This window comes from Geotrypetes seraphini, chromosome 12 (assembly GCF_902459505.1).
Source record: "Geotrypetes seraphini chromosome 12, aGeoSer1.1, whole genome shotgun sequence".
Taxonomy (NCBI): Eukaryota; Metazoa; Chordata; class Amphibia; order Gymnophiona; family Dermophiidae; genus Geotrypetes; species Geotrypetes seraphini.
The window spans coordinates 104,462,934-104,535,022 of NC_047095.1; the positions used below are offsets into that span (position 1 = coordinate 104,462,934).

Below are 72,089 nucleotides of genomic sequence, written 5' to 3' on the forward strand. Positions count from 1 at the left end.
TCTCTCTTTTTCCCCTCCATTTCATTGTTCAGCATCAAGGGGGAAGGAAGAAGTAAAACAGAAAAGAGAAGAAGCAAAATGTTGGACCATGGGGATAGAGGAGGAGAGATGGACCCATGGAGGACAGGAAGGAAAAGAGCTGGGTTAAGAAGATGCTAGGGATGGAAAGAAAGGGACAGGGAGATATAGCCTGACCAGTGGAGAGAAGGAGGAGGATTCTGAAAGTGGAGAGCAATGTGGATAAGGTCAAAAGGTAGATGACAAAATGAGTGAGAGAGCAGAGAGTAAAGTGGTAGAATTGTGGCAATGGGGAGTAGATATAAATAATGGGAAAGGAGTGAGATGGGAAATGGGAGAGCTAGGGACTGAGGGAAGATGGAGAATTGAAAGGTAGCTGAACATTTAAAAATAAGAAGATTGAGAAAGAAGGCAAGATTTGAGTGGACAGAGGCAAAAAAGAAAGCTGAAAGGGAAAAATCAATATGTTGGAGACAGGCATAAGGAGGAGATGGAACAAGAGAGAAGAGGAGAAAAATGAACAGCAGACACTAGAAAGAGAATTAGTTGAAGATAGACAAAAAGCAGAAAGAGAAACTTGGAACAAGATGATAGAAAAGCAAAATATCCAGACAACAAGGTAGAAAAAAATGTTTTATTTTGAATTTATTAACTGGAATATGTTAATTTTGGGATATGTGGATCACAATTATTTTTGTATTCAGTGGTGTAGTCATATACAGCTGATTTGGGGGAGGGACTGGAGCCAAAAATTAGTGAATGGGCACCAAAGTTTCTCCCCGCCTAAGTGAAATTTATAAATACTTGAGCTAGTAGGGATTCCCAATCACTGCCAACTGAAGTCATCTTCCTCCAGTCTGGCAGCCCAAAACCTCCAAGCTTTCCAGCCAATGACAATATCCTCAAGCTGCTACTGCTTTCATGCATACATGAAAGCCAGAGGGTAGGGAGGAGGGAAGGCAGCAGCTCTGCAGTATTGCTGCCAGCTGAGAACTTGGGGAGTTGGAGGGGAAAGAGGTGGCCATCAGTTGGTGAAGATTGGGGATTCCTACTAGCTACAGCAGGGGAGATGCTCATTTTGACGTAGCCTAAGCTCAAGGTGGGAGGCCCAAAAAAGCAGTAATATTTACCCTGACAGAACGATCCTCTATGTGTGCTATTGACAGCTGAATCAGCATTGCCTCTCTGATGAGGCTCACCTCTGAAGAGGCTCACCATAGCTGTAAATGAAGTGGGGATGCGGAAGCTTGTGGCTACTCCCACTGTCAGCTGTGCACTTCGAAGATCACTCAGTCAAGGAAAGTATTTCTGATTTTTTGGGTTCCTCTCCACAGTGTCCCTTTAATGAAGGTTTATTATTATATACATACATCTTATATATTATTGATTGCAAATTTTTCTGCTCGTCAGCTAGTGTTAGTACTTGTGTGGCCCCTGAAATTTGGTGTTTTTTTTTCATACAATGCGGCCCAGGGAAGCCAAAACGTTGGACACCCCTGAAGTATATCTTATAAAACATAAGAACAACCATACTGGGTCAGACCAGTGCTCTCCTGTTTCCAAAAGTGGCCAATCGAGGTTGCAAGTATGTTAGGTTATGTTAGGGTATATAAATCAGGTTCTCTGTTCCCCCTCTACCTATTCAGTTCAAGGTCAGATTATATATATATAACAACAAGTGGACAATACTAATTCAATAAATACAAAACATTAGACATGAAAAGTTGTAAGAGTATCATAACTACTGCCATAAGTATATTCATTATAGTATTTAAGCAAAGGATCCCTTATTCTGTGAAATCTCCTCAAATTGCCACACTTAACTGCAAACATTTTTTTTCATATTTAGCATATAAACACACCAAATTCCATCAATTGTTGCATTCCAATTTAGAAGAGTCTTTCCAGTGGAAAATGATAGATATAATAGTTATTATAACTAGATTCTTAGGTAAATGTTTTTTATAAATATCCAACACAATTGCATCAGTAGTGCCAAAAATAATTAATTTATAAGACAAAAGGAATTGGTATGGAAAGTATTTTAGAAATGGATGACCAAACTTTATTCCAGTAATCAGCCACTTAAAGACACATTAAACAAACATGTATTCCAGAGTAGGCAGTGTCCAAAGTCCATTCTCAAGAAATGCTTTCAAAATATATTTTTTTTGAGAATCATGTACTTCTACATCCAGCCATTTCATTGTCCAAACCGCTAACTCATTTATCTTTATACCCCATTTTCATCCCAAAAAATCATCCAAGTCTAAAATGCCTAGAAAAAGGCCTTTTAGATGTAGGAGGGGTCAGCAAGGTGACATTTACAGATTATCCAAAATGCTTCAATTAATCTTATAATGAAATCTAAGAAATTTGATCACGTGACATCTCTCCTTAAGAAAGTGCATTGGATCCCAGTCGCTCACCGTATAAACTAAGTCTGCTTACTTTCAAATCTTTGCTATACAAAACTCCTACTTTTATTCATAAATTACTAATTTTCTACACCTCAACTAGATTATTGAGGTCAAACGATCAATATCTACTAATAATTCCCTCACTTAAAATTATTAATACATGGCAGAAATTCATTTTTTCTGTCACAGCCCCTCAAACATGGAATTCCCTCCCTATTTATTTAAGGGAAGAATGCAATTTGGACAGATTTAAGAGCAAATTAAAAAGCTTTCTTTTTAAGGATGCATTTGATAATTAGAAAACCTGACTCGGAACCTCATTCCAATTCCACCTCATAACTTCCCTGAAGTACTTTGCTCTCTCACTTCCTATTGTTTTTTTCCAATAAGTGTCTTCTTAATATCAACAACTTGTATTTCTCTTTCCATTCTTTCCTTTGTTTTAATATGTTTGTAAGGTTAGTCTTTAAAAAGTTTTGCAAGATCTAGTTTTTATCGTTTGTTTTGTTGTCCCCTAAAATTTGTAATTTTATTGATGTGTACATTACTTAGCATTTTGAATAAACGATCAATCAAATTTATAATAAACTTGAAACTTGAACACAGTAGCGGGGCACCTTACAGGGCACTGCTGTGAACTTCACAAAAAAGGTGCAACATAAACATGTCACCACAATTCCTTTATAGATCATGATGAAACCCCTAATACCTACTATACTCAACTGTCTAACATCCCAATAGCCCTTATGGCTGCAGGTGGCATCTATATGACAGTATAGTAGGGTTTGGGGGGTTTTGGTAGATGCACATGTTCCACCATGAATGCATAATCCACTTAGAGTGGATTATGGGCCTGGGTCCTCCTCTCTATAGTTCAGTAGCCCATCCCAGACTACTTAAGCCACCCCTGTGCAGCTCTACTAGGTTTTCCTATGCAATGTGCTGATGTTCTAGAAGCAGGTATGTACTTTATTCCAACTTATATATAAGTGGTTGGGTCAGTGATCACTGGGGGAGTGTGGAGGGGTCTGTACTGTGTCCCTGCAGTGGTTATCTGGTCACTTTGGATAGTTTCTGGGCACTTATACTTGTTTTTAGATCACCTAACTTACAATGTATTAATTCCATCTAGGCAGTCTCGTTAATCTTTTGATTATCGCTACAGGATGACTAAGTCTAGGCCGGCCCACATTCCACGTACCTCCTGCCCTAACCACTCCTTCAAAAACACCCTTTTTCACTCTTGGCATACAGTGGCAGTGAAAAGGCCTATGCAACTTTTAGATATGTCTAAAACCTGTTACGATTAGCAGCACTTGGATGGCCTACTTTTGATCAAGAAATTGTGTTAACTGGACAGGATCCCAAATAATATAATCTTTACTTTGAAAGGTTACCAAGCATTTGCAGGGAATCTTTAAAAAAAGGTGGCTCCAATCTCTACAACTCAAGGCTTTAAGGCTAAATAACCCTTCCTTCTGAATAGGGTTGATCTTGCCAAATCAGGAAACATTTACACTTTAGCTCCACAAAACAAGGCATTTTTAAAAATAAAGTTTCATGATCAGTGCTTTATCACTCTCACTCAAAAAAGTCACAAGTAAGGTAGCCTTAGACCTAATATCTTTAGGGTTTTCAAGAAAATCAGTCAGGCCTATATCAATAGATTCCAACTGATCCATTCCTTGCTGCCTTAATACTTTTTGTTTTACTGGTATATAATAAAGAGTAGAGATAGGCACTGTATCAAAATTCTGCATACCCCAAAATTCCCCGAGATACTTTTAAAAAAGGATCTCTGGGGAAATGAAAATAGTTTTCAGAAATTTATCATTTTTAGGTTTCTCGACCTTGCAGCATTCTCCATAGATTCAAGTTTTAAATGAACAGTATGGGAATCTTTAATCGCAGACATGGAGAACAACTGTAGGTTAGAAATCTTTTTTTTTCCATAGTTCTCATAAATGAGTCTAAGATTTTAATATTGGAATCAACAGTTTCCAGTTTTTCTACAACTTCTTTAGAAAATTCTTATGATACAACAGTTTTCAATAATTTCTCCATCCTTACATTAAGTAGCCACACATTAAGTAGCTGATTGTCCAGCCTTCTTAGATGTGAACCGCCTAGAAGCCATTTGACTATGGGGGTAAGAAGAATAAAGTTATTATTATAAATATCCTTCAAGGAAACCTCTTCTGGAATTTCATCTGAGCCTACTAGCCCCTCTATAGAGGTTGTAAAAATCTGAGGCATTTTCAAAAATGATATATCTGTTTTGGCTGGAGGATCAGTGGCTTCAATTGAAGCACCAGGACCAGCTCTGGATCCTGTAACCTCAGAGAATGTTGGAGGGAAAAGAGGAGTTTGCTAGGGAGAACTAAGAGAAACCTCTGAGACCTGGTCTCATCTCTCTGCTTGAAAGGAGTCTGATACTGAAGTAATTACATGATGGTCCATTGGACCTATCATAATGGGTGTAGAAACTTTACTTTTCCTCTTCATTTTCCTCATATGCGCAGTCACAAACAGGTAGTGCACGGTTACCAATTTTCTTGAAATTTGTCCAAAATAGCAAAGGGTGGAAAAAAAGACACAAAGATAGTAATTACAAAGTCCACCAGATTCCTCTCTCCACCTTCTCCATGTAGCTCCAAAAAAGTTTGCAGAGTCACCAGCTCTTCATCATTTTCAGCCTGTAGGAGAGGACCCCAGATGATACCACACCTGTCCTCAGCAGTGCCTGCATGATTTGCAGCACTGAAAGCAGGACTGAAAATACAGCAGGAAATCAATAAGCAGAGAAGAATCTGCAGGCAGTTCTTTCCTCCTTTAGCAGATGCCCAGGAGTCAGCACACCTCTCAAAATTACCACCATTTCTTCCTCATTTTCAACCTGTTGGAGAGGACCCTGGATGATGTCACACCTGTCCTCAGCAGTGCCTGCCCAATTTGCAGCACTGAAAGCAGGACTGAAAATGCTGCAGGAAATTAATAGCCTGACAAAAATGGCAAATGCTTATAGGAAATCTTTAATCCAGCCTAAAAATCTCCAATCTTGCATCAAATATGATAGGGTCTGGATATACATACAATCTTAGTATATCTCTGATAAGTTCAAAGACGCCTCAGCCCCACCACTCCTCCGCTGTAATAGTTTGCACTGCGGGAAGCATATTGTGATGCTTCATCATTGGCTGTCTATTATTGTTATAATTTTTAGCTGTTTTATAAAACTTTTTAACTGTTTGATATAAATAGTATTAATAAATATCTTCAATATTTGAATTTTAAAGTGTAGATAATACTTATCTCAGCCAAACCTGGGAGTCAGACTCCAACTATATAGTTGGAGTCGGATGACGGCGGCAACCTCGGGAGACCCTTGATAAAGCACTTCTTTTGTGCGAAACATATCGGGTCTGACTCCAAGGTTTGGCTGAGATAAGTATTATCTACACTTTAAAATTCAAATATTGAAGATATTTATTAATACTATTTATATCGAACAGTTAAAAAGTTTTATAAAACAGCTAAAAATTATAACAATAATAGACAGCCAATGATGAAGCACCACAATATGCTTCCCGCAGTGCAAACTATTACAGCGGAGGAGTGGTGTGGCTGAGGCATCTTTGAACTTATCAGAAATATACTAAGATTGTATGTATATCCAGGCAGGAAATTAATAAGCATAGATGAGTCTACAAGCAGTTATTTCCTCCCTAAGCAGATACTCAGGGGTCAGCACACCTCTCCACTCTATTTTGTTTTGTATTTTCATACATGGGGCTACTTTTCCTTTGTGTTGTGGGATATACTGATTTGCATTAGGAAGGGGACATGGCTTTCCAACCATGGGATAACATTTTAAGTTTTTCAGAACAGCACCTTCAGAACCTATATAAGGAACCTCTCATTTTGAATGAGGACAATCATGATTTGGATATTTTTACAAAGGAAGACCAATGGTCTGAAATTATACATTTATGAAAAGACCAAACCTGCTTTGAACAGCATTTCATTGGCCTTATAAACTACTGTAGAGCCAAGATGATATCAAGAGGCTTAAGAATCAAGAAGATTCCAACCATGTTCAATGATGACCAAACATTTTTAGACAAGTGGCGTGCCATACTTAATAAGTACTTTCTAGATTTCATGATCCTATTGGCAGAGACTTCAAAAGAAAAAGTAAAAATTATGTAATCAATGATTGAAAAATTATTAGTGTTGAAAGAGGAAGATCAGAATTATGATTAAATCCTAATAGACATTAATCGATGTTTGGACAAATTCAGACCAGAAATTAGGATTACAAAACACAAAAATTCAAGAGTTGAGGATGACTATAAAAAAGAGTATATTTATCCATACTCAAAAGCCAAACCTCAAAGGACAAGATCCTCTATGGCACAGATAAGAGGACTTCTAGAGGAGAGATCCAGACATGCTGCAGAATACAGCAGGAAGAGGATCAGAAGTAATTTCAGGGATACCTATACCTTACCCATGAATAGCTCCACATTCACCAACATTGTAAGTCCAACACAGAATCAGGATTATGTAATAAGATCTCAATCCACCCAAACATCAGTGTCTTTTTTTTTGAGAAACTGTGGGACAGAAGCATGGGTTATGACAAGAGACAACCCAAGCCCATCAACAATCAAAGGGGCAGAGGAAAAGGAAGGGGAGGAGAAGCGAGACATCCTTCTTATCAGAATCCATACATGAACAACAGACCTAGCAGAGGACAGAGCTTTCATTTACAAGAGTGTTGGAAATAATGCAGAGTGCAAGCATTGAAGACGATGACCAAATTCCTATCTTCAATTTATCTGATATCAGCTTGTCTAAGGAAGAGTTAAATGTGCTTCAAAAGGGATTAAATTTTATCCCAACAAGCACATATAATGCTTTCCAAACTATTGTTGATCTGTTCAAGTTTAAAAGGAAATTATGTAACATGGAGATTGCCACAAGAAATGTTTTGAGTAGCACAGACACTTCCATCATGAAGAAAACCTCTAAATGTATACCCTGTGCCAAGAAGATCCATATAGAGAGTTTTTCCACTCTTGTATTGAGAGAGATGTATTAGCATTAGAGAATAAAAAGAAACAATTTTATTTTAATCTCAGCAAAAGTGAATATAGAGTTGTTCAATCACTTTCAAATAACCAAGTAATTATAATTAAAACAGCAGACAAGGGCAGGGGAATCATCATCCAAAATAGAGAAGACTAAGGGGTCCTTTTATCAAGGCATGGTAGGCGATTAACACATGGAATACTGCGCATTCAACTGCCTGCCACGCTAGTCACTAATGCCTCCATTGACGAGGCATTAGTTTTTTGGCTTGCCGCAGGGATGCGTGTGATGAAATGTCCGACACGCTAACCCCTGTAGTGCACCTTGATAAAAGAAGCCATAAGTGAAAGAGATCAAAGTAAGATCCTAACTTTCAAAAACCCTAGAATACCCATCATTTGGTCTTTGCCAAAAAATTCATAAATTCTCATCTGCACCTCTAGGGAGACCGATCATATATGGGAATGGGTCCTGGAACCATTATCCACCTTTGTCAACTATTTCTTTGACCTTATATACCTCAAATGAAATCCTACATTAAGGATTCTACAGATATGATCAACATGCTGAAACAGCTGAATGAGGACCTTTCTGATATCACCCTTGTTACTTTTGACATACAGTAGACTCATTGCACACTAATATACCACAGAAAGAAGCCTTGAAAATAGTGGAAGACACTTTGCAGAGTAGAAATACAGTTCAAAGGATACCAAATTTTCTTATAGTAACTCTTGCAACATTTGCATTGAGACTGAATTATTTCATATTCCAATAAACTTTCTACCAACAAATCAAGGGGATGGCAGTGGGTGCTATAATGGCACCTGATATAGCAAACTTGTATATGGCAAACTTTGAGGACAAATATCTAACACAGTACCCATATATGAATAATATTAAATTCTACATTTTGCCCCTTGATGTGTTAGCCATAAATGTTTTCTTTCTGCTTTAATGATTGTAGTTAATCCCCCTTTCCTTTTGTAACTGTAATGAATTTTACATATATGTATTATTTTGTAATAAACTGCCATATGGTTTATCCACTATTTTTAATTTGTAATACGCTTTGAAATATTTGACATTGTATGCATATCAAATTTTAATAAACTTGAAACTCATTAACAACATTGTTTTACTGTGGGAAGGTGAAATTATAGAATTAGAACATTTCTTTGCATGGCTATAACCTCATCATAATCCGTTTTTTGGGTCTGCTTATTACAAAACATTTTGATACTTTTACCACAAGAGTGTAGAAAACCCCCACAGACAGGAACTCTTTTCTGGAATATAGCAGCTACCATCAGTGCACTCTGAAGGCCAATCTACTATACAGTCAGTTCCTATGCACCAAACGTATATGCACTAATGAAAATGATTTCAAGGAGCAAACAGGTAATCTGGATAGTTAATTCAAACACTGTGGGTATTCAGACAAGTGCATCAAAGATGATTTCTTGAAGACTGATGCCTTTAAGAGAGATTCATTACTTCAAGATAAAGCACAGAGATGTCCACCCAAACTGGTCTGTACTCTAAGGTACTCACACATGGCCCGTGATATACAGAAAACATATTCTAGAGAAACATTCTTGCTTCAAGAACAAATGTCCAGTGACTTCTTTCTCAAGGGACAAATATTTAAAAGAGAAATTGGTACTATCACTCCTACCACCTATGAGAACAGATAGCATTTCAATGCCCGTGGGTCATCGCATCTGTGGGAAGTGTAGTGTGTGTCAGCATGCTATAATTATAGACCAGTTTACTCATTCTAAGATGGGATGAGACTTCAACTTAAGGCACAATTCAGACTGCAAATCCTCCTATGTAATATATTTGATACAGTGTTCATTCCAGAAAATCTATATTCAAGAAAATAAACAAAAAACACGCTAGTGTAATTGCTTTAACTTCTTAAACGTCCTCTTGAAGACGTTTAAGAAGTTACAGCAATTACACTAGCGTGTTTTTTGTTTATTTTCTTGAATTTTTTTCACGCTGTCTGATTTTTGAAGTTATTTCCTCCTGTGTAGTTTTGAGAAAATCTATATTGGCAAAACCAAGCATATGATACGAACAAGAATAATTGAACACCACGGCTGTATTAACTGAGGTGTGACATCTGCAACTTTGGTATGACATTGGATTACAATGGGCCACAACATAGATGATTTAAAATTCTTTATTTAAAAAAGGAAACTGAGAGGGGACATGATCGAAACATTCAAGATATTGAAGGGAATTGACTTAATAGAGAAAGAGAGATTGTTCACCCTCTCTAAAGTTAAAAGGGATAAACTCCGTACAAACGTATGGAAGTTCTTCTTTACCCAGAGAGTAGTAGAAATCTTGAAAGCCCTTCCAAAGGCTGTTATAGGGGAAAGCACCCTTCAGGTATTCAAGAAAAGGTTAGATAAGTTCCTGCTGGACCAGAACATACATAGGTAAGCCTAGACTAAAGGGCCACCGTGTGAGTGGACTGCTGGGCACGATGGACCACTAGTCTGACCCAGCAGTGGCAAATCTTATGTTCTTATGTTCTAAGAGGAACAGAAAATGATCTTTGATTGTCAAAGTCTCACTCCGTATGGACTAAATTCAGCGTTAGACCTTAAAGTATTTCTTTAAAACCTCCCCCTTTTTTCTCAATTTATTGTTTACTGCATAGGTATTCTTTTTTCTAAAGAATTTATGCAGACAGATAGGTCTCCCACTCTCCTTCTTCCCTTCCTGCCTTTTTCCCTTTCCTCTCCCTTTTTCTTCCTCTCCTCTTGGTCATGTACATTCTGTGACATAAAAAATTCCATAGATAAAATTTAATATGGCAATTCACTTTTATTCACACATTGTTTCTATATATGACATAAAATTAAAAAATAAAGAAAAGAAATAGATGGTAGAAACCCAAAACAAACTGAAAGTTCAACAATAAAGGTTAGAATGTTGTGTCTAACCCTAAAATGTCATGATATAAAGAGAGGAAAAAGAATCTCAGAAACCAACTCGGAACTTAATAGTTCAAGGAAAATATCTGAGACTTTAAAGGTTCCATATTTGATCATGGATTATTTAAAAAACGTCTTATGTGAAGAATACTAGTTTTGTTGATAAACATTTATAAACAATGCCCTGCCAGCTCAACATCTGTTTTTCTAGTTCAGCAGCCAGAACTTTGATTTATAAAATGACAATTGTACAGAATATTTTTTTATTTTTATACTTTAAGAAAATAAGTTCAGTATAACACTATTTGAGGCTTGTGTGGATGGGATCAGATGCTTTGTGGAATGGGTCGGTGATTGGACAGTGATGGGGACTGAGCTTGTGGGGGGATTGGACGGGGATGGGGACAAGGTTACGGGGATGGGACAGTGATGGGATAAATCTTTTCCCATGTCATTCTCTATCTGACAGCACAGGGTGCTCCAACAAATATTCCTTTGAGTGTTATAAATTTTAGACAATTTCAGTGGCATCCATAAAGCTTTGTGCATAAGGAAAAAGAGAGGTTGCATTATGCTTGCTGAGTGTAAAGAGGATGGAATTAACATCCAAATCATTTCCCAGTGAGCTTTACTGAACTTGAATTCCCAAGTACTTTGCAGACCAAGAGGATGCTTACAAGTGACCAATTTTTAACACTGATACTATTCAGAGGCTGCTCCTCTACAACTATTTAAAGAAGAGCAGAAGGAAATATAGTCTGGTGTCTCTCCTGCTACAAGGGGGGGGCACATGGCTGGTATTTCAGGGTAGTGGGAGAGTGACCGGCACCCCTGGAGCAGTCATTTATTTATGTTGCCAAAAACTAATGTTACTTTTAGAAAATGGCTCAGCATTTTTTAAGAATCCAGCAGAGGGTTCACTTCAATGTTGAAGAGCACATTTACATGTCATTGTCAGAGACTGCTAGAAAGCTCGCTATTGACAGAGATAATCCATTTTGATAATCCACCACAAAAAGCAGACCATCTAAACCATCAGTAAACATTTTATTGATGGTGTTAAAGTTTTGAGAATATGGGCTTCAGTGCTGTAACACTTCTTCTGCACCCCAAACTCCTTAATTTTGACCCTGTCAATGTGTGCCTACTTTTTTCCCTCATATCTCTTTAACTCTTTGCCAGCACAAGCAGCACCTCCAACCCCTTTCCTACACTGGTCTTGGCTCTCTCTCTGATGTCACTTCCTGTGTATCAGCATTACCACAGACCACCTTACATCAAATCAGCTAGGGCTGCTTCAGTTGCACTACATTTTCAGTGGCATCAACAGTCAAGTAGTGCTGAAAATCCAGGAGTAGCCAGCTTATCAGGAATTAGCTAGGCAAGAATCTCTATTGAGGTGTAATTTCTTATCTATAATCCCTTCCTAAATGGTCTTCATTTTGTAAAGTATGTGCTCTAAATATGACTGAACCTGCTATTTTGAGTGGGTGGTTGAAAAGGGGAAATGTCCTGCCTTCTTATGAAAATGTCATGTATATTCTCTGCTTATCTCATCTTTTCAAAGCACCCATCTGGGAAAACCTTCTCACTGTCTTCCTAAAGGTTAAAGAAGAAATGTATTTTACATTGGGCAGAGGACATTTTCAAACAGGACTATCAAGGCATGTTCATCTGTTTTAAAATTGATAAACTATAAAAAATTAAACTAAAAATAAAATAATGATGAAATATTAGCAGTGTATGAAAGCTCATTGCTTGGCTAGTAAGAATTCACTTGCTATAGTTTGTCATGAGTTTATGTGTTCAATGGAGAATAAAAATATTCATAGATTCTGCATGAGGACACCCAAATCTCTAATGTAATTATAAACACAGTAAAATCATATAAAATGGAACCAGAAAAATGCAAACTCCTAATAAGACAATGTCCACCAAAGATCCTTCATACAGGTTTAAGTTACATCTGCAGTTCAAACTCAACAGCTTGTCACAGAGCAACTCACAAACACTTCAGAAATGGGAAGTAATACACAATGCTACTTACGCTACACGTTCATAAGATATTATGTTGCTAAAGGATTTAGCTAACAAAACACTGTACAGTTGAACAATTCCTCCAATTATAATGTCCCCATCCATGTAGTAGCCATCTTCTGAAAAGTCCATATCCAACTTTGGACAATAGCTCTCAATTGGCTTCCAGAGATCAGTGTAAAATATGAATAAAATCAAAAGGGGATGAGCTCCCATATTTCAAGGTGAGAAAAAACTCTTCCTGCTCTGTCACTTTGGAAAATTTCTAGTGAAAGATTCTGCATGTCATGTGAACCCACCTTTTTGAATCTATGTATTATGTATTATGTAAGCTTGAAGTTTCAAACTGACACCGAGAAAACCCTTTGATGGACACAGATCACATAACAGTTGGACCAGAGAAGCCTCCTCCTAATGTTGATGTAAACTCTGATCCGAGCGAGTATCCTGCAGCTGTGTGGGCACCGTGTGATCTTTATAGGACTCTGCTGTTGAAAGGTTAAACCTCAAGGGATATCAACCACTCACCTGTGCATTTAGTATTAAATATAGATTGTTTTTATAAACTTGTTTTTCTGAATATGACCTTGCAAGAAAAATGTTAATTTGAAACGAGTGATTTGATAGGAGTATAATAACAGAATCATGCTTAATGATGCTCTTCTCAGTGCCTATGTTTTTTTTATAGAATCAGTGTCTTAGTGCTATTACTTTTTTCATAAATACTTTATTCACATTTTAAAGAAAAACACAAATTGTCACTCTGATTTATAAACAGTTGTCCAGAATATTGTCCATTTTTATACATTAATAAACAGATTTAAATATAAATTCATATTTATATTCATATTTGAGATTTAAATATGAAATCATAGCACCTTGGCAGGAGGGGTTGGGCTCCCTCCTGCTGATATTATCAGGGTTCAGTGGGGTGGATTGCAATTGCAGCAAGAAATATTAGGTAGCTCTCCTGCCACGATCATTTTGGTGGGGGTTGGGCAGGTTGCTGGGGCTGCTGAGCTGATCACAGCAGCCACAATCAGCTCCCAAGTCATCCTTCCAGAAGGCAAGCCCTCACTCCCCTCAAATATGGGCAAGAGGGACTCATGGTAGGCAATAAGATTAAGAAGAGGATAAGCACTATAAAAACGCTAGAGCCAGCTTGGTCCCTTTTTAAGAATGCAGTCACCGAGGCACAAAATCTATATATACAGCATATCAATAAGGGATCAAAGAGGAAAAAGAACAAAGAACTGGCTTGGCTCACTGTAGAGGTGAAGGAAGCGATATGAGACAAGAAAACTTTGTTTAAGGAACAGAAAAGGTAAAAAATGGATGAAAACTGGAACAAGCACAAACAACATAGGAAGGAGGCAGTGGGGACACTAAGGACATAGGAAGGGGCACTAAAGACATAGGAAGGAGGCAGGGGGCACTAAGGACATAGGAATGGGCATGAAGGACTTAGGAAGGAGGCACTGGGGGCAGTAAGGACATAGGAAGGAAGGAGGGAGGGAATAGAAAGGGACAAATGTTGGGCCTGAGTGCAGAAAGAAAGAAATACAGCAGCCAAGGAGAGAGACAGACAGAAAGAAAGAAAAACAGACAGCGGAAAAGGAGAGAGAGAGAGGAAGAAATACAGACATCTATTCTAGCACCCGTTAATGTAACAGGCTTAAAGACTAGTGTGTGTATATGTGTATATATACATATATACACTTATATACACACACACACACATATATATATAGATATATATACACTTAAAGACTAGTGTGTGTATATATATACACTAGTCTATTCCCTGGCCCCCCCTTCTTTCTGTCTCTCTCCCTGATTGTCTGTCTGTCTTTCTTTCTTTCTGTCTCTTCTCCCTTCCTTTTACCTCTCCCATCCTGTAATACCCTTTCCATGCTCTTCCTGTCCAGCAGTAGCCCCTCGCTTTTCCTTTTAGCCCCCCCCTGTCAATTCATTCAGGAGTACTGGTCCCAGAGATCATCTTTGCTGCTTCGGCCAAGGCCACTGTCCCAGTGCAGCAGTAACCACACCCTCTGCCTGGGTTTCTGCAGTGCCTGTACCTGGGTGCCCACACCACCCTCCACTTTCTGTCCCAAATGCTCACACCCTCTCCCTGTCCTCCTGATCCAGGGTGCTCGAGTACCCCCTGCACCAGACAGGGGCAGGTGATGAAGAAGAGGGGGGCCGGGACACCAGTGTGAAGAGGAGGAGGGGAGATAATAAGCCGAGCGCGTGACTCCATGTGATGAGCTTTTGCTTCCTGCTCGGCCCTGTGGGCAGCGCTTGTTAGTTGTCATTCAGCCCCACTTCCTCCCTCCCCTCTCTGGCACAGAGATCAACAGCGGCCCGCTAAACGTCAGCCACGCAGGTTGGATCCTGGAAATTGTCTTGAGGGAGGGCGATGGAGAAACTGCTGCAGGCTGAGTTCTTCTGTATTGCACATGTGGGGGCATGGCACCACGTATCACGGACCCACCAAGTTTGAAGTGCACATGCGCGCTAAAGGTATTATAGTGGATATATATATCATACAGTCATTATTACTAAAATACCTACATTTAAATACATCAACCATGTTAACAAATAAGAATAATATGCATGAATGCCCATTCTCTTCCCCTGACCCACCACCTTCAATTAGTACTTGTTGACAGACAAATTACAGCAAAAAGCTTTAATGCACTTTCTGATCAATTATTTTCCCCATATTAAATGCAGTTTGGTAAAAGGGCCCCTACATTTTTCTTATGTCCTTCTTGTTGTTGCTTTCAGGCCTCAACAGAATAATATAGCATTTAGGGACAAAAATACAACCCAACAGTCCAGTGCTGGAGGCTAAAATAGCAAAAATCTCCACTGCCACCATGTACTTGCCCTTGGTGCTCAGGTATGTTGGGATAAAAGAGATCCAGACACTGCAGAAGACCAGCATGCTGAAGGTGATATTCTTGGCCTCATTGAAACTGTCAGGTAGATTTCTTGCTAGGAAAGCTATGATGAAGCTGATACCAGCCAGAAATCCCAGATAACCCAGAACACAGTAAAATGCAATTATTGACCCTTCATTACATTCAATTAGTATTTTTCCAATTTCTGATTTCATATTGAGGTATGGGAATGGGGGAGCAGTGAACAACCAGGCAAGACACAGAACTATTTGAATAAAGGAACAGGAAAGGACAATAGAGTTAGAGACCTTGGAACCCATCCATTTCCGGAGCTTGCTTCCAGGTTTGGTGGCTTGGAAGGCTGTGACCACAGTGATGGTTTTTGCCAATATGGAAGAGAGAGCAATGGAGAAAGTAATTCCAAAGGTGGTTTGTCGGAGGATGCAAGATGTTTCCTTTGGCTGACCAATGAATAACAATGAGCAGAGGAAGCAGAGCATGAGGGAGATGAGGAGAATGTAGCTGAGGTCCCGGTTGTTGGCTCTTACTATGGGAGTGTCTCTGTAATAAATAAAGATTCCCAAGATGACAGCAGTGATTAGAAAGTAGAACATGCTGATGGAAGTTAAAGTAATCCCTAGAGGCTCTTCAATAGACAAGAAAGTTATCACTTTTGGGATGCAGGCATCTCTTTTCTGATTTGACCATTGATCATCTGGACATGTTGTACAGGTGTCCATATCTGAGAAAGAAGATTATCATCTCATTATCTCACCTGTATTTCATGAGGTCTATTTACTAAAGTGCACTTAAATATCATGTGTCCTAAAATCTTCACAACTCAGCCAAGACAGAGCAGTCTATTTCATACTAACTGCATGGCGGGTGAAGGACTGTGAACTGCATATTAAGTTGGCACCTGGTAGCTTAACTCTAATGTCTGCAAATAACACAGCTGCATGTAAGAGCAGGTAGCATATGCATTCATGCTACCCAAAAGCAGATATCACAGACCATTGCACAAAAAAATTCAACCATTCCCCAATCTGAATCTTGAATACCTCCCATTCTTTACCGTTGCCTCACTCATGATCACCCAACTTTTAATGTTGGTGTCTCTGGGGGTTAGGCAGATGCATTAGCAATCCTCAGACATTTTTGTTGCTTCTGGTACTTCACACCTGAGAACTTCTCATCCCAGGAAAGTTTCTGTTTGGAAGTCATGTACCTAACTTTCCTGTTCCCTTATGTTAGAGCTCTGCTACAAGGCACAGGTTAAGGAACCCAGTTTCTCTCCTGAGCATCCTGAATGACTGGGAGGTTTCTAAGCTCTAGTTCTGTGATGTTCTGGCTCATTAGGTTTTCCAACTGAGTAGAATGTATCCAGGTAATGCTTCTGCATTGCTCAGTTTCCCCTAGCAACTGAATGGTGTAACTGAGGCACGTCAGCTCTGCTAGTGCCCCACCCCTATATTTAACAAGGCTTGAGGTTTAAAGCAGACTTTCTCAACATGCTTAAGAAAGGAAGATTAGGGTGACAAAGCAGATTATGGCATTTCTACTGCCCTGTTTCCTGAACTACTAGTGGGACTTTAGCCTTCTGCCCAAGCTTCCCAATTCTATTTCTTGCCCTAGGAAGGGAAACAGGTTGAATCAATGTTGGGCTGGCTGTAGGGGTTCTAGCCAGTGACAGGGGCTTCCTTTTGAGCTCCAGTGTAAACCTAGAGAAATCAGTAAACAAGTGAGGGACTGTCCCAGTCTATACACAAATGTAGACACATACCAAAGCCCATATTTGGGGGATAGAAAGGGACATATATAGGAAATAGCAATTAAACTCATATACAAAGCCAAAAAAATGACCATGTAACTTCTATTCTCTGAGATGCTCATTGACTCATTCCTCATCAAATTATCTATAAAATCTTACCACCTTTAAAACCAGATTTGAGCAGCTTTAATTGATAAAATCCTTATGCCATACATACCATCGAGAATACTCAGATCTAACTCCCAAAATTTGCTAATAATCCCCTCATTCCACCAGATTGTTTATGATACTACTCATAACCTGATTTTTTTCAGTCATGGCTCCATCACTTTGGAATACAATAGTCCAAGACATCTGGCAAGAGTCTTTCCTGACAAGATTCAAATCTCAAATAAAAACATTCCTATTCAAGGATGCATGCAATATGTGAGACAGAATTCTTCATAAGAGGAAGACCAACAATTTTCCTACTGGCTATTTTCCCCTTCCCATTTTTATTTATTTTATTTTTACTAAATGTAATGTTGTATTCCCCTTCACTCTCCCTAATGGATCATGATAGTTATGTAATGTTTACAACCCCTTTAAAAAATTTTTACAAAAAATGGTTTTAATTATTTTTTTCTTTTTTTATATAGTTTCTCATATTATAAACCATTTAGATATCTTTCATTGATGGTATATCAAGAAACTAATAAACTTGAAACTTATGGAAAGTGTATTCAAGCAACCTGGTACCAATTTATCTTTTCCTAGGTTTGGGCACAGTAAGATAAAGTCAGTCCTGCTAGGAACCATAAAACAAGGAAGCCAAGGTGCAGGTAGGAATGCTAAACAGATCATACCATCTTGCAAGTAGGGAACCAATTTAGACAAGCCCACATCTCTCAGGAGGAGTCAAGTGATTAAAGAACAGCCTAGACTTGTTGCTAATTTCCACAAGCCAGCAATGGAAGGCAAAGAGGTGGAACAGAGAGAAGCAGCACTGAGAAGATACAAGAAATGAAGCCACATTTGGAGAGAAGAAACACAGCCCCCCCAAAGAAACCAGATCATACAGCTACAACATTGCCCTTCTTCTAGGAAACTGCATTGGGAATAGCGTGGGAGTGGACTGCTTGGCATGATGGACCACTCGTCTGACCCAGCAGTGGCAATTTTTATGTTCTTAAACTGCTAGCACAATTTAATAGAAGAGGGGATTGTGTATTTAAATTCCCTGAAAATGGAATGCAGGAAGGGGTTCTCAGGAAAGACAAGGCTATAGTCTAGAGATTAAATGAATGTTTTGCATTTTTATTTAATGAGGAAGATAAGGAGTAGAAATGGTAGTCAATGCTGATAAAACAGAGACAATGAAACAGATCTCTGAAACACTGGAAGATATAATGAGTCAGTTTGACAAACTGAACATTAGCAAATCACCTGGACTGTATGGTTAATAACCTAGAGTACTGAGAGAATAGAAAAATGAACATACAGAGCTATTGTAATTTGTCTTTAAAATACAGCTTTGTACTGGAAGACTGGAGGATGGCCAATGTGACGCCAATTTTTAAAAAGGGTTCCAGAGATGATCTGAAAAATTATATACTGATTAGTCTGATATTGGTGCCAAGCAAATTAGTACAAATTATTATAAGGAACAAAATGACAGAATTTGTACATACTTCAGATAGGAAGGGTTTATATTCTCTTACTCCTCCTAACTCTCTTCACAGTAAATAATACAACTTTTATAGATCCTTAGAAGTACCACCTAGCATTCATACAAATTCATTGTGTCAGGCTTTATGTACTACTTTCTCACCAGTCCTTCCATACTTTACTATTAAATTTGAAACTCAAATGGACTACAATGATATGAATCATTTCAGCCATGTGGGTCTCAGGTTACAATCACTCGGGTCTTTAATATCCTGAGGTAAGCTTTTATGGAGGGCATAGCATAGCATTTTGTAACTAAGTTTGTCCAGTTAATTTTCCCTTCCCTGTTCTAAATGTTGGTGCCGCCCCTATGATGACATCAGCAGTCCAGGCTTGGTGAGTGTATTTAACTGAGACAGGAGCAAGCCACAGCCATTTTGAATTAAGTATTCAGTGGTCAGTTACAGTGGCATTAAGCTTTAGAAAGGTAACATAAGAACATAAGAATTGCCACTGTTGGTTCAGACCAGTGGTCCATCGTGCCAAGCAGTCTGCTCATGCGGCATCTCTTTGGTTAAAGACCAGTGCCCTAACAGACTAGCCCTACCTGTGTACGTTGTGGTTCAGCAGGAACTTGACTAACTTTGTCTTGAATCCCTGGAGGGTGTTTTCCCCTAAAACAGACTCCAGAAGAGCATTCCAGTTTTCTACCACTCTCTGAGTGAAGAGGAACTTCCTTACATTCACATGGAATCTATCCCCTTTCAATTTTAGAGAGTGCCCTCTAGTTCTCCCTACCATGGAGAGAGTGAACAACCTGTCCTTATCTACTAAGTCTATTCCTTCCAATACCTTGAATGTTTTGATCATGTCCCCTCTCAATCTCCTCTGTTTGAAGACGAAGAGGCTCAGTTTCTCTAATCTTTTGCTGTATGGCAGCTCCTTCAACCCCTTAACCATCTTAATCGCTCTTCTCTGGCCCCTTTCAATTAGTACCGTGTCCTTCTTCATGTACAGCGACCAGTGCTAGACGCAGTACTCCAGGTGAGGGCGCACCATGGCCTGGTACAGCAGCATGATAACCTTCTCTGATCTGTTCGTGATCCCCTTCTTTATTATTCCTAGCTTTCTGTTTGCCCTTTTTGCCACCACCGCACATTACATGAACGGCTTCATCGACTTGTCGATCAGAAATCCCAAGTCCCTTTCCTGGGAGGTCTCTCCAAGTACCAGCCCAGACATCCTGTATTCATGCATGAGATTTTTGTTACCAACATGCATCATTTTACACTTATCCATGTTAAACCTCATCTGCCATGTTGATGACGATTCCTCGAGCCTGATTATGTCACGTTGCAGATCTTTGCAATCCCCCTGCATCTTCACCACTCTGAATAACTTCGTATCATCCACAAATTTAATCACCTCGCTCATCATCCAGATCATTTATAAAGAAGTTAAAGAACACAGGTCCAAGCACCGAGCCCTGTGGCACCCCACTGGTGATGCTCTTCCAGTCCAAGTATTTTCCATTTACCCCCACTCTGTTTCCTATGCTCGAGCCAGTTTTTAATCCACATGAGTATTTCACTCTCGATTCCATGGCTCACAATTTTTCAAAGTAGTCGTTCATGCAGAACCTTGTCGAACACCTTCTGAAAATCCAGATATACAATGTTGACTGGATCTTCCTTGTCTAACTGTCTGTTTACTCCCTCAAAGAAGTGCAGCAAGTTCATCAAACATGATCTGCCTTTGCTAAAACCATGCTGACTGATCCTCATCAGCCTGTGTCTGTCAAGGTGATCAATGATGCTGTCCTTTATCAGTGACTCTACCATCTTTCCCGGTACTGAGGTCAGACTCACAGGTCTGTAGTTTCCCTGATTTCCCCTCGAACCTTTCTTGAAGATCGGCATAACATTTGCCACCTTCCAGTCTTCTGGTATCTTTCCTGATTTGATTGATAGATTGACTGAAGCAGTTCTGCTATGGTCCCTTTCAGTTCCTTGATGACCCTCGGATGGATGCCATCTGGTCCCGGGGATTTATCACTTTTAAGCCTGTTAATCAGCTTGCATATCTTTTCTAGACTAACCATCAATCCTGTCAGCTTTCCGTCTTCGTTTCCAGCATATAGCCTGATGGGTTCCGATATGCTGTGTACATCTTCTTCGGTAAATACAGATGCAAAAAATGTGTTCAGTTTGTCGGCAATTGCTTATCCTCTTTTAGCGCTCCCTTTATTCCATGGTCATCCAGAGGTCCCACCGCTTCCTTCGCGGGTTGTTTCCTTGTAATATATTGAAAGAACGGCTTGAAGTTCTTTGACTCCTGAGCTATTTTTTCCTCGTAGACTTTTGGCCCCTTTTACCACCTTATGGCACTTGCATTTATGTTTGTGCTTGTTCCAGTTTTTGTCCGTTTTTGACCTTTTCCATTCCTTAAATGAAGTTTTCTTGTCTCTAATCATTTAAGTATCGATTGAGAATTCCTTTGCGTATTGTATTTTCATTCATTAAATCTTTTATGTATCAATAGCTTCCCCTAGTGGCACAATAATGAATTGCTTTCTAGTTAAGTTTTTACAACAATAATTTTTTCATCCTTAATAGGGTCTAAAAATGATATAGATTAAAAGCATATTTCTGAATTTATATTATTTATGAACTTTAGGACTAATTAATTTTAAAGTTAAAAGTTAAAATTTAACAGTTTAGATTTAAAAATGGAAATTTAAATTATTTATTAAATTGATTTGTTAAATTTATGATTAAATAATTAATGAATGAAATAATTATTTTAATGTTAAGCTAGATCTGTTAGGATGTCACTTTATATTAAATTAAATTCATGTTTCTTTCTGTAGATGTTGGTTCTTGTAACTAAGGAGGCATAGCCCCTGATGAAACTAGAAGTGAAACAAATGGGCAGCCGTGAGGTGCAAATATAAGTGCCTTTCCTTTACAGCACTATAGAGCACTTTTACAGCACTCTATGCACTTTATAATTTATATAGAACCTGTTGAAAATTTACAAAAAGATTTATTGCACATTCTATTTGCTAAGACCAATGATGAAAACACCACCCTAGTAAGAGCATGAATAGAATTACAAATAGTAACTTGTTTGTTTGAGGTCTAATAAGAAATCTACTTATTATTGTTGTGTCCTCATCATTTGTTATTTATATCTATTGGACATTTCCTTATTTAGTTGATAGCTTCTAATTCACCCATCTTATTTTTAAGGCTCCTTCCGTTCATGTACATATACTTGAGTTTGCGGCCTATTCCTTTCTTGCATTTCCTTCCCTCTTGTGTCCTTTTTGATCCGACTTGCCTGTGATCCAGTGAGTCTTTCCCTCTATCTTCTTGCACAGTATCCTCCATGTATACACCAGTTCCAGAACCATTGACTCTCTCTCTCTTGGTTGACTGACGGCTTTCCCCTTCTTCCTAGTTTAAAAACTTCTCAACTTCTCTCTTGATGTTGCTTGCAAGTAGCCTCATTCCATCTCTGCTGAGGTGAAGTCCATCCTTCCTGTATAGCTTGCTCTTCCCCAGAACGTCATCCAGTTGCACATGAAGTGAAATCATTCTTCCTCATACCAGCGCTGCATCCACACATTGATTGCTTGCAGCTGCATCTGCCTCTTCTCATCGGCCCTGGAGACTGGCAGGATCTCCGAGAATGCTATCCTCTGAATTCTGGACTTCAGCTTCCTTCCCAGCATCCAGAACTGGTCCTTCAGTACTTCCCTGTTGTAGTTCCTGTTGCTCACGTTGTTCATCCCCACATGGATCACCACCACCGTATCTTTTTCTTTCACAGTCGATGATCCTGTCGATGCAGCTCACTATGTCTTCTACCTTGGCACCCGGGAGGCAGGTCACCAGCCGATCCAATCTTCCTCCCGCTATGTGGCTGTCAACTTGTCTGATGATGGAGTCCCCCACAATGATTGCTGTCCTCTCTATCTTATCTTGATACTCCAGCCGTAGGTCTGTGTCACTGATGTATGTCCATCTCTCTTGCCACAGGTCCGTATCCTTCATTCTCGCTGCTGTGTCACCCATTTCTTCATGATGGTTGTCCATTGGGTGATCCACACTCTCTGTAAGTATCTTTTGGAAGTTCCACTGTTGCTGGTGAGTTTCAACAGCCTCCCTGTATGCCTCCTCTATGAACTTCTCCAGATCTCAGACTTCTTCCTTGATGGTGCCCTCTGTCTTGTTCTCTGCTTCCCCTGTCTTGATGTTCTCTGCATCTCTGTCTCCCTCCTCTGCTGCTTGAAGTGCCTCCAGTTCCAGTATTCTACCCTCCAGGAGTACGACTTGTCTCTTCAGGCTCTTCAGTTCTCTGCAGAGGGGAGGTAGTCATACATATGGCAGACTGTGCAGAAAACTGGGTAGCTCAACATCTTGCTTCCATCTGCTGCTTCCATTGCTGCCTGCTTACCGGTCTACTATGGTTGTCCTCTGCGCCTTCTGTGTCTTCCTTCTGCTCTCCTTTAGTGGTGTGTGGTTGTGTGGCCTCTTTACCTGCTGTGTCTGCCTGGTTGTGTGCCCTCTCCACTTGCTATGGTCTCCTTCTGCTCTCCTTTAGCGATGTGTGGTTGTGTGTCCTCTGTACCTGCTGTTTCTGCCTGGTTGTGTGCCCTCTATGCCTGCTGTGGTCTCTTTCAGCTCTGATTTAGCAGTGGCTCATCCCTTCTCAAGGCCCTTCACAAAGGCGCTGTCGCTAAGGCGAGCACCTTTAACGCTCGCCTTCAATGTGTGCTGAATGGCTGAGAGCCATTGGCCCCTCCCCTTTTAAGGCAGAGCTTCAGTGGTCAACGGCGGGACCACTGATTCCCACTCTCACCAATTCTCCTCTTGGTCTCCTGCCTATGCTTCTCTCCTGCTCTTTTTTCCCCCTTTGTCTTTTCTCTTCCTCTGCCTCTCTCAATAACTGCTTTTCTCCTGCTCTCTCCTGCTACAGATCAACTCTGCTCCATTGGCCCCTCCCTTTTTAAGGTGGAACTTTGGTGGTTGACATCAGGGGGTGGGCGGAGCTAACTTTCACCGATTTCTCTCTTGGTCTCCTGCCTCTGCTTCTCTGCCTCTGCTTCTCTCTCCTGCTCTTTTTTCCCCCTTTGGCTTCTCTCTCCCTCTCCCTCTCTTTGTGTATTTTTTATAAAAGAACCATCTGTAAAAAGTGTTCCCACGGTGTTGAGATATGGTAGTTAACTAAGTCTAAGATAGTAATATAGCTTAGATATTTGAGTATTAAAATGTTTGTTTAGATTTTATTAGGGATATGGTACCTTGATAAACCCCTTCGGGTGAAACATGTTGGCGGTATAAATCCCTGAAAGAATGACCATAAGTTTTAAGCTAAGTATTTAAACTATTTATACACTAAGGGGGAAAAAAGTATTTATAAATTTAATAGTAAAGTATGGAAGATCCGGAAGTAGTACATAAAGCCTGACACAATGAATTTGTATGAGTGCTAGGTGGTAATTCTGAGGATCTATAAACGTATTATTTAGTGTGAAGAGAGTTAGGAGGGGCAAGAGAATATACACCCTTCCAATCTGAAGTTTGGACTATACTCTCACAGAAAATTTAACTTGAACTATTGTGCTGTTTGGTCAATCAAGAACTTGTACATAAGCATTAATGGATTAGTGACAGAAAGCCAACATGGATTTACTCAAGAGAAATCTTGCCTCACCAATCTCCTATAACTATTTGAAGGGGTGATTGAACTTGTGGATAAAGGTGAGTCAGTTTATACTGTGCATTTAATTTATCAAAAGGCATGTTAATTTTTTAACCTAATTTACCTCACTTGTATAAACAGACAGACACTTTTACAGGTCACTTTTGCAATAATTCACCTCACCTCAATAATTTTATAATAATTCACCTCAGTTTTGTAAACAAGTCCCCATCAGTTGTACAGCAATGGGAGGAAATCTTTAGATTATAAGCCCTCTATGGGAGAGGGCAAGTTTCATTTCTTTTTTTTTATTATTTTATTAAAAATATATAAATTACTCTATTCAAAAGTGATATACAATACCTCAATGTCTACTTAATCTGAATGTAAGTCCTCCTTCAGCTACAAATATAAAAGGTGAGTATTTAACACATAGGGCTCCTTTTACTAAGCTGTGATAGCATTTTTGCACATGCAGAAAATTATCGCATGCTAAACCCACACTATGCAGCTAGAACTAATGCCAGCTCAATGCTGGCATTAGCGTCTAGCATGCACGGTAATTTTCTGCGCGCTAAGCGCACTCTAAAACCGCTATCGCAGCTTAGTAAAAGTAGCCCATCATCTTAAAAAATAATATTTTGGTGATGGTGTGGCTCAACATAATATTCATGATAATATTGATGCATTTTTATTATTTCAGGGTATCTCTGTGCTTAGACTAAGCTGAGGGCCTCAGTTTTTTTGGAAAAATAGAAACATGACAGTAGTTAAAGGCCTAATGGCCCATCAAATCTGCCCTTCCTACCATCCATTATATTCTGTTCTCAATAAGAGATCCCACATGCCTGCTCCATGCTATCTTGAATTCAGGTACAGTCTATATCTCCACCACTTCCACTGGGAGGTCACTTCATGTATCTACCACCCTTTCTTTAAAGAAGCATTTTCTTAAATTACTCCTGATACTATCACCACTTAGCTTCATACTTTGCCCTCTCCATTTGGAATCCTACCTTATGTGTTTTTTGTTTTCAAAGGGACAAAGGGCAGTTCCTGAATTATCACCACAACTACTTGGCCAACTGGTAGAAATAGAGGAGTCTTGTCAAGTATTTTCCACATTCTATAAAGAAAAAATAGTCCCATCCAGCTTATGTTCTTCCTTTTTTTCTATTTTTATCCTATCAGTCACTGAATTTCCTGCACCTTATGAAATTGTATGTCTTTGTCTTTGAGTTTGTACTTGACACCCCATATTTATTTAAATTTTTATTATGTGCACAGCTAAGAAATGTAATAAGCGGTATATAAAATTTTAAATAAACTTAAAACTTAATTACACATGATGGAGACCTACATCCCTCCCTAATTTCAAGAACAGGGACCATAATAGATACCCTATATTTATTTGTATCCCGTGTTTTCCATGATGTCACCCACCAGTTTGGTTGGAGATCTCTCCATCTGCACATGGAATACAGTCATAGCAGCAGACAAACTCTCCTTCCCTGGTTAATTTCCTGTAACCTGGATGGCAACTTGGATTGCATCTGAACTGTGGCGGTTTCTGAAGATTGTAAAAAACAAGTTATGTAACTTCATTTGATACTGGACAGTTATTTCTGAAATGGAATGTTCCTTTTATTTATTTATATACTAGTGTTTAAGTCCATTACATTTGTTATAGTAATGGGTGCTAGAATAGCCTCACCTATACCCTGAAGCCACCCATGCCCTGCCTGTACCATGGCTGGATCGTGCCTCCCACTGATCCCAGTCCCACCACCTTACCTTTAACCATTTCCTTAGTCCTCTGTACCCTTTAGACCCTCATCACACCATTTCCCTCTCTAACACCCTCTACCATCTCTCTCTGAGCCTGTTTCACCATTTTTGCCATATTTTCCCTTCAGGTCTCCTTTATCCTTCCCCAAGGCCATATGTCTTTCTTCTGCAGCAGCAGCAGCAGCAGCAGCATTTCCCTGCCCCCATTTCCCTGTGCAGCAGCAGCATTCCCCCCTCCATTTTTATTTGCAGCAGTATTTCCCTCCCCCACCCCACTTCCCTGTGCAGCAGCAAAAGCATTTCCCTCCCCCACATTACTTTAGAACAGCAGCCACAGCAGCATTCACTCCCTGTCCATTTCCCTCCCCCCATACCACTTCCCCGTGCAGCAATAGCAGCAGTATTTCCCTCCCCCTGCACTTCTCTGAGCAGCAGCAGCAGCGGCATTTCACTTCCCCTCCATGTCACTGTGCAGCAGCAGCAGCAGCATTTTCCCCTACCCCCTTTCCCTTCCCGCAGTCCCGACAAACCTCCCAACTCCAGAAGCAGCTGCAGTACTCTAAACATGCTGCTTTGTGGCCTTCTACTGCCCTGATTTACTCTGGCACATCCCTGATGACATCATCAAAGACGCAGCAGATCATATCAGGTCAGTAGAAGGCCGCAAAGCAGCATGTTTAGAGTGCTGCGGCCGCTGCTGTAGTTGGGAGGTTTGTCAGGACTGTGGGAAGGGAAGGGGGGAGTACGGCAAGGGACTACGGGATCCGGCCAGACCACGAGAAGGGAGGGTCAGACCATGGTGAGAGGGTCAGATGGGTTCATTGGAGTACTTTGTGGGGCTGTTGTAAGTGCGGAAGTACTGTGTGGGGCCACAATTCACTTTGGGTTCAGCTTCCAGGGCATTTTGCTCATTGGAGTACTGTGTGGGGGCGTTGTAAGCATGCATATGCACTCATGACTGCCACGGATATATGGATCACGGAACACGCAGGTAGGAGTGCGCATGTGCACTTAGCATGTTATTATAGTATATTGTCATCATGTGTAAAAGAATATTTCATGCTTAGGAAGACTGTTGTAAAAATACCCCAAAAGTGTTGAATCTTGTCAGTGCATAGACAGATTAGACCAGCCTCAGATCAGATGTGACCACTTTCATGGAGATAGATTTATAAAGACTAATTAAGTTATATAATATTATTTAGAGACTAGTCTTATAGCCCATTACATTAACACACATTATATGTGTGTGTGTCTGTCTTTATTTCTTTTTCTCTCTGTATTTCTGTCTTTTTTAGCCCGTTACATTAACGGGTGCTAGAATGTATGTGTGTGTCTGTCTTTATATTTTTCTTTCTCTGTCTCCTTAGCCGCTTTCTGTATTTCTGTCTTTCTTTGTTTTGGCTGTCCATCACCACCCCTTGCGTGCTCCCCCTGTCCATTCTCCCTTCCTTTTACCTCCCCTTATCCAGCAGCAGCCCTTCTCCCTTGTTTACCTCCCCCCTGTCCATCATCACCTCTTCCTGCTCCCCCTGTCCAGCAGTACGCCTCCCTTCCTTTCCCCCCATCCATCAGCACCTCTTCCTGCTCCCCCTGTCTAGCAGTAGGCCTCCTTTTTCCCCCCCTATCCATCAGCACCTCTTCCTGCTCCTCCTACTCCCCCTGTCCAGCAGTAGGCCTCCCTTCCTTTTCCCCCCGTCCATCAGCACCTCTTCCTGATCCCCCTGTCCAGCAGTAGGCCTCCCTTCCTTCCTTTCCTCCCCACTCCTGTCCATCAGTACCTCTTCCTGATCCCCCTGTGCAGCAGTAGGCTTTCCTTCCTTTTCCCCCCTGTCCATTAGCACCTCTTCCTGCTCCCCTTGTGCAGCAGTAGGCCTCCCTTCCTTTCCCCAACCCCCACCAAAGCAGAATCTCCCCTCTGTCTATCCCCCCAACAGTCCAGCATGTCCCATCAATCCATCCTCACCTCTGTCTGCCGTTCGCCATGCGGTCTAACCGCTGCCGACAGGCGGGGTCCAGCTCCGTTAGCAGAAGTCCCTGGTTGGTCCTCCCCCACCCCTCCCGTACACGCCAACCACCCTGCCCGGTCAAACCGCGGAGTGTCGCTCCCTTCGCCACCCATGGACTAAAGTGTTTCCCTTCCCATCCGACCATACCATTCGCTCCCCCCACCCTCCTTCCACACGGTTGCACTGTGGCCCTCTCGGAGTCAACGGAAGAGAGGTGAGCGGAGAGCAAATAAGAGGCGCTGGAGACAAACCTTGAAGATGGGGGGTCATAGGCTTTTTCGTCCCTCCACTGCGGCAGGAGCCTGAGCCAGCATAGGCGGTTGAGGGGGAAGGTTGTGGTCGGAGTTGCTAGGCTGCAGCGGATGTGTGAGTTGCGAGTGTGGGGCCTGCAGCGGCACAAGGTGGAGAGCAGGCTGTGGTGATGTAGTAGGCGTGCATGCGCACTCGTGTTTCCGCGACGGGATCAGGGAACACAATTTTTTAGTGCGCATGCGTGGCCTATCATTTTATTATATTAGATTACTATGGACAGGTTATACTAATCAATAATTGAACATTCATAGTGTATCACATTAAAAACAAAAACTGTGCAGGAAAACAGCCTATTAAAGAAGGAAGAACAGCCAACAAATTTTGATTTGATTTGATTTCTTATTCAAAATAGAAAAATTCTACAAACAGCATCATGTCCCTCTCACATCCCACTTGCTCCCTTAAAAATAATACCTTCTCCTTTCAAAGTAAAGGAGATGAGAAGTTGTTCAAGCAGCTGCCTCAGCATCCTGAGGTTTTGAGTTCAATTCCCACAGCAGCTCCTTGTAACTCTGGTAAAGTTGTTTAATACATGTCTAAAACATGTAAAAACAATTTGCAGCCACAGAGAAAAAGTAGCATATCAAGCCCCATTCCCTTTTTTTATTATTTCAAATGAGCCAGGAGTTTGTTCCAAGAAAGTAGAGAGACATGCCTATAACAGCTAATTAGTGTCAATTAACCTCAAGAATTGATAGTACCTAATTAATATATGTATACATCTGGGATCAGGACCCCAATTTAAGTGGGCTATACAGCATCTGAAGGATAAATATTTGCCCATAAAGCCAAAATATACCATTCTTTTGACCATTTTATGGCAAGTTCCATGATTCCAGTTTGGAACAACATCTCTGATCACTTAAATCTCACCTGAGTGAAAGAACTCTCCCAAACTATTGCTTTCTCATCAATGGTGAAATCCTGCCCAGGGGGAGCGTGGGGGTTATAATGCCCAACAACTTCATATTTCAATGTCATATTAGGAAGTAAGATAAAATTCATAATATTGTATCCTGTGGTGAGGTCTCCATTTTCATCCAGGTACATCTCTTCCCCCAGACCATTCTTAAAGTGGAGGTTCCTCAGATAACGATGGAGCTAAGAAGTGAGGGGTGCATTTTAAATAGTGCCAGGTTAAACAGGTAATTTCAAGCATACATAAACATTTTTTATAATTATAAGAACTAATTTTAAAGCTATTTTTTGAGGTAAAGCATTCTTTCTCTCTTCCCACTGACAGATGGGCACAACCTTAAAGTACAGACTGACTCCCTGAAGAAGCTTAGGAAAATTATTTTATAATAGCCATATTTATTACTGATTTATTCAATTTTCTATACTGTTCTCCCAGGAGAGCTAAGAATGGTTCCCTGATTCCATTCTAGAAGTGCAGTATACAGTAAAAAAAAATCCAGTAAATAATGCAACTAGCCAGTGAATGAGGTGAAGGAACGCACAAAGAAAATAAATATACATTATCTTTTCAATTCATTCTTCCATCTTCAATGACAAATATATAGGAAGTTGGGACTGTAAGAGCAAAGACCATGCCATTGCACAGAAAAATGACATGAAAGGGGTACCAAATGACAGATAAAATTTCTTGCATAAATATCATAGTCATGATTTTTGAACCTCAGAATTGGGTTATTTTATGATACAGATTGTATAAATGGGCTGAAGATGATTTTAGCTCCAGTGGTTGGAATGTAACAACAGTGCCTTGCGGATTTCAATGGTGTTTATCTCAGAAATAGCAAAAATGATGAGGATCAAACATTTTATATCACATTCATTGTTGGTTTAATCATGAATTAACATGAATTTGATTGGCAGTTTGGATAGACTTTTTTGCAGTCATCTACTGTTACTATCAGGTACATAATCAAGAACCTTAGATACCCAAAAATTCATATAATTTGGCACTTGGACATCTTACTAGTCAAAACATCCAAGTGGTCACTATACATTCAGAGTAGAAATGGGTGGGAAATATGTGGCTTAGACATAGATATCCTGCACCTATAATCAAACCTTTTCCAGTGTGTCATAGATGGAAATTAACTCCCTCTTTTACTAACATAAGAACATAAAAATAGCCTTACTAGGTCAGACCAATGGTCCATCAAGCCCAGTAGCCTGTTCTCATGGTGGCCAAGCCAGGTCACTAGAACCTGGCCAAAACCCAAGGTGTAGCAATATTCCATATAGGGCAATATAGGGCAAGCAGCTATGTTTTTTTAGCACATGCTAAATGCTAATGCATCCATATTATCCTATTATCCTACGCGTGTGTTGATGTAGCGCGTGATAAACGCATGATAAAATGCTTATCGCACCTTAATAAAAAAAGGCCTAGAGCAATTTGAGAATCATCTAAGTGCCAAAAACATACCCAAATTGATCATATGGGATTAATTAATGTCCCTCCACATTCCACCAGTGATCACTAAATGCTTCCTAACACAAAAACATGTGAAAATAAATTAGTATATACCTGTATCTAGAACAGGAAAGCCTAGTAAAGCATCACACAGAGGTCTTAAGTAACCAAGTAGGTGGACTAGTGAGCCATAGAGAAGAAGAGCCAGGACCATAAATCACTTTAACCAGTACATTTTTGGTGAAAAGTGTGAGACTACCAAAACCCTACAATACTACTGCCATATAGGTATACCTGCAGCCAAAAGGGTGGGTATAATTGATTTGAGGAGAGTTTAGGGGGCTTACCATAAATGATAAGGGGGTTATGGTGAGATGTATATGTGGCAAACAAACCAAAACTGCAGACTTGTACACGGTGCAGGCAAATTTTATTTTGACAAATAAATCTTAACTAAAAACCTTTTACCAGACGGGGGACCCAACACGGTCCGTGTTTCGGACAACCTTCATCAGGGGTCCATGGTAATAAAGGTAAAAAGAAAAATATCACAAAAAGAAGCCTGGAAAAATAGCGTTTGGTAGCACACCAGTGAATCTCCGAAATGCACTACAAGTTCGTCACTGGTGTGCTACCAAACGCTATTTTTCCAGGCTTCTTTTTGTGATATTTTTCTTTTTACCTTTATTACCATGGACCCCTGATGAAGGTTGTCCGAAACATGGACCGTGTTGGGTCCCCCGTCTGGTAAAAGGTTTTTAGTTAAGATTTATTTGTCAAAATAAAATTTGCCTGCACCGTGTACAAGTCTGCAGTTTTGGTTTGTTTGCTCTGGTCTGTTTTTTCACTGCAGACGAAGTTGGACCTCTGGTTCTTTTGTTGAGATGTATATGTGGCACCATTTATGTAAAGTTCACAGTAGTTCCTTCTATAGTAGCCCCTCCCATGTCCAAATATTGTAAATTTGGAAATTTCCAACTAGGATGCTTTGTGGTCAAAAAAATGAGGTATACATTTGGTTAACCTGGTGACTTAAATGTCCAAGTTCATGAATTAAAAAACAAATTTGGATATCCAGCAGTTCAGCTTTTAAAAAAGGCTGTTCTTGTACTTCCAACTTTGGATGTTTTTCAGGAAATGTCCAAAGTTGGACTTAAAGTGCTATTTTTTGTTAGTATGTTTATGTTACACATAAAGGACTGGATTCAATAACTGGTGCTTAAAAAATCATTACTGAGGGCTATTCTACAAATGGTTCTTAGAATCAGGATGAACTCAAGCTAGAAAAAAAACTACAGGAACTACAAATAGAATCACAGAATACTTTTGAGATTCTATTTTCTATGAATTGAATTGAGAGCCATAGCTATCAATAAGCATGGCCATTTATACCATCTGAAATACAGTACAAATGCAGACACATAAATTAAGGGCTCCTTTTACAAAGGTGCACAAGGGTGTTTAGTGAACGCAGAAAATTACCGCGTACTAAAGCAAGCTGTAGCTGAAAATCTACCGCCTGCTGAAAAGGAGGCAGTAGCGGCTAGCGTGCTCGGGAATTTAACGTGCACTATTATGCATGTTAAGGCCCTAGTGTACCTTTGTTAAAGGAGCCCTAAGTGGGGATCTCCCCTTATTCTATAACTATCTGTGTCACCTTGAGGAATGACCCTAATCTACTCGTAAATCTACCCTTTTGTTGCCCCCTTTTTGGACTCATGTAAAATTTAAGCACAAATTCCACACCTAAATTTATACATGAAGATTTTAATTAATGCCAATTAGCACCAAGATTTGCTTGTTTTTTTCTCAGGTGTGCAGGAGCTATCAGGTCATGTTGCCATCTTGTGTATATTCCAGATGAAATCCCCACCCAAACGTGGGGTTTAAATTTATTTAACTATGAATATCCTTAGAGAGCACCACACAAGTAATTTAAATGGAAACAATCTTTTCCTGGTCATTTAAATTACTTTGAATATTTGTGGTTGGCTGATCATGAGTGTTGAGTGTATGTATCAAAACCATGGAGGGAAGAGACAGTCGCGTACCTAGCATATGTGGTACCCAGAACCCATCATTTTTTGACACCCCCCATCTGTATGAAAAACGTGATTTTAGTAACAATCCACACGTCACACAAGAGTGTACCTAGGAAAAGGCAGCATCTTACATATTGCAGTGAGCAGTACGTCAATACACCCATTGTAAAACTAAACAAGCCAGACTAGTACAGATCAATCCTACACAGTCAATCCTAACAGAAAACCATGTCTTTTTGAACACACAGAACACAGAAAACACCTTCGCCTAGTATGTAATCACAAATTAACCCCTCCCCTTTTACAAAACTGTAGTGTGATTTTTAGCCATGGTGGTAACAGCTCAGATGCCAACGCTAAAAAACGCTCTACAGTTTTGTAAATGGGGAGATAGAATAAAAATACGTAGACAAAGATTAAATTGAAGCACCAAGAAGCTGGGCTCTGCATACAATGCAACACCACTGAAACAGCAATGCATCTCCCCTAAAGCAAAAATAAATAAATAAATAAATATAATTTTTTTTCTACCTTGTCTTCTCTGGTTTCTGCTTTCCTCAGCTTCTTGTCACTCTCTTCCTTTCATCCACTGTCTATCCTCTCTCTGCCCCTCTGCATATTTTCTCCTTCTATTCACCTTCCAGAAACTTTATGCCTCCCCCTTCCCCCTACACCCCCATGGTCTGGCATTTCATTCTCTCCTCTCCCTTCCCCCCACTTCTATCAGCATCTGCCCCCTTTCTCACCCTTCACCATGTTTCCATACTACCCTGACCCCCCTTTCTCACCCTTCACCATGCTTCCATACCACCCTGACCCCCTTTCTCACCCTTTACCATGCTTCCATATCACCCTGACCCCCCTTTTTCTCCTTCCACCACCCTGCTATGCTTCTTTCTCTCTCCATTGAAATCAGCAAGGTCCCGCGATGACTACTACTGCTGCCTCTGCTCCGGAAGAGGTAAGTGATGTTGGAGAGGGGTTTTATTCTTTATTCAAAGTATTTGATTAAACGCTTATCTAGCAGTACAAAGCACTGAACAAAATTTAAAAATTACAGGAAGACAGACGTGTCTACAATATAAAACATATATATTTAATTATTAGACAAACCTAGACTAAACAAACTCAAATCTTTGAAACAATAGGAAAAGGGGCGGAAATACAATTTTTATAGAAAGAATACATAAAAGGAAAATAAAATAAGAGAAGGGAAATAAAATAAAAAAAAAATGATTAAGAAATTAGTTGCATGAGAATAAAAAACATTTGGGCTGGCAGATGTAGAGAGTTTTGGCAAGGTACCATGATAACTGCGGCTGCAGGTCCACCTCCCTCCAATGTCACTTACCTCTTCCGGAGCAGAGGCAGCATTAGTCGTCATCATGGGATCTTCGCGCACTTCAGCACAGCTGCCGCATTTATGCTCTTTGGGCCTGATTCTCCAAACTGCGTCCCGATTTTAGGCAGCTGTAGGCGTTTTTTAAAAAAATGCTCCCCAGGCAAGCCGCCTATATTGAAGGCGCCTCTGGGAGCCTAGGGAGACCCGCAAGATGCCTAAGCTTGCCTAAGGGCCTTAGGCGAACCTTGGCGGCCCTACGCGTCTCCCTAGTAGAGGAAGAAATGCTTAAAATGTAGGCCAGCAAAATGCTGGTCTACATTGTAAGTAGACACGGCCGCTATACTTATTGCGGCAAGGGATCTCTCTGCCGCTATAAGTATAGCGGGCCGCGGCCGCCTGTCCGATCGCTGTCAGGAGGGTGCCCAAACCCTCCTGCCAGAAGATGCCCCCCCCGACACTACTGACCGCCCCCCCCCCGACACTACCAACCGCCCCCCCGACATTACCGATCTCCCTCCCACCCCGACACTATCGATCACTGGCAGGAGGGTGCCCAAACCCTCCTGCCAGAAGATGCCCCCCCCGACAATATCGATCGCTGGCAGGAGAGTGCCCAATCCCTACTGCCTGAAGATGCACCCTCCCCCCCGGCGCTAACAACCCCAAAACCTCCACCCCACCAAACTAACCTTTTCTTAAGTCCAGACGGGTTTTGCCCGTCCAGCCGGCAGGCCCGCCTCATCGAAATGAGGCGGGCCCGCCCCTTCCCTGCCCATCAGGCCTTAGATTAAGTGGGGATGGGCGGACCCGCTATGCCTAAGGCCTGATTGGTCCAGGCTTCTAGAGCCTGGGCCAATCAGGCCTTAGGCTTCGCGGGATGGGCCGGGAAGGGGCGGGCCCGCCTCATTTTGACGAGGCGGGCCTGCCGGCTGGACGGGCAAGACCCGTCTGGACTTAAGAAAAGGTTAGTTTGGTGTAGTGGAGGTTTGGGGGTTGTTAGCACCGGGGGGAGGGTGCGTCTTCGGGCAGGAGGGATTGGGCACCCTCCTGCCAGCGATCGATATTGTCGGGGGGGCATCTTCTGGCAGGAGGGTTTGGGCACCCTCGTGACAGCGATCGGTAGTGTTGGGGTGGGAGGGAGATCAGTAATGTCGGGGGGGCGGTTGGTAGTGTCGGGGGGGGCGGTCAGTAGTGTCGGGGGGGCATCTTCTGGCAGGAGGGTTTGGGCACCCTCCTGCCAGCGATTGGACAGGCGGCCACGGCCCGCTATACTTATAGCGGCAGAGAGATCCCTTGCCGCGATAAGTGTAGCGGGCTGTGTCTAATCTAACCCTATTCTCTAACCAGTGTCTGTAACATGGACGCCGGTTACAGAATCGGGGTTTAGTGTAGGCCGATTCTGAATAGGACACCTCTTCCAGGCGTCCTATACAGAATCAGGGTCTTTGTGCAGAAGTTTACTCCCCTCTCCACCAAAATCAATAAGGTAATTCTAAAACACTGGCATGTTGCCAGGTTAGCTGTCCCTGAATGTCCTGACAGACCTATGTTCTCTTTTAAACTCACCAGAAATATCGGTGAGTTGGTTAAATGCACGCCCAGGAGAGGTCCTCGTGGAATGGGGTCCCATATGGGTTGTGGTAAATGCCAATGGTGCAGTTTGGCGCTGACAGGTCATGCCTGGGTTCATCCTGATACAGGCATTAAATATTACACTGATATTTCTACCAATTGCGATTCTACCTGTGTGATATACTTCAGGTTCAATCATCTTTATTAACATTTTAAGATATACAACAATCAGGTAACAATGACCAATAACCAAAATCATCAGTATCAACAAGAGTACATGGTGTCAATCATTACCACACAAGAAGGTACAGTAGGAAACGTCCTACCAAAACAAGAACCAGAGAAAAAGAAAAATAGAACTGGTCAGACGTGTATAATATAACTCAATATGGTGGAATACGGTATGCCTATATGCTAAATATGAAAGAATTGCAGCTGAACGACATGGATTCCTCGCTAGATTTGAAAAGATGTGGGAGCCAATCTTCTCTTGTTTGAAATCTTTCTAATATGATATGTTCTGCTGCGGCCCCTGCAGCTCTAACAATGTCTGGGTTCTAACACTATTTGGGCTTTAGCTTTATCACTTCTGCTCTGCTTCTGCTGCTCTGTTTCTGCTGAATTGCTGTATGTTCTCTGCTCTATCCGTTATTAATGGGTGTCTCAAGTCATTGCTGGAATATTGAGTTATACTATACACGTCTGACCTGTGTGATATACTTAATTCAATGCCCTTGTGAGAAAATCTATGTAGGGCGCACTATGCGTTCTATTAAAGTTTGTTTAAATGAACACAAATCTCGGGTGCACACTGAGCGCGACACTGCCCCGCTAGTTAAACACTGGCAGTTGATGGGACACAAATGGTCTGACATTAGATGGAGGATAATAGACTCTGTGACAGCAGGGTGGGAGGGTGGCAACATAAAAAAAGCTTTAGGCCTTAACCTTAAATCCTTAGTCCCCACAGGTCTAAACGAGGAGATTGAATGGCTGTCAATTCTCTGAAGTTGTGGTTGCCGCCTGGCTGAGATTGTGCCGGTTGGCTGATGCTGTGCCACTTACTGTTGCATTGATGATGTCACGTGCTTCACTATGTACGTCGGGCCAGCTGTATTTAATAGCTTAGTGTACAACTCGTGGCCATGTCTAACACTCGTGATAGCCCCCGCATACGGTAAGCGTTTTTGCTCTTTCTGTTTTACAAATAAGATGAATTGAGGCAGTTTCTGCTGTATACATTGTTAGGTCCTGAAGGAAACAAGGCTCAGTGATCTCTAACTTTATTTTATAGCATTCCTCGACCCTGAAGAAAGGTTTCATTCTGAAACATGCATGTTGGGAGAGGAGAGGACAGGATCATTTCACTATAAGTTAAGTGAGGTTCCTTTCATTTTATATTCACAAGAAAAAGGAAAAAGAAAAAAAAGAAATATACAGATTTAATAAAATATGAATAAAGATTGGACTGATGTAGAGTTTAAGCAACTGGCTCTGTTTGCCTGATTGCTACCCGAAGGTCCATACAAAAATATTTTGAAAAAGAAAATTACCTGTAAAAGTAAAGCACTAATGATGAAGACATAGTAGGAAGTAGATGAGATACTGAACAGCTAGCCTGTGATATGTAGGTATAAAAATCTAAACAACTGTTATATGATTTAATTGATGGTACAGCAGTGACATTGGTTGTGACATATAGTGCTGGAATAAATACAGCAGCCACGCTGAGGTGCCATTTTCAGCAACACGGGAGCTTCCCAACCTGGCTGGCACCTTGGAGCGTGCACCTGGGGCGGACCTCCCCCCCGCCCCCCCCCCTTGGTACGCCACTGGGAAGAGGGTGTTTAAGAATTAAGGGTCACCCTCACTACTCCTATGATAGCTTCCCTCTCACTCTGTGCCAAAGTGTACCAATCTTTTTCACTGAATAAAGAATTCCTGTAACAAATACTAAACATAAACATAAAACTCACTTCTATACTCCAAATACCATTAAATTCCATGTGGTTCACAACAGATAATGAATACAGTTGAGTACTGCAATAAAAGATTCTATAAAAAGATGCATTTTTAAAGTCCGTCAAAACTGTTGGAAGGAGTTGGAAGATGTAAATGCATAATTCAGATCCTTACCTTCCATGGCAAAGAGTACAAAAGTTCCTTATTTTCTCTAGTCCATGTGGTGCCATTTCCTGAATCAGACATGATCATGGCATGCAGTGCATGTGCCACGGCATACACAGCATTGTACACACTGTAACTGCTCCCAAAGTATGTGCTGACACAGTGAGAAAAGATATCAGTCTTAACTGTAGAGTTGCAGTCTCTTCTGATCTTCTTTAGGCAACTGCTGTCACACAGGTCCTCCCACCAATGTTTAGCCCTGTAATCACTTGCCAGCCAGATAGGTTTCATCTCACGGACAAATTTTAAAAATTTTGGCATAACTTTTGTATGTGGTTTGAATATAAAGTACTTGTTTCTTATTTGAAAGTGTTTTTGATTTATTTTTATTATTTCTACCTCAGCAATGATGATAAAAACCTGGCCACTTTTCACATTTCTTTCAATATCCAGTATATAATGTAGTGAAAATACACCGCTTTTATTAAAGTAGTAAATGTTCACAGTAGATGATTTTTTACTTGCTCTAATAATTTTCTGTAATTCAAAATTTTTGATTCTTCTATGATGAGGAAATGTTTGATGTAATGCGATGCAGCCACCATTCCATTCAATCCCTTCTTTCAGGATCTGGATAGCTCTCATACTGCTTTCATCATCGTTTGAAAAGATACTGACCCATTTCCAGCCAAAATACTTCAGTAGCTTGCCTATCCCAACAGAGAGATGCAACTCATTAGGAACAGTCTGGTAAAAATAAGGATACTGAACAGGGTCACTCATATAAAGATTCTGTGAGCTGTAGCTGACCTGTCATAAAAATATGAAATAATGAATATATAATCATTTTTCATCACTCTAAGAGAACAGTTTATATCACATAGGTCATAGGATCCAATAACACATAGTTGGCATGAGGTGCTTGTGTCCAGACTCCTGTTAGTCTCTCCTTTAAAAAATTGTTCTCCATGAGGGTCATTTTATAAAGGGATGTATACTGTACCTGGTATTGCATGCTCCCCCTTTAGGGAAATTTAGTCATTTACATATAGACAGCCTAATGTTAGGCCAACTCTCTTCCTCCCACCCTTCCCCACTAATCCAGGGACACACCTAAGAGGGTGGTACATAAATTAATTTTAGTGTAGTATTGCTTTGTAAGTTAAGGAAGACAACTTTATATGGTATTGGCTTTACTTTGGGGCCTCTGGAAGAAAACAGACAAAGTGAGTAAATTTTTCAAGCTATAAATATTCTTCAACCCAGTCATTAAAAAGTATGGGGATCATAATCAAAACAAAAAAAAAACATCTAAAAAGTGGCCTAAATTGGTACTTAGATGATCAAAATGCCAGATCCTCCAAGTACTGATAATCAAAGCTGGTTTTAGACGTATCTGAAACCAGCTTAGACTTTTCCTCTGTCTCTAAATGCATAGAGTGAAAAGTGGCATTTTTAGAGGAGAGGAAAGAACGGGAGGTGGGCAGGAACTAGGCCAACTTAGACTTAGTCATACAGTATGTAAAACCAAAAGTTTGAACAGGTTGTCTAGTTGACACTTTTACATTTTGATTTAGACCAAGTCAAAACAGGTACAAGTGCTAAAAAATGGGCCGCTGAGCTGATCGCGGCTGCTGCAATCAGCTGTGTGGCCCCGCCAACCTGCCCATCCTCCACCGCAATGATTGTGGCAGGAGGCATGCCTCATCTCCCCTGCCATGATCCTCCCTCTCAGCATATGCGGACACCTGAGCCCCTAAGCTGGCAGCTTCAGAAGTCCCGAAACCAGGAAGTTACAGTGATATTTATACAATTTTGTGGCTATACAACATAATGCTAGAAAAAACTTCTCATGTGTTACTTTTCTTAACAATCATTGGTCCTAAGCTCACACTAGCAGGTCACATATCTAAGCCCTGCAGTCTTTCTGTTACATGTCCAGGAGGGCGGAATACAATATTGTGTATGCTGAGATAACCATAAGAGGTTAAAATGCCCAAGCTACACCACCCAGTGTAGGCAGGCTAGAACATGAGATATATCAGGCCTGCAATTAAACATAATTCAGCATTTTATTAAAGAGAAAATTTAGTTCAACACTCGGGAAAACCAGTCCCAGACTCCACTACTTTCAGCGTTTAGGGCCTAGGCCAAAAGGGGACTTAGATGTTTTTTTTAATTATGCCCTTCCATGTATATTTGTTTTAGAGTTAATGTACTTGAAGTAAAGGGAAATAGGGACATTTCAAGGGGAAACAGTAGGCAGGAAGAAGGGTTGAGATTTCTTCCTACTGGTTGCACCACTTGGTTTCAAGGCGCCTTTCTCTTGAAAACAGAGTGCATGGGTAGATGATGTTAAATATGATCAAGTGCAAAGTGATATATGTGGGAAAGAGTAACCTGAACTATAGCTATGTGAGGATATATTGAAACCCGCAGCTTAGTGTATGGTGGTAGCTAAGAAAGCAAATAGGATTTTAGGAATGGAAAAGAAAGATGCACAACCATCAGCCAGGTCACAGAGGAAGCACTTGAAAACCAACTGAAAGTCCTATGGCCTACAACCTGCCCTCTAAATCCCTGTCCAGCAAAAATAGTACAAGTAAGTATAGGTCGCATTGAAGGGCCAAATAAATTGTTAACTCCTTGTTTGGAGAAGGGCAGCTGCCAACAACACACAAAAAAAATCTGTGGTGCAGCTCCTGCTGATAAAGAGCTCCCTTGATGAGAACAAGTTCAAAAACTACTAACCAGTCCCTAACATGCCTTTCCTGACAAAACTTATAGAATGATAACAGGAAGGATTGGAAGGGAGGATAATGCTTATTATATGAATCAATTCTGAACTATACTTATGGCTATATCAAAGCCGTCATGGCATCTAATAGATCATTGATTTCTAAAGATTATATATATGAAAATTATTTATCAGTACTAGGTCAAGATTCCTTATTAAATATTAAAATAAAAAAAAAATAAAAAAATGGTGAACATATCATAAATTATACAGACTTCAATCTTTGGAACCTCTTATGATATATACCATTACAAGTTCCTGTCTTGTATATTGTTATAATCGTCTATGTCCACCACCCCCATCCAAAAAGTTTTATTATGTTTATTCAACTTCTTAAATTTTAAATTTATTCCCTAATAAATTTATTTGCGCTTTATTCCCAGATCACTAGGTTTATATTGAAAATTAGTTCATATTAATATAAACAATTTATGAAAATATAGGAAGTTCTATTAAAATTCTCTTGAAATCTGATAGATTTATAACTTAAGAAATTTTATAAAGTACATAGGATGCATGTGATAAACCTTACAAATAAATAATGTTGTGTGCAAAACAGGTCATTAAAAATAAGAATTTGAAGCATTTGAAAGATTGTGATACATTTTTTTGTATCCTGACTTGAAGTGTGATCCTAATTGAAACAGTTGCAATGACTGGAAGGTAAACTCTGCATCAATTCTAGGAGGGTGTATTCCTTCCTTGTAGAGTTCCATGTCTCTGAGTGACTTTAAACAATTTTTGATCACACTCCATAGACAGGTTACCATAGTGAAGTGAGGTCAGTTCATATTTTTGATTGAAGCATTTTCTGACTTCCCCTAGTTTTTACTAGTATTATCCCCGTGACTTCAGAAGGAAATAGCTTTAATGATAGCGGCAGGAGTATAAAGTAGATACGGCCAGTCACAACAGGCCTTGTGATTTTTTCCCAGCATGTTTGGATACTGAATCATTGTATCCAAGGATGGAATATTTTTATTGTTATTTTTCTGTAACATATGAATTAGAGCTGTGATACTATGAGGAATATATATGTCATGAGGTGGAATATATAATCAATAAGAACGATACAATGTGCAAAACCGCAAAGATAGAATAAAGATGAAAAAAGTGAAGAATAAAAGAAGAAAGGGGCAACACAGCTTTCACCTCATGACAAAACTGTGTTGCCCCTTTTTTCTTTTATTCTTCACTTTTTTCATTTGCATGCCATGGAATCGAGGGTTAAATATTCACGTGGATTAAAAACTGACTGGAGGTAGGGGTAAATAGACAATTCTCAGACTGGAAGAGCATCACCAGTGGGGTGCTTGGACCTGTGCTCTTCAATATCTTTATAAATGATCTGGACATTGGTACGAAGAGCGAGGTAATTAAATTTGTGGACGATATGAAGACGATGTGAAGACACAGGGGGATTGCAAAGATCTGCAATGTGACATAATCAAGCTTGAGAAATGGGCATCGACATGGCAAATGAGGTTCAATGGATAAGTGCAAAGTGATGCATGTCGGGAACACTCATGCACGAATACAGGATATCCGGGGCAGTACTTGGAGAGACCTCCCAGGAAAGGGACTTGGGAGTTCTGATCGACAAGTCCATGAAGCAATCTGCACAATGTGCTATGGCGGTAAAAAGGGTGAACAAAATGCTAGGAATGATCAAGAAGGAGATCACAAACAGATTGGAGAAGGTTATCAAGCTGCTGTACCGGGCCATGATATGCCCTCACCTGGAGTATTGCATCCAGCACTGGTTGCCGTACATGAAGAAGGATGCGGTACTATTCAAAAGGGTCCAGAGAAGAGTGACTAAAATGGTTAATAGTTAGTGAGAGATTAGAGAAACTGGGCTTTTTCTCCCTTGAAAAGAGGAGACTGCGAGGGGACATGATCGAAACATTCAAAATACTGAAGGAAATAGACAAATGTAAGGAAATTCTTCTTCAGCCAGAGAGTGGTAGAAAACTGGAATGCTCTTCTGGAGTCTGTTATAGTGGAAAACACCCTCCAGGGTTTCAAGACAAAGTTGGACAAGTTCATGCTAAACTGGTGAGACAAATCATTTGGAGCATCGCATGAGCAGACTGCAGGGCAGGATGGACCATTGGTCTGACCCAGCAGCGGCATTTCTTATGTTCTTATGTTCTTATCCCTTAATTCTAACCACCACCAACCAGTCTTTTTCTTTTCACCTGTTACTACCTAACCTCATCCCTCCCCATTCCCATTTTTTAACCCCTTATGCATGGCTTTGATGTCGGCCAATGTTATTAGTCACCTAGTTTAAACTGTATGGCCTTTTATATGTGTTATAGAAAGTACAGGAGAACCTACCAATTGAACTAAGGATAAAGGATAAACTAGAGATCACTCAATGTTAAACCAAACAGAATCATAGGAATGGGATCAGTTTGAAACCTCCAACCTGTAGTCCACAGAACATCAGTGAAAGAAAATCTCTGAAAATTAGGAAATCCCATACCACCAAAACATTGAGGTAATTGAAGTGTATATAATACAATTCATAAGAATATAAGAAGTTGCCTCCGCTGGGTCAGACCAGGGGTCCATCGCGCCCAGCAGTCCACTTCCGCGGCGGCCCATCAGGTCCATGACCTGTAAGTGATCCTTTGTCTAAAACATTTTTCTTCTACCCTTCCATAATCCTATCTCTATCTCTACCTCTATCTATATCCCTCAATCCCCATATCCTTCAGCAACTTGTCCAATCCCTCCTTGAATCCCCTTATTGTATCACATCCTCCGGAAGCACATTCCAGGTGTCTACCACCCTCTGAGTGAAGAGCATGAGTCTCAAATGTTCTTCCTGCAACTGCAAAGGAAAGATGAATTCATTTTGAAGAGGATTTATGTATAGAAGGATGAACTATAAAGGGTAAGGGGTAGAACGCAATGTAATATGAAGTATCTTTCTGACCTGTGGGAATTGATATATCTGGAAAATGTTATAGAATCCATATGTTTCCTCATCTGTAAAGCCTTCAATGATGGCAGCCACTGTGCAAGATGAATTACATTTGAAATTTACTATTGTGCTCTGTCCTGCTAAAATTTTCAAGGCTGATTCAATTATATTCCTTATATACCTTAAAGAATCTTTAATATGGAGCCCCAGTGTGATGTTGGGTAAGAGCTCTGAGTTGTTGTTAATTTCCTTCACCGCAAAAACAAAGGCCAAGAAGTTATAGGTATGAAGTGAATAATATCTGTAATGACATTAAGATCATAATTTTATAACAGTATACCTGAAATATTTGCAAAAATGCCAATATTTATATGTATTTATTTTTTAAATAAAACATCAGAATACAAAAAAACATACAAAATTATGGTCTATTTTACCATGCAGTGTGAAAAAGAAACCTGGTGTGCTGAAGCCACTTTAAATGCTGGCAGAAAAATGCAACTTTTTCTATTTTTGTATATTAGCAATGAGCTAATTTCCCCACTAAAGCAAAGCTATTAGATTGTGAGCCCTTCCAGCATCTCTTTTGCACATAGTATGAGCTCACACACTATTCCTGAGCTAATCAGTTAGCAATGCACACTTGCTGATGGATTAGCATAGCTGTGTCTACCCTCTGTTCCGTACAAGTATATCTTATAGAACATAAGAACAACCATACTGGGTCAGACCAGTGCTCTCCTGTTTCTAAAAGTGGCCAATCCAGTTCACAAGTATGTTATGTTATGTTAGAGTATATTAATCAGGTTTTCTGTTCCCTCTCTATCTATTCAGTTCAAGGTCAGATTACATTACAAGAGGTTGGTTCAGTTATCCAGGATGTTATAATGGACAGTTTGACACAGCCATTCAATAGAGTTGGAAGTACAGATAGATCAGTACAACTATTAATACAATTATAGTTATAGTTGCAAATACATAATTACAAGTTACAAGTCAAAAGGAGCCTGAGAATTTTCACTTCATGTACAACATTGAGAGTATTTTATGTACTGTTGTGCCTTGCCCATTAATATAGGTGGGTAAAATATGAAAGCTATTAAAAATTAGGCTTATTGAGCATTGAATTCACCTCCAAAAACAGGTCAAGAACTCACCTGTAGCTGCACATTGTTTGTTTTCCACCTTTCTTTTAATAACTTATGATTCACAGTTGGAGACAATTCAGAATTGTTCAAGGGGAAGTGGTTTTTATAGGCTCTTGATAGAGAAGGAGAGACATTGGATTTTTTATTTAGCCTGTGTGTTCCCAAATTGTTAAGTTCATGAATATGGCATTGGAACCCCCTTTTTAATCTTTATTGATTTTTTTCAAAAATAGTACATTAAATATACATATACATATTAAATAACTTAAAAATAGCACTTGAATCAATCATCAAAATACTTCAAAACATTTTCCTCTCTCCCACCCCAATACCAGAACAAAAACCCAAATGCATTACTTCAGACAAGTAATAAAAATCATATTGAACATATTGATCAAAATCTGCTATCCTTCCACCCTCCCACCCATCTTGGATATGAAAATTAAAAAAAATCAAGAGAATAATCCAGTTAATCATCGTTAATAAAATTTGTCAATGGACTCCAAGTTAATTTGAATAACTTATCATTACACAGCATTTCTGAATTCATTTTCACGTATTTGTAATATTAACATACAGAATCCCACAAAAGGAGAAATTAAGCCAATCCCAATTTTCCAATTTTTGGTCACCAGTTGCATGGCTATCCCAGTCATAATAGCAAATAATCTACTTTTATATTTATCCAAAGGATAAATAGATTTCCAAAAATTGAGTATCAAAGGACTATGAAACAACAAATGATCCAGTGTCCCTACATCAAAATGACAGTGCCAGCATCTATTAGACTTTGAACTATCTAACTTTTGCAATCTAACAGGGGTCCAAAAACTCTTTTATCAACGCGCGGAATACCATGCATTAAACCGCCTGCCGCACTAGTCGCTAACACCTAGTTTGACCAGGCATTATTTTTTTTGCTTGTCGAGGGGGTTACCGTGTGATGAAATGTCCGACACGCTAACCCCACTAGCACGGCTTGATAAAAGAACCCCTATGTAAAAAAAAAAAAACATGTTTGTCTCATAGATGCTGATGCTGTACATCTCATCCTCCCAGTCCAAATCCATGGCCATTGAGTTACAGAAATCTGTTTTATCTCAATGCTCCAAATATCTTTCAAGCCAGTTTTTTTATTTTTTATTCAAATATTCAGATATTAATTTATACCACTTGGCAGCCTGATGCCCTGACAAATCTGTCTGGAAGCATAGGCCCAACAAACTATACTGATTATTTAAATTTTGTCTATCAGGGAACACCTTCTGAATGGCCTGCTTCAACTGCAACCATTTATATACTTGAGACTTTTTAATATCAAATGAATGTTGCAGTTGTGAAAAATCAAGCATTTTCCCATTTGATAACACATCATTCAAAGTATGTATACGTGCCTGCAGCCAATGCTTCCAGAGGATCTTAGACTCGCCAATTTGAATCTTGGAGTTCAACCATAAAGATTTACACGTGGATTGTTGTACTGGTATAGATGTTAAATTATCAATACATTTTAAGGTTTTCCATGTGGCAAAAAGAATACTATTGTCTTTGTAAATACGTGGTAATTTGATACTCAAAATATGGCTTAATGATAATGGGTGAAATAAACAAATATTAGAGACCATTTACAAAAAATAAAAAATGAACACCGATTCTAAATTTACTCATTAAATCATAACACTTAATTAAATTAATTTAGATTCTCCGGGGACAAGCCTTAGATTTAGGAGTATATCTTCCCATACTGGGACTTCTTCAATAGAAGAATGAATTGTTCTCTTGCCTCCTTATAACATAACCAGCTTATTCCCCACCTACCTACCAACCTATTTAATTTATTGATTAATTAACTTTTTTAAATAACTTTTTAAAAACTACATTAATCTTCTCATATAAATACTTACAAATTTTATTTCCACTATTTAAATAATTTAATTTAAAAAAATTATTTAGTTTAAAAGGCTTCCTTAATTATTTTAGTAATGTCAATATATGAAAAGAACATAAGAACATAAGAATTTGCCTCCGCTGGATCATACCAGAGGTCCATCATGCCCAGCGGTCCGCTCCCGTGGTGGCCCATCAGGTCCATGACCTGTAAAGTGATCTTTTGTTTAGAACCTGTTATTCCCTAATCCTTTATATTCTTCAAACCCCTTTTCTTTTTTATCTATACCCTTTCTTTCTCCTTTATCTGTAACCTTCAATCTCCTTATCCTTCAGGAATTTATCTAGTCCCTCTTTGAAACCCCATAATGTAATCTGACCTATTACACCCTCTGGAAGCGCATTCCAGGTATCCACAACCCTCTGTGTGAAGAAGAATTTCCTAGCATTGGTTCTAAACCTGTCCCATTTCAATTTCTCCAGATTTCCTCTTGTTCTTATAGTTCCCAGTATGCTGAAGAACCTGTCCCTCCCCACCCTCTCTATGCCTTTCATAATCTTGTAAGTCTCTATCATGTTTCCTCTGAGTCTCCGCTTCTCCAGGGAGAAGAGCCCAAGTTTCTCTAACCTCTCAGTGTATGAAAGATTTTCCATACCCTTTATCATTCTTGTGGCTCTTCTCTGGACCCTCTCAAGTATTGCCATGTCCTTCTTAAGGTAATGTGACCAATATTGGACACAGTACTCCAGATGCGGGTGCACCATCGCCCGATACAGTGGCAGGATAACTTACTTCGTTCTGGATGTAATACCCTTTTTGATAATACCCAACATTTTGTTTGCTTTCTTAGAGGCCGCTGTGCATTGCGCCGTCGGTTTCATTGTTGTATCCACCAACACTCCCAAGTCCTTTTCAAGGTTGCTTTTCCCCAGTACCAACCCCCCCCCCCCCCATTGTGTAGTTGAGCATCGGGTTCTTTTTCCCTATATGCATAACCTTGCATTTCTCCACATTGAAGTTCATCTGCCATTTATTCGCCCACTCCTCCAGTTTGGTCAGATCCCTTTGCAGTTCTTCACATTCCCCTACAGTTCGGATCCTGCTACAGAGTTTGGTGTCATCCGCAAATTTTATAACTTTGCACTTTGTCCCTGTTTCCAGGTCAATAATAAATACATTGAACAGCAGCGGCCCAAGTACCAACCCCTGTGGGACACCGCTTGTGACCCTTCTCCAGCCTGAGTAGTGGCCCTTCACTGCAACCCGCTGCTTCCTGCCTGTCAATCAATGTTTAACCCATCTGTATACGTCCCCTTCTACCCCGTGGTTCCACAGTTTCTTAAGTAGCCACTCATGTGGTACCTTGTCAAAGGCCTTTTGGAAGTCAAGATATATGATGTCTATGGGATCCTCTTTGTCCATATGGCTGTTTATCCCTTCAAAGAAGTGCAGCAAGTTCGTTTGGCACGATCTTCCTTTGCTGATCGTGCCATGTTAACTCGTTTTCATTAGCCTATTTCTTTCTATGTGCTCACAGATACTGTCTTTTATCAGTGCTTCTACCATCTTGCCCGGTACTGAAGTCAAACTCACCGGTCTGTAGTTTCCCAGGTCACCTCTCGATCCCTTTTTAAAGATAGCTGTGACATATTCTATTTTCCAGTCCTCCGGGATCATTCCTGTTTTCAGAGATAAGTTGCAAACTTTTTGGAGTATTTCTGCTATTTCAGTTTTCAGTTCTTTTAATGCCCTTGGGTGGATTCCGTCCAGGCCAGGGGATTTGTCAGTTTTCAGTCTGTCTATCTGTTGGAGGACATCTACGAGACTTACCTCTATCGTCGATAGTTTTTCTTCTGGTTCTCCGTTGAAGATTTTTCAGGTTTCGGTACATTGGATATGTCCTCGCTTGTAAAGACTAACGAGAAGAACGCCTCTTTTTCCCCCCTTATCGCTCCTTTTTTGTCTCCATCGTCCAGCGGTCCCACTTCCTCCCGCACCGGTTGTTTCTCTTTAACATATCTGAAGAATGATTTGAAATTCCTTCCTTCCCCAGCCAGTCTCTCTTCGTATTCTCTCTTCGCTCTCCTAACCACTCAGTGATATTCTTTTTGGTGTTTCCTGTGCTCTTTCCCATTTTCCTCAGTCTGGTCCTTTTTCCACTTCCAGAACGATTTTTTTCTTGTCCTCTATCGCTTTCTTCACTTCCTTGGTTATCCATACCGTATGATTCTTTTTGCACCCTTTTCTAAATCTAGGGACATACAGATTTTGTGCTTCTTGTACCATGTCCTTGAAAAGGGACCAGGCTTCCTCCATGGTCTTTGTTTTTCTTGAGCTTTTCCAGAGTTTCCTTCTCACCATTATTCTCATAGCGTCATAGTTCCCTTTCTTGAAGTTGAGCGTTGTCGCTGTGGTTCTTTTCCCTTTTGATGTTCCTACTTCTAGTTTGTACTGGATCATGTTGTGATCACTATTTCCTAGTGGTCCTAGTACTTCTATTCCCTTTGCAGGTCCCCCAGCCCATTGAGTAGTAGGTTGAGTGGCATTCCCTCTCGTTGGTTCCTTGACAAGTTGTTCCATGAAGAAGTCCGGCACGGCCTCTAGGAATTCCATTTCCCTCACGTTTGAGTTTCCAATGTTCCAGTCTATCCCGGGGAAATTAAAGTCCCCATTACTATGACATTTCCGTTCTTGGATTTCTGCCTTAATTCTGCTTCCAGTTCTTTGTCTTTTGCTTCTGCTTGTCCAGGTGGACGATAGTACAGTCCCAATTTTATGTCAGGTCCATTTCTTCCTGGTAATTTAACTCATAGTGATTCTAATCCATCCGTCTCTGCTGCCGTATCCACTATGGTCGAGTGAATGGTGTCCTTTATATATAGTGCTATTCCTCCACCTTTCATGTGTGTCCGGTCTTTTCTATAGAGTTTGTACCCTGGCAGTACTATGTCCCATTTGTTTTCCTCATTCCACCATGTTTCCGTGATTCCAATGATATCTAGGTCCTCTTTTTTGGCCGTGGCTTCCATTTTGCTCCATAGGCTCCTTGCATTTGCGTACAAGCAGTTTAGGTCCTGGTTTATTCTCTTCTCTGTTGTTTTTCTCTGTGATTCGTGCCTCTTGTCCCTTTTTTGGTATGGGGTAAACATATACTTTAAAGAATCAGCATGCCATTTTTAAAACTCAAAACCAATCCGTACTTCATATTCTCAATTCATCTAATTATTCTCCTTCAGAGTTATCTCATTCAAAGTTATTCTTCTATTTCATTTATATTATTTAACATATCATAACGGTAATGGGGACATAAGTTGCCATTCTAAAATCAGCCAGTCCAGAAGATGCTCCAAGACTTCAGGAAGGATCCAATACATACCCTTCCGCATTATGAAAGCTTGATGTTATCTATATAAATTTGGAAAATTTACCCCACCTTCCGATTATGGTTTTTGCAGAGATACTAAGGCAATTCTAGCAGATTTACCCAGCCAAATAAATTTTGTAAGCATCCCATTCAACTTTTTATAAAAGGACACTTGGAAATAAACTGGCAACATACTCATTTGGTAGCAAACTACAGGTAAAATAATCATTTTGATGGTTTTGAACACCCCACCAAGAAAGATGTAATGGGTTCCAATGCTCATACATTTCCTTGACTTTCAACAATAAAGATTTTTCATTTACTGTCATTGTGTCTTCCAATGTTTTTTGAATTATGATACCTAAATATTTTATACCCTCTTCCTTCCAAAGAAATGGGAATGGATCAAATAATCATTTTATGCAATGCACATTTAATGGAAGAACCTCCAATTTCCTCCAATTTATTTTGTACCCAGAAAATTTGCCATATCGATCAATCAATTGCAGTAAATGGGGAATAGTAGATTCAGGATTCTTCAATTGAACCAAGATATCATCTGCATAAACAGAGATCTTATATTCCCGACCTGCATATAGAATTCCCTATATCTCCTTTGCTTGCTGAATAGCCAACAACAAGGGTTCCAAAACAATGTCAAAAAGCAAAGGAGATAAAGTACACCCTTGTTTAACTCCCCTCTTCAGACAGAAATGCTCCAAAAAGTATTATTAATATATTAATATATAGTTTTGAATCATTTGAATAAATCCGGATCCTATATCAAACCAATCCATAGCTTGATACATGAAAGTCCATTCTGCATGACCAGCTCAATGGTGGCATTAGCATCTAGCATGCAAGGCAATGCAGCATGCACTAAAACTGCTAGTGCAACTTAGTGAAAGGATCCCTAAGAGTAGTTTAAAATGCTTTCTTTTTAAAGATGCCTACAATTGATTTATCCTATGCCTTTGAATTTACTTTTATCCTTTTATTTTTTATTTCTAAAATTAAAACATTTCCCCATCTTATCCTTTTGTTTTTATCCTTATGTTTTTATCCATTCTATCCTCTTGTTATTCCCTTCATCCCCCCAAGTTAGTCTGTCCTGTATGGTATATGCTTATTTTACGTTGTTTGTTTCAATTTTTTATTTTATTGTACAACGCTTTCAAATTTCATGTTAGGCATTTAATAAAATTTTAATAAACTATAAACTTCTATGGTGACAAAATCTCCAGGTCCAACAATCAAAGCAGTACTCTATTCAACATCTGGCGCTCCCTAACCTCCAAAAGAGACCCCACCGTGCTCCCCTCCTCTCCCTCAGCCGATGTTCTAGCAAAATTCTTCAACGATAAGGTTTCTTTCTTGAGATGCTCCTTCCCTCCTTCGATTTCTTACAACTCCCTAGTGCCCACCAATTCCACTCCCACCCTAATGGTCTCCAAAACTATCCCAGCTGACAGTTCCTGGACCACCTTTGAGCGCGTATCTGAATCCCTGGTCCTCAATCTCTGCCTCAAACTGATATCCTGTAATTGCTCCTTGGACCCATTCCCCTCCTACCTATACGAGAACATTCCCACTCAGGCTATTTCTTCTGTCACCATTCTCATAAACTCCGCCCTTCAGTCGGGCCATTTCTCCCCAGAAATGGGTCATATCGCCTTGACCCCACTACTGAAAAAATCTGACCTTGACCCTTCCATACCATCCAGCTATCGCCCAATTGCAAATATCCCTCTCCTAACCAAGATGCTAGAGTCCATCATTTCTTCCCAACTCTCATCATACTTAGAGAGATTCTCTATTCTTTTACCCTATCAATATGGCTTTCATCCTAACTTCAGCACCGAATCCCTCCTGTTTTCCCTGATTTCAAAGGTTCAACAACTTCATTCTCGAAACAAGTTCGCCATCCTCCTACAATTTGACCTTTCTGCTGCTTTTGACATTGTTCACCATGATATTCTTGTTTACCAACTCTCTGAGATAGGTATCAACTCCACAGTCCTAGGTTGGTTCTCTAAATTCCTCCGCTCTAGTTCTCACATTGTTAACATGAATGGCACCTCATCCTCCCCCTGGAAACCGAATTGTGGAGTCCCGCAAGGCTCTCCACTATCCCCTATCCTTTTCAACATCTATATGTCCTCCCTAAAACTCCTCCACCTATCCCCCCTTGAAACAATTTACACTTATGCAGACGACATCCTCGTCCTCCTCGAGACAGATTCGAACCTCACTGACCTGTCTAAGAACATATCCTCTTGTATAATGAACCTACAATCCTGGGCCCACACTGTGCAAATGAAATTGAATGAGTCCAAAACAAGACTTCTTTGGCTCGGTCCAAAACTAGATCACCTACCCACCTCCATCCTACTACCCTCTGGCTCCTCTCTGCTTGAGTTCTCGAGCAAGGTCTTGGGCATCATCATTGATTCCACATTGTCCTTCAATGACCACCTCCAATCCTTGGTAAAAAAATGCTTTTCAGCCTTCACATGCTGAGGAAAGTTAGATCCTGCTTTCATCAAAAACATTTTAACCTCCTTGTCCAATCCATCATCCTCTCCAGATTGGACTATTGCAACTCTATGTACTTAAGCCTAACTAAGAAAAACCTCCACAGACTCCAACGGATTCAGAATGCCGCGGCCAAGCTCATCTTCGCTAAAAGTAAATTTGACCATGTCTCCCCGCTCCTGGCCAAGCTCCACTGGTTTCCGATAATCACCAGGGTCCACTATAAATGTGCCTGTTTAACTTTCAAAATCCTATATGGTATCCTCCCTCCCTTTATCCCTCTTTCTTGGAATTCCTCAAACCCTAATACCACCAGATCCTCCCACAAATTAAAACTATCCTTTCCCTCGCTAAAAGGCATTTCCCACACAGGAAAGCTAGGGACCTCCCTCCACTTCAAAATCCCTGAGCTCTGGAACAACCTTACCTCCCCTCTTCGGAACTTGAGCTCTCTCCATCTGAAAACCTGGCTTTTCTCAAAAAATGTAAGTCTCCCTCCAACTTAGGAATCAAGGAAACTCTTATATCTTGGCATCCCAAGTCCTCTAAATTTTCTTCACACTTCTACCTCTAACCCTGTGTTGTAGTTCCTTCCTATTTCTCCTACTGTAAATCACGTTGAGCTCTACGAAAGTGGAGATGATGCGGTATACAAACCTAAGGATTAGATTAGATTAGATTATGCAAAAAAGTCAATTAGGCATAAATTGGTTTGTTTGGAGCAGGAAAAGCTGGAGCTGGACCCATGAAGAGACAGAGCTGAATCGATTCCCTACAGGCAGCCTGAAGCTGAACCTGAATCTACTGAAGATTTTCTTTTTCCTTACTCCTTTTGCAACACCAGAGAGATAAGCCTCATAAATGATATTTAGGAAATTTTTGTCCTTCCAAATAAGGTGTAGTAGTGTTTCTTGCGGTTGCACCTTTGTTAGTGTGCTACAGTTGCTGCTGATATACAATTGTGGCTGGGCAATTGTCTTTATTTCTGTGCTGGCACTGCAACAGTTACAAGAGTCCTATTAAAAACTGAAACTGTGCAGTTGACAGGACCTGCTGTGCTTTGATTTAGTTTGGACATAGACTCCTGTGGTGCTTGCAGCTTTTGCAACAGACTTTGAGGTTCTGTTCTGTCTTACAGCTAAGAAGCCACAATACTTTATAATGGTGCAGGCTGAAAAAGCTCATCTAAGTTCCTTGTACCATTCATACTATCATTTTCAGACAGCCTATTCTCTGCCGTATGTGAGGATTCAAGCTCAGTGGAGAAGCCCCTGTTCCAGTCCCATGCTATGCTCGAGCTGCTTTTGATGAGTTACATTTTCATGAGTTCTGCAATTCTGTGGCATTCTTTCTTATTATGGAACCAAATTCCATATATGATAAATCTTGCATTACTCCTGAGTTACCATGACAATCCTCAGAATCCTCCACTGAGACACTTTAGGTAAGCTTCCAATTCTGGTGTCAAGCAATGCCAATTTAAATCCACAATAGCATTCTAGACCAGCACTGGAAACATCAGTTTAGAACTGGACCTGAACTATAGCAAAATTACAGTTTCTCTGCAGAACACTCGTTTCCATGACAATGATTGTTTTCAATTGCAAAAAAAAAAAAATCCTTTAAAGTATAGAGCAGCCATCCTTTCTCAAAATTCACTCACACACAAAATCAAAATATTTGTTTTTTCCCCATTTTTCTTTTAGTTCACCTTTTTTAAAAAATTCACCCCTTTTATTTGTTTTCAGTTTAATTCTAGTTTTGTTTTAGTTCGCGTTTAGTATTGCCAGCATATTTTAGTGTTTTTTAGCACAAAGTTTCTTATGAAATTTTTTTATGGGACATCATCATATGGCACATTTAGCTATTTAACTCATTGGTTTTCCTGCAGCTTCTTTCACTGTATGAAATTTGCAAATGGTGAAATTTTTTCACAGCATGTATTCAGTTAAGTGTTTCCTCCTCTTCTCTTCTGTGGTTTATTATTTGTTTGTGTAATATGGAGCATCGCTATAGTAGTGGCATCCATCTCTATGTATTTTGTAAAGATTTGTGTTTTGATCACATTCATTGTTTTTGCTCTGTCTGTTCATTACCTTCAGAGTTTTATTTGCACTTAAAGTTGCAGGTGGGCCCTGTCATGTATTATCTTTGCCTTTCACTTTGGGTGTTATAAATTTTGCTGGTTTGTTTTTGGCGATAGCACTTTTACTGATATTTAAATATTAGGTTTAGTGGCCATTGTGTGGGCTGGTTTGGGAGCTTACAGTTTAGCTGTAAGCTGATAACAGTGGCTGAGCGAATTCTTATACCTTAATTACAGTGGGCTGGGGATGGAGGGGGGGGGGGGTTAGAATGTGAGGGTTGGTAGTGGGAGCTAGAGGTTGGCAGGGATTGGTGGTTGGGGTGCTAGGACAGGAGGATTGGTTGATTTTGCCCACCAAATTCACCCTTAATCCCCACAAGTCCTCCACCTGGTGGAGGACTTGTGGGGATTAAGGGTGAATTTGGTGGGCAAAATCAGTTTGGGAAGGGTAGGAGTGTGGGAAGAGGTGGGTAGGCAGGGTTAAATTTGTTCCCTTCCTGCCCTCCCAGTTTTTTGGGTGGTTTGGTTTTGGTGGGTGGTGGTTGGGTTGGTCGCAGCTTTTGCGGAAATGTGTTATGGGGTGAATTGTGCACAGTGTGGCTTATGAAGTTATATATTTTATGTGCTTATTCTGCTCATGTGCGGAACCACCATGGGTGGCCGGCATGATTCTGTGAAACCGCGAGTCTTGCTGGGGGAAGTGGGGTTTCATGGAATGTGATGAATTTGTTGAGCTGTGCTAATTCGACACCGATTAGCATCAAGGGGTTTGAGTTTTGTGAGTTGAGCTAGTTCGACACCGAATAGCTCCAAGGTTTATGGTTGTTATGCTACACTGAATTATTTATGTATAAAATGTTATGTTTTACAAATTCATTGATGGATAAGTTTAATAAAGCTGCGGCCCATGCTTTGCCATTACTAAGTGTTATGTGTCTTTATTCAGTGATGTGTATATGAGGAGTGATGTGAATGCCAGTGTTATATGAAATTTGAGTTTTAGTTTATCATGCTTTTTACTTATTCTTATCTTTCTCTTTGAACCATTAGTGTGATGTTATATTGGTCACTGGATGTGTTCTTTTCACCTCAATACAGATTTGTGAGGTATGTTCAGCTTATTTGTAACTGGAGTTATAGAATATTTATTTTATATATATTGCTTTAGGGCTAATTCAATCATCTGGGCTGAATCTGTATTTAACTTGCATTTTGTTTATTCAATATGTATTTTCAAATCAATATACATTTCTCAACTTTTTAGAAGAGAGATATGATTATATATATTTTTTTCAGATTCACTTTCATTAATTTTTTAGAAGAGAGGGATGACTACATTTTAAATATATTTATTCCATAGATTGCAGTCACATTGTTTTTAGACATGATACATCTTTATGAAATTCCTATATGTTTATTTGTGCGATGGTGCATTTGATCTGTTCTTCTCTTTTCTATTATATGTCAACAGTACGTTCTTCTTTTTTGATAAATTTTCCCCTTTTTTCCAATTTTTCCATCTCTTGTCTTTTTCCTCTATTTGGCTTTATGATAATTGATTATTATATGCATACGTTTACACTATTTATTTCATGATTTTAATATATGTGTCTATGATTGAAGACTCTGGAGGCAGGCCTTCCAGGCTGAAACATGTACATGTCGAGTCGATTTATGGTGTATTGAATAAATAAAGGATTGTGTGAAATATTCTGGGTACACCAGTCTTTCTTGGACTTTTCTACTCCTTTGTGTCTGAGTGTTGTGCTTATGGATTTGACTCTCCTGTGTTACCTCATTTTGTTTAGCAGTGACAGCATTCAACATCAGCAGAATCTTGCTGCATTTTCCTGTTTTAATACTTGGTAAGTGCTTTAACTTCCTTTACACTTGCTATTTGATGGATGTTTTTCCACTTGCACTGCTTTTACTGGCTTTGTGCATAAGGAAAAAGAGAAATTGCATTTTGCTTGATGAGTGTAAATAGGATGTAATTGACATCCAAATCATTTCCCAGTGTGCTTCACCTGGTTGAAGCATAAACTCGAATTCCCAAGTGCTTTGCAGACTGAGAGGATGCTTATAAATGGCCAATTTTAAACACTGATACCATTCAGAGGCTGTTCTACAACTAAAGAAGAGCATGAGGAAATATAGTCTGGCATCTCCCTCTCTGTAGGAGGGTGGACGGATGACACACAGCTGGGATTTCATAGCAGCGGGAGAGTGTGGATTTCTCTACCACTGCAGGGGATGTCAATACCATTCTAGGGGGTTGTTTACTGCTGCTGCAGGGCAGGGATGTTGTTATACAGCAGGAAAGAATGGTCATTGCTCATGCTGCTTCACAACACTTTCTAGCAGTCTCTGACACTAACCAGCACCCCTGGACCAGTCATTTATTTTTGTCACCAAAAGCTAATGCCACTTTCAGAAAATGGCTCTGCAATTATTAAGAATCCACCGGAGGGCTCATTTTAATGTTGAAGAGCCCATTTGCATGTCATTGTCAGAGACTGCTATAAAGCTTGCTATTGAAAGAGATAATCAGTTTTGATAATCCGCCGCTAACATGCATAGTTTAACCATTGGTAAACAGTTTAGTCAAAGTGTTAAAGTTTTGAGAATCTGGGCCTCAGTGCCATTACAATGATAGGAGGTACCCCCTCACATCTTCTGTACCCCACACTCCTTCCCTTTGTCCCTGTCAAATGTGTGCCTACTCTTTTCCCCATACCTCTTTAACTCTTTGCCAGCACAAGCAGCACCTCCAAGCTCCTGCCTACACTAGTCTTTGCTCTCCCTCTGATGTCACTTCTTATGTATCTGCATTATCCCATACCATCTTACATCTAATCAGCTAGTGTTGCTTCAGTTGCACTACATTTTTAGTGGCATTAACAAGTCAAATAGTGCTAAAAATCCAGGAGTAGTCAGCTCAACAGAACTTAACTAGGCAGGAGCCTATCATGATGTGTAACTTCTTCTCTAGGGTTCCCTCCTAAATATTCTTCACTTTGCAAAGCCAGTGCTTTAAATGGGACTGTACCTGCTATTTTGGGTGGATAATTGAAAAGGGGAAATGCCCTGCCTTCTTGTGAAAATGTCATGTACATTTTCTGCTTATCTCATCTTTTCAAAACATCCTCTGGGAAAACCTCAGTCTTCCTAAAGGTGGAAGAAGTAACAGTTTTGACTGGGCAGAGGACATTCTCAGCCAGGACTATCAAGGCAAGTTTATCTGTTTTAAAATTGATAAGTTGTAAAATATTAAACTAAAAATAAAATAAAATAATGATAAAATATTAGCTCATTGCTTGGCTATTAAGAATTCACTTAACATAAGAACATAAACAATGCCTCCGCTGGGTCAGACCTGAGGTCCATCATGCCCAGCAGTCTGCTCACGCAGCAGCCCAACAGATCCAGGACTGTGCAGTAATCCTCTATCTATATCCCTCTATCTCCTTTTCCAGCAGGAAACTGGCCAATCCTTTCTTGAACCCCAGTACCGTACTCTGCCCCATTACACCCTCTGGAAGCGCATTCCAAGTGTCAACCACACATTGAGTAAAGAAGAACTTCCTAGCATTTGTTTTGAATCTGTTCCCTTTCAACTTTTCTGAATGCCCTCTTGTTCTTTTATTTTTCGAAAGTTTGAAGAATCTGTCCCTCTCAACTTTCCCTATGCCCTTCATGATCTTATAAGTCTCTATCATATCCCCTCTTCCTCTTCTCCAGGGAAAAGAGACCCAGTTTCTCCAATCTCTCAATGTATGAAAGATTTTCCATACCTTTTATCAGACATGTCGCTCTCCACTTGTTATAGTTTATCATGAGTTTATGTGTTCAATGAAGAATAGAAATGTTCACAGATTCTGCATGAGGACACCCAATCCTCTAATGTAATCATAAACACAGTAAAATATTATACAATAGAACAAGGAAAATGCAAAATCCTAATAAGACATTGACCACCAAAGATCCTTCATACAGGTTCAAGTTGCATCTGCAGTTCAAAGTCAACAGCTAGTCAGGGAGTAACTCACAAACACTTCAGAAATTGCAGGTAATACACAATGCTACTTACATAAAGCGTTTAAAAGATATTATGTTGCTATAGGATTTAGTTAATTGAACATCATACTGTTGAAGAAATCCTCCAATTATAATGTCCCCATCCATGTAGTAGCCATCTTCTGAAAAGTGCATATCCAGCTTTGGACATCGGCTCCCAATTGGCTTCCAGAGATCAGTGTAAAATAATAAAATCAAAAGGGGTTGAGCTCTCATATTTTAAAGTGAGAAACAACTGCTCTTTCTGCTCTGTCACTTTGGGAAATTTCTAATGGAGGATTCTGCAAAGGTCATTGTGATCCACCCACCTTTTCAATCTATGTATTAAGTACTGAGCAAGAAGTTTGAAACTGATTCAGATGGACACAGATCACATTATGGATGGATCAGAGAAGCCTCCTCCTGATGTTGATGTAAACTCTGATCCGAGCGAGTATCCTGCAGCTGTGTGGGCACCGTGTGATCTTTATAAGACTCTGCTCCTGAAAGGTTCAGCCTCAAGGGATATCAACCACTCACCTGTGCATTTAATATTAAATGTAGATTGTTTTTATAAACTTGTTTTTCAGAACATGACCTTGCAAGAAAAATGTTAATTTGAAAGGAGTGATTTGAGAGGAGGGTAATAATAGAGTCACGCTTAACAATGCATTCCTCAGTGCCTATGTTTTAAGCATGATTTATAGAATCAGTGACTTAGTGCTATTCTTTTTTTTTCATAAATATTTTATTGAAATTTTAAAGAAAAACACAAATTGTCACTCTGATTTGTAAACAGTCGTACGGAATATTGTCCATTTTGATACATTAATAAAAAAGATTTAAATATTAAATCACAACCACAGGGACAAAGATGGAGTCTGTATTGTTAAAAATATTTTTATGCAATCTGTTCTATGCCACTACTACTACTAATAATAATTTCTTATTTATTCATTACTTGTTGGAATATTCATTTCTATCTCTATCTCTACCTCTGTCTTTATATTTATATTTTTCATAAATTGTTTCTTCAGGTACTTTAGTTAGATTGTGAGCCTTTGGGACAGTTAGGGAATTTCCAAGTACCTATCTTATGTATCTTTATTTATTGTATCTTTTAATGCATCATTTTTGTAAACTGCTTAGAAACCTTACGGTTATTAGCGGTATAGAAGAATTAAATTAAATTAAATTTCTAAAGCGCTACCAGACATACGCAGCACTATACATCAAAACATAGAAGACACAGTTCCTGATCAAAAGAGCTTACAACCGAGTCTGGAAAGACAAACTGGAGAAGAAGGTGCATCAATACACAGTGCTCAGGTGGGGAAATTACTGAGGGAATGATATGACAGATATTGGTGCACACAATGTCAGTCTGTATATAACTCTGAATGATAAATTTTGCAAAGGTGGTAGTAATACAGAAGTTAAGTTTCCTCCCATCAATAAAGAAGGCAAAGGGAGAACTATCAAATGTAATAGGTGACTCTCAGAAGGAGACCGAGACGTGACATCATTCAGCACAAAGAGTGAGCACATGAACCTTGGTTAAGGATATTTATTATACAAATATTTAGCACAGGAGTGTCCAACCTCACTCCATCATTCTATTTATTTATTCAATTTTCTATACTGTTCTCCCTGGAGAGCTCAGAACAGTTTACATGAATTTACTCAGGTACTTTATCATTTTTTCTTATCTGTGCCAGTGGGCTCACAATCTATCTAATGTACCTGAGGCAATGGGAGGTCAGGTGACTTATCCAGAGTCACAAGGAGCAGTGTGGGTTTGAACCTACAACCTCAGAGGAATATTCTCAAAAACCCTCATTAAGCGACGGTCTGCTAATGCAATATCGAATCTAAAAACCCGATACATTCTTAAAACATTGTACATGCAAATAAGGTTAGAAACATAGAAACATAGAAAGATGACGGCAGATAAGGGCCATATAGCCCATCAAGTCTGCCCACACTATTTACCCACCCTCTTAAGTCTTTTGACCCCTTAAGTATAATTGTAATTATACTGTCACTCTACTGACCCGCTCATTCAAGTCCTAGTGACCCTATCCCTTGGCATGACCCCGTAGGGATCCCACATGGGTATCCCATTTGTTCTTGAAGTCCGGGATGCTGCGTGCCTCGACCACCTGCACTGGAAGCTTGTTCCAATGCTCGATCACTCTCTCCGTGAAGAAGTACTTCCTGGCGTCTCCACGAAACTTCCCTCCCCTGAGTTTGAGCGGATGTCCTCTTGTGGTCGAGGGTCCCCTGAGAAGAAAGATATCATCTTCCACCTCGACCCGTCCCGTGATGTACTTAAATGTCTCAATCATGTCTCCCCTCTCCCTACGCTCTTCAAGAGTGTAGAGCTGCAATTTGCTCAGTCTTTCCTCGTACGGGAGGTTGGTGGACAGCAGTGAAAATTTCCTAAATTTGCATGTGAACATCACTGATGGGTACATGTGTAGAAAAAATGTGCTGTGAATGCCATTAAAAAATAAAAATAAAAACCAAAACACAACAACAGCGGGAGAGATGCCCACACTCTGTTATGATGCAGTGGGAGAGATCCCATTCTCTCTGCCATATCACAATACCCTTTGCCTAAAATCCTGGCTGCAACCCTCCCTGCAGCAGGAGAGATGCCCACTCTCTCCTTCATGTAGCACAAGTAAAAAAAAAACCCTGCTACAACCCTTCCCCCTGACCCAGCAGTGACTCCCCTGCAATGGGATAGATGCCCAATCCTACCATGACCCCTTCCCCGGCAGCAGGAGAGATACCCACTCTCTCCTACTGCAGTAAACTACCTGCCATGACCGTACCCCTCTCCCCCTTGCCTCATGAGAAGAACTGGAGGGATGTGGACATCGTCTTCTCAGCAGCTGGTGCTGCTGCATCATTTAAAATGGTAATTTCCCTACACGGTGCATCATGGAATACACCGGTGAGGGGCTTGAGACTCTGATTGGCACAGGGTGTTTAAGGCTTTTTTTTTGTAGCTAAAAGTTGATGATGCTTTTAGAAAATGACTCAGCAATTTTTAAAAATTCACCTGAAGGCTCATTTCAATGTTGAAGAGCTCATTTGCATATTAGTGTCAGAGCCTGCTAGAAACCTCACTAAAGAGGGAGATAATCCCTTTTGATAAACCATTGCAAAACTACGTACAGCCTAACTGCCAGAAAACAGTTTAGTGATGGTGTTAAAGCTTTGAGACTCTAGCCCGCAGAGTGTTGAAGCCACAGCTCTAACCACTGTGCCACATTTTCAGACATAGAATGATAAATGTAATGTAATTTAATGTAATTCATTTCTTATATACCGCTACATCCGTTAGGTTCTAAGCGGTTTACAGAAAATATACATTAAGATTAGAAATAAGAAAGGTACTTGAAAAATTCCCTTACTGTCCCGAAGGCTCACAATCTAACTAAAGTACCTGGAGGGTAATAGAGAAGTGAAAAGTAGAGTTAGAGGAAAAATAAAAATAAAATAAACATTTTAATGGTAACATGACAAAACAAAGTTGACTAAACATGGTAAAAAATTAATATGACAAAACATGGTATGGTGAGACATAGCATGGCAAGCCTAACCACTGAACATATATGCTATTGTTTGGCAGGTTTTACTTTGTTTTTAAAACTTTTAAATAGTTTGATTCTTGCTGTTTTTTATTTGCCAATTGATGATACTTGAAGACTCTTTCATAAAGATTGTGACTCTTGAGATAGGCCCGAGCTGCCGAAACACTGGCAGTGTTGAGTCCATATCCAATAAAGCACCATCAGTTGAAATCCTTTGCAGTTTATGACATGTTTGCCTCAAAACTCTTGTGTGGAAACAGTATAATAAAGCATGATTAGCATAGTATGACACAACTTGGCAAAAATGTTTAGAAAAGCGTGTGTGTTGAAATGTAGCATGGTAAGCAGGAGTGTGTCATTTAAGGATACTACTTTTCAGTGCAGGTGAAAGGAGTGCTTTATGTGACTTCAGACACCTGAATATGGCACAAAGAAGGGTGAATCCATTTCTGTCCTTGAATAAGGAATGAAATGGAGCTCTGTCAGGCAATAACTTCTGATACCTTTTGGACTCAGATAAGTTTAGAATTTTATATTTTGTTTTTGATTGCTTATATGGACTTTATTTTTGGCCATTCTTTATCACTTAAAATAACACGAGAGTGGCCTAATGGATCTGGCCAACTGAACATAAGAACATAAGCAATGACTCCGCTGGGTCAGACCTGAGGTCCATCATGCCCAGCAGTCCGCTCACGCGGCAGCCCAACAGGTCCAGGACCTATGCAGTAATCCTCTATCTGTACCTCTCTATCTCCTTTTCCAGCAGGAAATTGTCCAATCCTTTCTTGAACCCCAGTATCATACTCTGCCCTAATACGCTCTCTGGAAGTGCATTCCAGGTATCCACCACACGTTGGGTAAAGAACTTCCTAGCATTCATTTTGAATCTGTCCCCTTTCAACTTTTCCGAATGCCCTCTTGTTCTTTTATTTTTTGAAAGTTTGAAGAATCTGTCCCTCTCTACTCTCTCTATGCCCTTCATGATCTTGTAAGTCTCTATCATATCCCCTCTAAATCTCCTCTTCTTCAGGGAAAAGAGACCCAGGTTTTCCAATCTCTCAGTGTATGAAAGGTTTTTCATACCTTTTGTCAGAAGTGTCGCTCTCCGCTGAACCCTCTCGAGTATCGCCATATCCTTCTTAAGGTACGGCGACAAATATTGGACGCAGTACTCCAGAAGCAGACGCATCATCGCCCGATACAATGGCAGGATAACTTCTTTTGTTCTGGTTGTAATACCCTTCTTGATTATGCCTAGTATTCTATTTGCCTTCTTAGCGGCTGCTGCGCATTGTGCCGTCGGCTTCATTGTCATGTCCACCATTACCCCCAAGTCCCTTTCTTGGGTACTCTCATTCAATAACATCCCTCCCATCGTATAGTTGTACCTTGGGTTTCTGTTTCCCACATGTAATACTTTACATTTCTCAACGTTGAACTTCATCTGCCATCTCGTTGCCCATTCTCCTAGTTTGTTCAAGTCCCTTTGCAATTCTTTGCAGTCCTCTTTAGTCCGAGCTCCACTGAATAATTTGGTGTCGTCTGCAAATTTTATTATCTCACACTTTGTCCCTGTTTCTAGATCATTTATGAATATATTAAATAGCAGCGGCATGAGCACCGCGCCCTGCGGGACCCCACTCGTGATCCTCCTCCAGTCCGAGTAGTGGCCCTTCACTCTTACCCTCTGTTTCCTACCCACCAACCAGTTTCTGATCCATCTAAGTACGTCTCCTTCCACCCCATGGTTCTTAAGTTTCCGGAGTAGGTGTTCATGCGGCACCTTGTCAAAGGCTTTTTGGAAATCCAGATATAAGATGTCTATGGGGTCTCCTCTGTCCATCCGTTTGTTAATTCCTTCAAAGAAGTACAATAAGTTCTTTAGGCACGATCTCCCCTTGCAGAAACCATGTTGGCTGGTTATCAGAAGTTTGTTTCATTCAAAATGTTCATCAGTGTTTTCTTTTATCAGTGCTTCCGCCATTTTCCCCGGAACCAAGGTCAGACTCACCGGTCTGTAGTTTCCCGGGTCACCTCTTGATCCCTTTTTAAAGATGGGCGTAACATTGGCTATCTTCCAATCTTCTGGGATCACACCTGTTTTCAGGGATAGATTGCAAATTTACTGCAGTAGTTCCACTATCTCCTCCTTTAATTCCTTCAGAACCCTAGAATGCACTGGGAAGATTTAGGCCCACTATTCTCAAAATGGTGGGCCAGATGGCTGGATACAATAAGGATGCCTCTGGCTGGCCAATGATTTAAGGCAGTGGAGGTTCTGGGGGCCTGGCGGTCCAGAAGGTAGAGGGGAGTGGGGGTAGAGGATGGGTGGGGGGGTTCTGATGGGGGGTTGTCTGTGATGTTTGGGGGGTGTGGTTTGCCAGCAGGGAAGACTGGGCATCCCTTCTTTCAATAGTCATCAGGGAGATGGGTTGCCACTAAACATATTACAGCAGGGAGATCCCTTGCTTTGATAAGCTCAGCCACACCCCAATTTTCTAATCGGTATCTATGACATAGACGCCAGTTAGATAACCAGGTAATTAGGTGGGTTAAGGCATCTGTCCATGAGCACAGATGCGATTCTCTATAGGGCGCCCATGTGTGATTCTCAAAAGCCACTTTGGTGGCTTCTGAGACTGGGCATCCTATACAGAATCTGGCCCTGGGTGTCCATCTGGATAGGAATTTATCAATGGCCACACAGGTACATTAATGATATTTCATATTATGGAAGCTTTGCTCCTTAAGACATTATTTTAATGATAATTCATTTCAATTCTTATTTCAGTCATTTGTTTTGGGTACATTAGACTACTGCAATAGTGTATATCTGGGAGGCTTTCATAAAATCTTTCTATACTTTGATTGATAAAACATACAATTGTATGTCTATGTTTTAAACTGAAAAAGGCAGACCATATAACTCCATACTTCAGAGAATTGCACTAACTTCCTGTAGAGGCCAGAGTGATGTTCAAATTAGGATGTTTATGTTACAAAGTTCTATTTGGTAAAAAGATAATTGAACCTCTGGTGGATCACTGAATAGCAACTGGTCATATGTTCCCTGATTTCAAATGTTTTGTAATAGAACAATTGTATGCTGATTTCCATAGAGGGGATATTAGATGAAGAATACATCAATGGAAGCAACAATTAATTTTTACATTACAAAATATTCACCCCGGAGGATTAAATTTTACATTTGAATGGTGGGCGTTCTTCTAATTGGAGAACTCCTGCAGTATGATGTCATAATGCTGCCAGGCATCTCTGTACAGGTTGATGCTGTGAATGGATGGATCACCATTGTTTGCCATATTGTAAGTGGATCATTGCTTTGATATTTCCCCTGAAGATGCATCCAGTAAAGCGGCATACTCCTGTAGGGACTTGAATTGTTTTCAACACTGCTTTCTGGATGACCAGCATAATATAAGTGGCAATAGCTGTTTGGCTGTTGGATGTTATTAATGTGTGGTTATACTTGTATTAAGGATGAGACTATTCAGTTTCTGATGCCCAGTGAGGAGCTCCCCCTTAAAAGGGGAAGGGACAACAGTGCTCAGCCATTCGGCTCTTTAAGTGGCTCAAAGAGGAGGAAGGAGGAGGAAAGGAAGAAAGGAGAGTAGCAGGAAATGACAAGAGGGCAGGAGAAGCTCAGCGGGGAAATCAGGAGACAAGGAGGCAGGACAGGAAGAGAAGGGGCAACGGCGAGAGTTTGCTCCACCCACCCCCGATGGCATACATCAGAGCTCCCCCTTAGAAGGGGAGGGCCAGTGGTGCTCAGCTGTTTAGCGTGCGTCGAAGGCCTTGAGAAGGGATGAGCCACCACTTAAGGAGAGCAGAAGGAGACCACAGCAGATGCAGAGGACATTCAACAAGGCAGACACAGCAGGTAAAGAGGACACACAACTAGTCAGACACAGTAGGTTCAGAGGACACAACCAGGCAGACACAAAAGACACAACAGGCGCAGAGGACACCCACAGCAGGCACAGAAGACAAGCAAAGCTGAGGACACACAAACAACCAGACAGACACAGAGGACACATCAGGCGCAGAGGACACCCACTGCAGGCACAGAGGACAAGCAGGAGCTGAGGACACACAAACAACCAGGCAGACACAGAGGACACAACAGGCACAGAGGGCACCCACAGCAAGCACAGAGGATACAGCAGGTCCTAAGGATACACAGCCAGGCAGACACAGAGGACATAACCAGGCAAGCACAGAGGACACAACAGGCACAGAAGACATACAACCAGGCAGACACAGAGAGCACAGCAGTCACAGAGGACAGTCACAGCAGACACATAAAACATTCACAGTAGACCGGCAAGCGGCAGCAATGGAAGCAACAGACAGAAGCAGGATGTTGAGCTACCCAGTTTTCTGTACCGTCTGCCATATGTATGACTACCTCCCCTCTGGGAGGTGGTCTTACGTATGCGCTCGATGTGGAGAACTGGAGAGCATGAAGAAGCAACTCTGACTCCTGGAGGGCAGAATACTGGAACTGGAGGCACTTTGAGAAGTGGAGGAGGAAGACAGAGATAGAGAGAACATCAAGATGGAGGACACCATCGAGGTAGAAGTCTGGGAGCAGAAGAACTTCATAGAAGAGGCATACAGGGAGGCCGTAGAAAAACACCAGCAACAGTGGAACTGCCGGAATACACCTACAGAGAATGTGTACCACCAGATGGACAGCCACCAGGAGGAAATGGGTGACACAGCAGCAAGATCTGGAAACAGTGGAGGTAAAGGAAGCGATCAGAGACAAGAAGACTTTGTTTAAGGAATGGAAAAGGTCAAAAACTGCTGAAAACTGGAATAAGCACAAACAACATCAATGCAGGTGCCATAAGGCGGTAAAAGGGGCCAAAAGAGACTACAAGGAGAAAATAGACACGGAGGCAAAAAACTTCAAGCCGTTCTTTTGATATATTAAGGGGAAACAACCTGCGAAGGAAGCGGTGGGACTGCTGGATAACAAAGGAATAAAGGGAGCATTAAAGGAAGACAAAGCAATCGCTGACAAACTGAACATATTTTTTGTGTCTTTATTTACCAAAGAGGATATACACAGCATACCGGAACCCATCATGCTATATGCTGGAAGTGAAAAAGGGAAACTGAAGGGTTAATGGTCAGTCTAGAAGATGTATGCAGGCAGATAGATAAGCTTAAGAGTGATAAATCCCCGGGACTGGATGGTATCCATCCAAGGGTTATCAAGGAACTGCAAGGGACTATAGCTGAACTGCTTCAGCTAATAGCCAATCTGTCGATCAAATCAGGAAAGATTGCAGAGGACTGGAAGGTGGCGAATGTTATGCTGATCTTCAAAAAAGGTTTGAGGGGAGACCCGGGAAAAATGATAGAGACCCATGAAAAATGGTAGAGGCACGGATAAAGGACTGCATCATTGATCACCTTGACTGACACGGTCTGATGAGGGCCAGCCAGCACAGTTTCAGCAAAGGCAGATCTTGTTTGACAAACTTGCTGCGCTTCTTCGAGGGAGTAAACAAGCAGATAGACAAGGGCGACCTGGTTGATATTGTATAACTGGATTTACACAAGGTATTTGACAAGGTTCCACATGAACGACTACTTCGGAAAATTGTGAGTCATGGAATCGAGGGTGAAATACTCACATGGATAAAAAAAAATAGCTGGAACATAGGAAACAGAGAGTGGGGATAAATGGACATTACTCAGACTGTATGGCATTACCAGTGGGGTGCCGCAGGGCTCGGTGCTTGGACCTGTGCTCTTCAACATCTTTATAAATGATCTGGACATAGATACGACGAGCGAGGTGATTAAATTTGTGAATGATAGGAAGTTATTCAGAGTAGTGAAGACACAGGGGGATTGCAAAGATCTGCAATATGACATAATCAGGCTCGAGGAATGGGCATCAACATGGCAGATGAGGTTCAACTTGAATAAGTGTAAAGTGATGAATGTCGGTAACAAAAAACTCATGCACGAATACAGGATGTCTGGGCGGTACTTGGAGAGACCTCCCAGGAAAGAGACTTGGGAGTTTTGATCGATAAGTCAATGAAGCCGTCCACGCAATGTGCGGAAGTGGTGAAAAGGGTGAACAGAATTCTAGGAATGATAAAGAAGGGAATCAAGAACAGATTAGAGAAGGTTATCATGCTGCTGTACTGGGCCATGGTGCATCCTCACCTGGAGTACTGCATCCAGCACTGGTCACCGTACATGAAGAAGGACACGGTACTACTCAAAAGGGTACCTGATTCAATTTAATTTTTTTAATTTTTTCTTCTTAGCTATTTCTGGGCAAGAATCCAAAGCTTTACCCAGTACTGTGCTTGGGTTCCAACTGCCGAAATCTCTGTTAAGACTTACTCCAGAGTTATACAACTAAATATAACAGGGAATTCAATTAAATAAATCAGAATGTATACCAAATAAATTGAATAAAGGTTTTAGTAGCTGGACAACGTTCACACCTCATATATCAAAAACTCTCAGGCTACACACTTACAATAACGCAACATATGAAAAATAATATAGACAAAGAACAACGGAGAAAAATGAACCTCAATTGTGAGGGGCCAGGACTACACAAGTACCTGGACCCATTCACATCATCACGGGTTCATAAAAAAACTCCGTGTACATTTAAATAATTCTCATTCATACGGTCGCGAGCCCGACTACAAAAGAAACGGAGTTAACTGTAATAAATATATCTAATAGAACATTGACTGCAGAGGAGACTACTTTATTATCTAAAGGGTTGACTTTTGTACCCATGGTAGCCCATAACTCCTTTCAAGCGCAGATAGATTTAGAAAAATTTCTTCGTAGGCTAAATCTATGTTCATTTTTTCATGAGCACTCTAGTTCTGAGACTGATTTGTCCTGTGTTCGACCTAAATCTACATGGAATCCTCCGGGCCCTGTAAACCCAATAATACAAGCCTTTAAAAATCTAATGATTCAGGAACTTAAAGATGTTGAAGAAAGGGCTAGGATTCAGAAAAGATCATATAATTTGTCGTTTAAAGAATGGACTGCTTTACAACATCTAAGTAAAGACCCTACAGTTGTTATTAGAAGAGCCGACAAAGGGGGTGCAGTGGTGGTGTGGGGGTTAGAGTTATATATTGCTGAAGCCAATGCCCAATTGCTCAATGAAGAAGTTTATTTAAAATTACAACATGATCCCTCTTTAGAAATTTTTACAACGATTGGGGAAATTTGTTCTAAAGCAATAAAACAGGGTTTATTAACAAAAAAAGAATTCAGCTTTTTGACCCCACAACATTTTAAGATACCTATATTTTATCTTCTACCTAAGGTACACAAAAATGTTCAATGCCCCCCGGGCCGCCCCATAGTATCAGCTCGAGACTCTCTGTTGGAAAAAACGAGTAAATATATTGATAAAAAATTGTGCGGCTTCTTGAAGAATATAAAATCATATATACAAGATACCACACATTTTTTAAAAATGTTAAATGATTTACAAGGGGCAGTACCCACAAATTATATTTTAGTGACATTTGATGTCTGTTCACTTTATACGAACATTCCGCAAGAAGAAGCCCTTACAGTACTTGAAACTTTATGGAATACTCTTCCTAATAGGAATAATAATGTTACACAGTTCTTGAAAGAATTAAGTGCTGTTGCTTTACAAAATAACTACTTTATCTTCAATGGAGAGTTTTATAAACAACTGTCGGGTATTGCAATGGGTGCTTCATTTGCACCAACTATAGCCAATCTTTACATGTCATGGTTTGAAGAGTCTTTCATTTACATACTCCCTGAATTTCAATATGCAGTTCAATGGTGGCGCTTTATTGACGATATTTTTATGATATGGTCAGGTACTTTGCAACAACTACAAGATTTTGAAAGGTTAATCAATCAATGTCACCGATCTATTAAATTTACTATGTCTTCAAGCATGGATAAGATCAGCTTCTTGGATGTTTTAATACAGAAGAGAGATCATGGATTTGAAACATCTATTTATCGTAAAGATACTGATAAAAACACTTTATTAAAATTTGACAGTATGCATCCTGCTCATTTAAAAACTAGTATTCCTTTTGCTCAGTTTCTAAGATATCGTCGGATATGTAATACCAAAGAGATATTTATACAAGAAGCTAAAATTTTGGAACAAAGGTTAATCACCAGGGACTATCCTCATAATGTGGTCAAAAAAGCAAAAAAAAGAGCTTTGCATAATCCGAGAGAAGCATTATTGGAATATAGTAGACCTCAAGTAGAAGAAAAATTAATTCCATGCGTTATAAAACAAACTCGCATGTCTCAGCAGATTATTAGTAAATACAAAAAACATTTACCATTATTGAAAACTCTTTCATGTTTTGCTGAAAAGAAATTTATTTTCTCTCAATCAAGAAACAGAAATTTAAGTGACTGGTTATGTCACACATCTAAAGAACATTTTGATCCACAGAATATGGAGATGGCACTTGGACATGGTCCTTGTGGCCACTGTTCCAATTGTAACATTATGGTTACTACTTCTATGTTTATTAATCCGAAAAATGGTAAGAGCTATAATTTACGTCACACTTCCACATGTCAATCTACAAACATTATATATATTCTTCAGTGCCCATGTGACTTGCTATACGTGGGCCAAACATCACGAACGTTGACAGTAAGAATGACAGAACATAAAAGTTGCCTGAATACTAGCAAATTAACGGCTCCTATAGTCACTCATTGTGTTCAACAAAATCATAAGTTTGAAAATCTGAAGTGCTATGTAATAGAAAAATTAATTACATCTTTGAGGAGAGGCGATACTAGAAAAGTACTGTGGCAGAAAGAACAGCAGTGGATCAATCGGTTACAAACATTAGAACCTGAAGGCTTAAATACTGTACACGAATGGCAACCATTTTTATGAAGAGTTTCATCCTTGGGTCTGTTTTTGTTTCTGTTTTTGTGATATATTTTGAAGCTGGTAGATCAGAATTGGAGATTTTGGATTGGCTGGTGTTTAGCTTATCACGCATCACGTTTTTCGTGATGACGTCATGACGCCCGGTTCGTTCGGCTTTTTGTTCGAGCCGGGCGCGTCTCACAGTCCCAGAACCATTTTGGAGAGGAGCCAGCTTTATATGGACTATATTGGTAGAGGTGAAAATTCTGGATAATGGAATACTCCCCTGAAGTAGCCTTGTAGGAGAAACAGAAGGACTTTTCTGTTGGGACACGACTTGAAGAATCGTCAGAACCATCTTTTTTTCCAGATGAGTGAACGTTTTTTGCTCTCATTGATGGCAGTATTTTCAGGCTTCTACAATTATTTACACCTGTGAAGTTGAGCTGTTGCCCTCATTAATAATTTTTTAGTTAGCTTGGTTCTGGTTTACACTGAAAAATTGATAAGTAATACTACTGACTAGGTTCACACACATAAAAAAGTTTGAAAAATAGAGAAAAGAGTTTTTGATAAAACGTATGAATGAGAATTATTTAAATGTACACGGAG

At 40.2% G+C, this 72,089-nt stretch overlaps 1 protein-coding gene across 1 annotated transcript; it reads right to left on the reverse strand.

Annotated features, from left to right (window-relative positions):
• Window positions 1-15,275: 15,275 nt before the first annotated feature.
• LOC117346215 (vomeronasal type-2 receptor 26-like) lies at window positions 15,276-45,037 on the reverse strand. The gene is made up of 6 exons (XM_033915617.1): window positions 45,024-45,037; window positions 43,879-44,167; window positions 38,144-38,944; window positions 29,539-29,766; window positions 26,000-26,126; window positions 15,276-16,171 (listed from the first exon to the last, which is right to left on the reverse strand). Exons 1-6 carry the CDS (start codon window positions 45,035-45,037, stop codon window positions 15,276-15,278), a joined length of 2,355 nt encoding a protein of 784 aa, XP_033771508.1.
• Window positions 45,038-72,089: the final 27,052 nt, after the last annotated feature.

What these genes read in the sequence shown, in the direction of transcription:
- LOC117346215 (XM_033915617.1), bottom strand. An exon ending in AGATATATCAATTCCCACAG is followed by an intron (nt 38,945 to 43,878) that starts GTCAGAAAGATA and finishes TTTTTATGACAG; the next exon opens with GTCAGCTACAGCTCACAGAA. An exon ending in AGAGATCTCCAACCAAACTG is followed by an intron (nt 16,172 to 25,999) that starts GTGGGTGACATC and finishes CTTCTTTCTCAG; the next exon opens with ATATGGACACCTGTACAACA.